The sequence below is a fragment of the Lactuca serriola genome, chromosome 9 (genome assembly GCF_051521515.1).
Source record: "Lactuca serriola cultivar US96UC23 chromosome 9, Lser_US96UC23_V15, whole genome shotgun sequence".
Lineage (NCBI taxonomy): Eukaryota > Viridiplantae > Streptophyta > Magnoliopsida > Asterales > Asteraceae > Lactuca > Lactuca serriola.
Window position 1 is genome coordinate 12373674 of NC_136416.1, and position 63193 is coordinate 12436866.

Sequence of the window (63193 nt, forward strand, 5' to 3'; positions counted from 1 at the left end):
GTATAAACAATCACATGAACCATTCCTTGGGCACCCGCCAGCTATCATTGGACCTCGTCCTGAATATCATACTAGCATACTGTGCCTAGGGCTAACCCCGGGTCTTCTACTCATAACTACATGGGCCGGCATTGTGGTCGTAGGCCTATTCACACAAAGGGAAACTCGCCTGCACTGGCTGAACGCACTGATGATCCCACTAGCTGCTGCCCAGCAACTTTCTGAACTCCTGCTCCACTAGCTCCCCGAGCTACCAAAATCAATGCAACACTTAGTCTAACTGACCCCCGCCAGTCAACCAGGTCAACTCTGGTCAAAGTCAAAGTCCTGGTCAAGGTCAACCTTCCAGGTCAACCCTACTCGCCGAGTCTACCTACTGACTAGCCGAGTTCATATGCTCAAAGTCCATCCATTCGCGACCTAACTCGCCGAGTCCAAGAACAGACTCGCCGAGTCTAAGACAACCTTCAACAGACTCGCCGAGTTGTTCTTCAAACGCGCCGAGTTCCTGCCCAACTTCATCCGACTCGACGAGCTGTTCATCCCACTCGTCGAGTTCCTCCTAATCTTCATGCTACTCGTCGAGTCCACTCAAAGGACTCGCCGAGTCCATTCAGATCTACATACATGCAGAGGACTTTTGAGTCATGCATGGACCCCAAACTGTAGATCTACCCTTCCCAAGCCTATTCCTCATGTAAAGTTGCAAACTTTACGTGTAGAGAAGGAGATCTAGGCTCAATACACCATAAACTAGGGTTTAAGGCAAAGAGGCTCCAAAATCAACTCAAGGGCTGATACTTTATGCTTCCCAAGACCAAAATATGCTTAGATCTGAAGTAGCAACTCCAGATCCGGCTTCTAACTCAAATGGATGACTAACCATGGCTTAAAAAGCCCCAAATCTCACAACCATAGAAGATCTAAAGGAAGGAAACGACTCAATACCTTCAATAACTCAGAAAGGTTCCACAAACTCCAGATCTAAAGCCAATCCTTGAAGCTTCAATGATTCCCCTCTTTCTTCTTCCTTCAAATCACCCAAAAATGGCTTGGAAGCTTGAATGCACAACAATGGAGGCTTAGGGTTCGTTTTCTGGGTGAGAGAGACTGTAAAGGAACCCTAGGGGAGAGAATGAGACGTTTAAATAGGCTCCAAGTCCCGAATTTAGGGTTTTCCTTGTACAGACCAGACTCGCCGAGTCTCCTTGGCCGACTCGCCGAGTCGGTCACTTACTCCTCGACCCGGATCCCGCTCGGACTCGCCGAGTTCCTCCTTGCACTCGCCGAGTCGTCCCTTAAACTTAGGGTTTCCTTTCCTTTCTTGGCCTTTCTGACTTTGGGTGTTACATATAATCACTCCTGCAATGGCCTATTTTAGCCAACTAGCCTATTTCATCCTAAGTGAATGCTACAAGAAAAATTCATAGTCTTACACACTCTTGCAATTTTTGTGGGCTCCCTCATGGTCTTTCATACAAGCATACAACAAAAGTCACAAAGACAACAAGCACTATACGACACAAAGTGCCCTACATAGTATAGTGAGAAAACTCACCTCACAATCGAAGTCCAATATACAATAGCTTGCAAAGTCGTGAAACCAGTGCTACAACCCACCTAATGAAATATCCAAGGTCAAACCTTAGTATGTACCTTGAAACTAGCAATTTGACCAAAAGTCAATCCGGTCAAAAAGTCAATGGTTAAAGGTCTCCACGTTGTGGCCAACTCATGGCCATGTTGTAACTATCCAACTTAGTCGCAATTAAAACCTTCACCACGTTGTGGCAGTGTCCGAACAAAACAGGCGTGAAACCTTCCCTCACCACGTCGTGACAACCATTTTGCCACGTCGTGGTTCCTGCACTTGGACAGCTTAATGGTTTGAGTCCTTAATGCATTAAGCCCTTTGTTCATAAGATCCAAAAAGCTTCTTGGGACCCTAAAGGTCCATACAAAATCTGAACTTTATGGACATGCATGCCACATGCATGTCCTTTACTCCAACTAGGTGAAATGTTAAGAAAAATTATATAAAACTCATGCATGGCTACCAAGGCTCATCCAATGTCTAGATCCAGAAGCTATAGTGACCAAGGGATCAAGGTGAGCCATAAAGTTGCAAACTTGATCTCATTTAACCTTTCAAAACTCAACTTTGAACCAAAACATGCAACTAATCCTAGATCTACAATATAGAGACTAAAAAGATGAAAACTTGAGGACTTGCAAAGAGTCCAGAAGATGCACAGAAGTGGAGATGAGTTGCTTGCTCGAACTATGCACTAGAGCTCTGCTTATTCCTTCCAAAATCACAAAATAACCAAAAATAAGCCAAGAACTTGAAGGGAGGCTAGGGTTTGAATCAAGAGCGCTTTAAAGGTTGAGAGTGGAGACAACTCTAATTATCACTTCCTTTAAATAGGGTCTAAAGCCCGAAAATTTAGGGTTTTGCATTTTGTCATCATCATTTTGTCGTCATTGCATGTCCACGTCGTGGCGACTAAAAAGATGCACAATCTTATACATGGTTGCCACGTCGTGCTAATCCTCACCACCACGTCGTGGCCAGCCCAAACTCTCAAAGCATTAAACTAGTACCTGACGTGGACATCTTTTTAAGAGGAGAGACAAAAATGTTACACTTTAGGTAAGGGAAAGCTTGTACGTAGGTTAAGCATGGATCACACACCCTCTCACAGCTAGTACTTCATTTTTGCGTGCCCATTCGTTAATTCTCCAGTGGTGGGTTTTGGTTTGTAGGGGAGGCAAACAAAGGGGGTGGGTGGGTTTTGGTGGGGCCAAGTATATAATTTTCTTTTAGAATTTGCTTAGATAACTAATATTAATAAAAAAAAAAAATTAAACAAGTGGAATTTTCAGTTATTTCACATCGGTCGGGGATCAACTCCGCAAAGAAGGCCACACTTAAGGATGGAACTGTAACACAAAAATATTTTGTAAAGAAACCGTTGTTTTGTAAACCATTTTTTTATTTTTACTCTTTTTATATGTAGTTTTGTCGATGTTAAATGGAATAAAATGTGGTACAAGGCTACAAACTGGTCTCTTACATCACTATCTGAATATGCTCATCTCCTGTAAGATGAGGGTTCAAAAGCATATTCCCAAATTCTTTTGTTGAATTTACATCCATGCATACGCCATCCAAGATTCTTTTTTCACTTTTCTTTAAATAATGATGGTTCACTCTATCTTGATCAATGTTATACGAATACCGAAATAAGATATCTATGAAATTAATTAAAAAAAATCAAAAAAAAAAAAAAAAAAAAAAAAAAAACTACAAATGGGGGTAGGGTCTAGGTCTATTGGGCCATCTTTACAAAATTTATTATATTATGTTTGATGTGTAAAATAAAATAATTTGTCCTACACAAAGAAAATGATATAAGATTAATTATTTTTCCTAACTTCAATCAGCTTCAATACAATCCCCAGTTTTGTTCCATGAAACAAACACAGCGTTAAATGGGACCTAATTCCCTGACCCCATTATTGAGTGTATAGCTTTATAATTGATTCTTCTAATATATTTAACTTCAATCATTTCTGTATGTTAAAGTTGGAAGTTAATTTTATGTCATAATCATAACTTTGTTTAATTAATTCAGGGCAACAATGTTCTAGGTTGTGAAGTTTTTGTCGATGAAAACACTTTATACCTTGTTAATCATGGTTAATAATGAAAATTGAGCTCATTTTTTTATTTTATTTTTATTTGTAATGAGAATTTTTCCAATAGCTTAAATATGTGGAACTAAATTTAAAAACTATTATGTAGACATACTATATAAAATAACAACCTACTTCCACTTTAATCAATCAATTATCAACTACTTATTGTTTTGAAATTTATAGGAAATAATAACATACTTCTGATTGATAGCCTAAAATAGAATAAACGAGAAATGAATTGTCATTCTACCCAAAAAAAACAGATAAATCGCCAACAATTCCAATATATATATATATATATATATATATATATATATATATATATATATATATATATATATATATATATATATATATATATATATATATATATATATATATATATATAAGTTCTTATTTTCTACAATTTTTTCCTTTTGTTAACGCAACTTCCAACAATTAAATAATAATATTTAATTAATAATCAAACGTTTTAAAGCCGTGCAACAATTATACATGCATTTTAAGTGATCTTCGTATAACTAGTTCCTAAATAAAATTATGAGATGAGAGAGTCATATCCTACAAAGTAAGGATTCAAATCATTTTCATGTGATGGTGAAATATATGATGTTTGATTGATAGGATTCCTTTATTGACAATTTACACCCTTGAAAAAGTCATAAGTACCCTTTCACCCCAAGTCCCATTTGAGTTCTATCCGGAACCCACCTTGATACTTCTTCACTCCTTCATCCTTGTGCAATAGATTGTGGATTTAAAAAGATAATCGCAATAGACCAAAATGAATATGGTCATTTTGTTCTATGCATAAAATAATCATCAAAATTATACTAGACCTTATTATGAATTCCGTAACTACCTATTCTTTGAATGATCCCTGCAACAAAAATAAATAACTAAAAAATAAAAGGTAAAAGTCATATATTGTGAAATATATAATTGTTTCTTTGGTGAAAACATGAAGGTTTTATGGTCAAAAACAAGTTTGCAATCCGCAATGAGATTGTCACGCCAACGTTGTGTGACATCCCCAAAATCACGGCCAGAAAAGACCGGTTTGTTTATACTTTGTTTAAAAATCAGAGTTACATTTTAAATGAAAGCGTTGCGGAATTTGTCCCAAAACAAAAATATGATAAAGATTTATCAAAAGCATTTCCATAGAAATGTATTTCATTAAAAGACTCGGGATGTCATGTTCGTACAGATCAAAAGTATAAACAGTACAATATAAGCCTTACTACATTATTTCATATCTACAGGCCTATATCCGTAATCCCTCGTCCAAAACATCACACCTATGCTCATGCGCCACTACCTGTAATACATAAAACTGAGTGGGTCAGGCTTGGGAGCCTGGTGAGCACATAGGGTTTTCAACCCATAATAAATAAGTTTATTAATTTCATCGATCAACAATAACCCGATTACCCGTTCCCGCTATCCTCACTTTACGTCCCTAAACACCTATCATAAGGGACCTAGCCTAAGGATCATCATCGGGACGGACACTACTGCTAAGGGGATTCCTCAGCAATAAATGTCCTAAAGGCAACCATGTGGGGGATGGAGTACACCAGTGAACATATCGTTCACAAACACCTACAGGTTGCGAGTCTGCTAGTGTTCCACTGGACTGTCTAGAAGAGTCTGTGGTCGTCATCCATACTCCGCTAGATGACAGAATCAACAACATCAACATCGAGGCCTCTCATCATTTTATCACACATCACCTATTGCATCTACCCATGTTTTACCCCAACATTTTCGTAGATATAAAATACATATACAGTTTAAATCATTGAAAACATGTATAACAACGTTCATCTAGCATAGATAGCAAGTATTCAGATAATATGCACACATAGCACGTAATTTATATAAAATACTTCATATCTATGTGTAAGTTGAAAGTAACTATGCACTCACTTGTTAAGGTGATGATTCCAAAATCGGGCAGCGCTTGCTTCTAACGATTTTATTTTCCTTCGACGAAACCTAGCATTATTATCGCTAAATTTTAGTCTAATATTTACCGTGACCAACTATTAGTCTTAGTATTATTATTATTATATAAGCGTTAAACAATATTTTCCAACCACTATGTACAAACAGGGGCCAGACATAAAACACCGGAGAGCAGGACCATTTTGGCATATAGCACTTCTGAAATCCAACAACCCTATGCGGCCCTTTAAACCAGATTCCCCGTACCGCGAGTAGTTAAAAAAAATATATTATAACGACACTTATATAAGTTATAATAATAGCTCAAATATTTATTATAAGTTCATAATAACAATACTAATTTTAAATATAAGCTATATTAAAATAAGGTAAGCATAACTTACTTACAAGGGGGTTTTAGCTAGGAGTCGGGCTCTGCAGGGGCAGAACTTCGTCGCTGAATCTTTCTAAGAAAGATTCGTGCAGCGCTTCAGCGCTCACCTTACTATACTAAGCTACAGAAAGAGAAGTCGAATCACGAGGGACCGAAATGCTCGGGGGATAAGGAGAGAAAGACTTTTGAATCAAGAGAATGGTGCAAGAAATATGAGAGCCCAAGGCTCTTATTTATACTAATTGAATTTTCAAAAACTACCCTCCATAATTACTTAATGACCTTTTAGTTATATAAACAACTAAACACCCCTCTATAATACTATTATAAATGGATTTAATGATATTTGTACTAAACTAATGTCGAAAGAACTCAACATTAGTCTTATAATGACCGCATCGTCGATACCTTTCTAATGATATATACATATGTATATATATGTGTACGTATACATGATTTATACTTTATTTTAATACGTAAATATGCTATTATAATTTGTAACTCGTTCATACGAACTCCGTTTTTGACGTTCTTTATATCCACGCGTAGGTGAAGACGTACTCTACAACTTTCGTTTAGACTCTGTCGGCTAATTTTGAATTTATTTTTAAAGTTATATTTTTAACAAGCCGGGACAGGATTGGTCTGTTTAAAATCTCATAACTTCTTCATACGAAGTCAGATTTGGGCGTTCTTTTTATCGATGTTCTTAGTTTAACATATTCTACGACTTTCGTTTAGATCACTAAGGCTAAATCTCGCTCTATCGTAAATTCACTATTCACGCTTCCCGGTATCGTGTCGGTTCTGTCGTGAAACTTCGACGGGTCATAACTTCTTCGTTATAACTCGAATTTCGGCGTTCCTTATATGCACGGAAACCTTGAGACATATTCTACAACTTTATGTAGAGATATCGGGATTATCTCACACTTTAATTTTGACGCTCATTTTTATTCTTTATTAATTATACATTTATAATTAAATAATAAACACATATAATTCACATAATACTCAAATATTTCATCTTTATTGCTTCAAAAAGAGTTACAAGAGTTGACCTAGACTATTACATTGACAAAAATGCTTAGCCCTGAAACCCGGGCGTTACACGTTGTCAAGACCAGCATCTTACTTATGATCGTTTTACGTTTTGCAAAATCGTAAGCATAAGATGGAATTAGCATCGGAAGATCTTACCAAAATGAACAAGACTCCTAATTTGCTCTAATTAATATCTTGTTTGTTTGGTAGATATAGTAGTTTGATGTTGATTAAGAAATCGAAATCAACTTTAAATTCGTAAACAATAAACATAGGTTCATGACCATCTACGTCTCATGATGCTCTATCTAATTCAAGATGAATGTATGAAGTCGCGATGCTCTAGGAGTCTTCATGTTATTTATAATGCTCGATTTCAAGTTGAATTGATGTATTCCTTTAGGCTCAATGAATATTTCTAGGCCATGCATATGGGATTTCTAAGCAAAATGATGAATTTCCTAGGGTTTAGAAGACTAAAAACTTGAATATAGAATAAAGACTAAAGAGGTGGGATAAGATTGGGGTATGATAAGATTTCAGTGTCAACCCTTCTTCATAATTGATCCTACTATGATCGGGATCAATGAATATTTTTAGGCTCAATGAATATTTCTAGGCCATGCATATGGAATTTCTAAGCAAAATGGCGAATTTCCTAGGGTTTAGAAGACTAAAAATTTGACTATAGAATAAAGAGTAAAGAGGTGGGAGGTAAGATAAGATTTCAATGTCAATCCTTCTTCATGATCAATCCTATTAAAATAGGGATCATTTTTCGCTTATAGAATCTTAATATCTTAAGATCAAGAATGAGACTCTGACAACCATGCATTACACATTCAGTCAATTTTTGTAATTATCCTTGGTAAAAACCTTATGAGTAGAGTTTAGATTACTTAGGAAGTTATTGGGCCAGCCCGTTGTTTTACAAACTGATATTGATAAGAGCAGTAAGTACTAAGTACAGCCCCTCAAGATCTAGTGGGTTGGGCCCATACATCTCATGGGAATATATTCTTGAGTGTATTATAATTTTCCATCATGGTTTCAAAGAAAAAAAAAAAGACCAATATTGATTGTATAATAACTTTCCATCATTATTGAAAAATATTCATGGCGTTAGAAAGCGCATTTACGTGTAACCTGTTCCGTTTTGAAACAGCATTATGATTCATTTGAAATTTATCACGACACGTATAAATATAATTGTTGGTATGGGAAAGAATACAGATGTATATATAGTGGTTGCCTGACTCGAATGGCTAAGCCACATAGGATGAAATCTCACATCCAATGTCGACACACAAACAGACGTAAACGTTTCCTTGCAAATGGGCCCCGTGTCATATGTTTGTTTCTATTTTCATTAGTAGGCAAGAGATAATAGCTTCTTTGTTTCCAATAATAGAATGAGTTATTATCTAAAATTGAACAAGAGTTTTGAAATGGGCACATGACACAGCAGAAGAATACACACAAACACAGATTACACAGTACCTCTTGTAATAATAGATATCAGACACTTGTGGTCATGTCCCTGACAAATATTCCTTCCATTTGTAGATATGGAGTTTAGAAAGTTGGACTGGAATAATACCCTACATATATATATATATATATATATATATATATATATATATATATATATATATATATATATATATATATATATATATATATATATATATATATATATATATATATGTGCATAATTCAGGGCCAGGCATTACATCAATAGCTGCTCAGAACTAGGAAAACAGTCAGTTATCATCATATCATATCATGACATTTGGTTTTGCTTTTGAATTCTTATACATTAAGCTTTTAATTTTCAAGTGCATGTACATATTATTATAATGACTTTGTTTTAAGACAGCTAATTCATTAGTGTAAGAACTAAGAACTAAGGGGTTGTTTGATATGTTTCTTACTGATCCTGCTAAGAGAGCAGATCAAACCGTTGTTTAATACCACAATTAGAAGTCTCTCCTTTGATCTTATACCAGTCTGGTGGTAAAGAGTTGGGTCTAACTCAATCAGAGCTTGATGCAATCACATCTGACTCGATGATCAACTAAGACGAGTAATTAGAGCTACCTAAATAGTAACGACTCAGGTGCCTTTTTTTTTACTTAATGAACTTAATCTAGAGACCACTTAATCCAAACAGCTATACAGTAGTAGTGTTTCTTTTTCACTTAATACATACAACACATCTTAATATACCATGTGAGGGAGTGGTCGACATACCCCATTTTCACCACTCTACCCCTTTTAATTAAACCCTTCTTTTTTTTTTAAAGTAAAAATTGTATGTGTCTTCTTCCAGATGTCCCAAATAAAAAAAAAAAAAACATCCTCTCATATGCTTCTTCCTGTATCCTCTTCACAGATATGTCATTACAGCACATGTAGCCAAATCTCATTTCAAAACTGAATCCAATTTGTATTATTAGTTTTATTTCTCATATTGGACGTAGGATATTGTTCAATAGTAGCAATATGGTTGTTTAACTATGAATAATCATTCGGTCATCTAAAAAATAAGAAATACCCATAAGTAATTTTTCCTCATTCATGCTTTTGTTTGCGTTCTTGATATTCTTATGATAGTTAAAATGTATTACATTATATTCTCAAACTCAGAGAGGTTTTCAACAAGTAATCTTTTATTCTTTGTTGTTCTTTTACAAAATACTTGATCCACAAAGGATAACCACTCTGCTCTAAGTGGATTCAACCCTGCTTACTCTAATCTACTTAGGTTTGTAGGACAACTGACCATGAAACAAAGACAAATGTTTACAATTTTTGTCCCACTCAGTCACAGTCGTAGTCTTGCAAGTCATGAACAGAAAAGCCTTGAAAACAGGTAGCTGTGGCACCCCTGCACCGTATCAAGCAATGGACTCGTTTGACACGCTTCATCCGCTTCCCGGTTCTTCCACTTCTTCAAAACCTCCTCGGCAACCACCGCGACCTGGTGTTGCAACACGGCGGCACCAAGCGGCCCCACCAGGTTCAGCCTGGTTGCCGCCGATATAACATCTCTCATCGTCACAAACAAATACGCCCTCTGAGCCGTTTCCCCATCCAACCCAATCAACCCACAAACCAACCCAAAAACCGGGGCATGGTGGAACCACACATTCCGACCGCTTAACCCCACGTTTCTCATCATCTTCAGACCCGGAATCTCAGAGAAAACCGAAGCCGATACCCTCATCAATGCTGAACCCTGTGAAACCGATGCCTTTCGGCTCACTTCGTTTGTTAGTGTTGCGTCTAAAATGGCGTCGAGATGTTGCCACGTGTCGACATCTGGCGATATTGTGGCGGAGTAGACAAAAGGAAGGAGGAGACTTGCGGTGTTCTCGAGGACGTGGATTACGTGTGTTTGGAGGTCTTCGGGGTGGGAGACTATGCGCGATTGCATTCCGGCCTCGAGACCAAAGGAATGGGCAAATCCGCCCGTTGGGAGAATGGAATCGAGTAACTGCCATTTGCTCCATTGGAGAAGAGGATCTGATGGGGGGCGAGTGGTCCCATTATTTGCTTCTACTTTATTTTCATTCATTACGATAGATAAATCGAGAGTCTGGATAAATGATGTTGAAAAATAGTGCGTTAAATACAAGATATAGCAATGTACTTTCATTAATTTGTTTATTACAGCATCATACTTTCATTTGTTCCTACTTTGGTGAAAAATCTATAGGAGTATTGCGAAGTGATCCAAATACAAAGCAAATTTTCACCAATGGGTAGATTTTTTTAAGTAAAATATGTTGGTTTGAAATATTATATATATATATATATATATATATATATATATATATATATATATATATATATATATATATATATATATATATATATATATATATATATATATATAAAGTACAATGCTAGAATTGGGACATTTTTAAACGACAATATCTTAATAAGAGAGTAAAATTAAAAGTACAATGTTGGAATAGACTTTAAATGAAAGTATGTGTTACCATAAACAAATATATGAACCCATAAATACATATTTGATTTAAAAAAAAAAAAAAAAAAAAAAAAAAAAAAAAACAATCAAGAAAATTCCATCTAAGCCAAGAGAAACTGATTGATGAACCGAGGTTCAGAGAGATTGGTTGATCTATGCTTAATTCATTGACTAGCTAAAGTTAAAGGGGAATTACCAACATGTTTGGTGTTTTTTCCGTGCCATTTGTTGGTTTTCTCCGCTTCTTGCCCAAATTAGTCAATCATAATTCCAAAATCGGGAAAAAAAAAACCTAATTCCCGGCTACATCAATGTGAATCAATCAGACAAACAAATTACGCCTTCAATCAAACAGGAGTTATTAGATCCATATATCCTTAAAATGTCTAACTTCTAGGTAATCATATTTAAATTCTCAAAACAGCAGTTAAAAAACAAAACAACATACAGAAAGGATGGAGAGAGATAAAGACTTGGAAATTATTTGAACGGAGAAGGATTGGCCTTACCGGAATCCTCTGGCGACTGGCGACTGCAGTGAACGATGGCGGGATGCCGGCGAGAAGGAAAGCCGATTAAAAAGTTCAGGGAGCAGAGGCGGCGTGACGGGTGGAAGAGGACAAGAGTGAATGGAAACTATTAGTGTTTTGTTTGGTTGTGAAATTTTTTTTAGTTTTTTATGAAAACTAGGACCTGTAATCAAAGGCGGATTACGCAATTTAAATAGGGAACGATTAAAGAGCTGTCGCTAATTTCGCTGACATGGAATGAATGCCAATTTTTTATTTAGGTCCTGGTTTCGGTTGTTTAATTGTATATTATAAGTAACAATAAGAATAAATAACCATTTTAGCCTTCCCATATGAATCTTCCTATATATATTCATATGAGAAGTTTTGCATGTTTAGAATTGACAAAAGAATTAGAAACTTTTACGTGATAAGGTTACAACATTTTTGTAAGAGAACGCTGAGGCTTTGAGGGCATTTTGGTCATCTTCATTCCCAGGACAAGAGTTGCATGGTCTAATATCATATTATTAACTATTTGTGATGTAATTACTACAGTTTACATAAATTGGAAAAAAAAAAAAAAAAAAAAAAAAAAAAACATTATAACTTCATTGCTTAAATAAGGGGTCGTTTGATAGTTGTTAACCGGGTTAGACCTGACTAGGTTAGAAGCTGACTGGATTAGAAGTTCTGACTCAGTCTACATCTGATTGAGTTTATGATGTTTGATTATTTCTCTGACTAACTATGTTGAATGACAAAAAATGACCATATTACCCTTATGACGTCTCTTGTGTTGGTTAAAATAATTATAAAAATACGAAATCTTACATTAAATATAAATTAAACATACATCATTTAAAATTAAACATCATAAATGTCATTTGATAAAAAGAGAATACAAGGAACCGATGGATCAAAGCAAAGTTATAGATATAAAAAATATATTTGTCAATGAACAAATTATTGAGATTGAAATTTTATCCAACCAGAAATGAATGTATAAACTATAAAATTATAATCAAATTTCAAGATATACAAAAATGGATTTTCTAAATACGTTGTGAATTATAATGAAAATCTCAAATCATAAGACCCTCGAAGTACTTTGTTCCCTAATAACCTGCCTTCACAAAACTGCTGTCATCACCATTTATATCATTGATTCCGAGATCAAAATCTTTGTAGTTCACATAAGTTTGTCTTGAAAACATCACTTCTTTTTAATGGTTCATATAAGTGCTTAAATACTGAATCTTGAAAATAACTTATCTATGAGAAAAGAGGATTGATGATTCTGAAATCCTGCCCATCATTAAGCAACAATTCAAAGAGCACACAGCAACCAAAAAAATCAGATGAAAAATTCTAATGGAAATCACAGCAACAAATTGCAATATCACAGCAAAAATTCGAAGTTAATTAATTCAAAGAGCACAACAACAGCAACCAACGAAATCAGAGGAGAATTTCAAATGGAAATCACAGCAAGAAATTTCAGTATCACAGCAAAAACTCGAAGTTAATCGATAATTTGTAAAAATCGAGAGCATAAAACTCTGAAGCGCACCTAGTCAGAAGAAGGTGGTCTCCGGTTCCAAGGTCAGAGGAAAACGATGGATTCCAAGCATAGGGTGGTCACCGGTAGTAAGGGAGCAGGGGTCGCTTTCTTTCTTTCTGTAAGGCGTCTTTACGATCAGTAGGGCAAAAGTGGAACTAAATGCATTTTGTCCCAATCATTCTAATCTGAAGTTTGGACCGAATCAATCAAAATAATTTTGATGGACCGACTCCACATTTTGGACTGAGTCCTTGACTCTAAAATTCAAATCAAACATTGCTAAATTATGTTTTTTGGACCCAATTAGAAGCTAAATCAAACGATCCTAAGTATTTTACCATTTTATTAACTACTTGTGATGTAATTAGTTGTCAATGATATATGTTATAAATGACACTTTACATTTATGTTTTAGAAATCATACAGAGAATGGTTTTGCAGAAAAGAGCATGTTCTCTTAAGGAGATGAGTCCAATTCCGCTGAAATCTATTGATGGATCTTAAATGCCCTCAATGATGCACACCACCAACAATAAAGAAATAATGAAATATCTATATATTTCTTATTTGACTTGGCATGTGATCCTAGCAATCATTATGTTAAGCGAATGTATCTTCCTCCATGGATTTTGTTCCTTTGATTTCTGTCTCATCTTTCTTCTTTGTCCTAGCTTCTGCAAATACACATCCAATCCAATGTGAAATTTGTCCACTGACCTTGAACTAATATGGTACACGGTCTTTGTTGATTGAGTCATTGACCTTTGCACCCACATCTCGAAATATTAAGTTCTTGATCAAGAAGGCATCGGAAACGTCAAGCCCAGAAATCAAAATCCTAAATTCTTGATCGAGAAGGCTTTGGAAATGTCAATCTTATAGAGTCAAAAAGGTAGAAAGAGGGCAAAATAAAAATAAAAAATGGAATAGAAATCAAAATCAATTACAAGAGCACAGATGTTTGTTGACGGCTGGAGGCGGCAATATTGTTGGCGACAAAAATGAAATACTAAGTTCTTGATCGAGAATGCATCGGAAACGTCAAACCCATAAATCGAAATTCTAAATTCTTGATCAAGAAGGCTTAGGAAACGTCAAGCCCATAGAGTCAGAAAGGAAGAAACAGAGGAGTGTAAATAATTTGAAAACATATGAAACCGATGACGGTGGGAATATTGGATTAACCAAGAAGCAGGATGGAAACATAGAAGGACGACAATGTGAATATATACAAAGTAGTGTGTTCGAAATCGTTAATTGGTAAAGAATGATGGAAAATATCAATATGTACGAAGTAGTGTGTTCAAAATCTGAAATTGGTAAATGATATTGTTCATAACAACGAAGGGTTTTAATATTATATAATAATTTATAAATGAAAATAAAAATTCTAAAAATGCTTTTAATTTTTTTAAAAAAATAATAATAATAATTAAAAAAAATTATATATTCCAAATTGTATGTAAATTAGAAAAGTCGGTACATTATGGGCGCGTTTGACAAAAAAAAAATTTAGAACTTTTAATTTTTAGTTCTTAACAAAATGTTCGATTAAACAAAAAACTTCATTACTAACTTTTAGTTTTTAGTTTACATAAAACGTTCCAAATGTAAAAGTTATTTCATGTAACGTTTAAGAAAAAAACTATTGAGCTTTTAGAATCAACTTTCATAAATACCTTTAAAAATATATTTATATATTTATCATGTTTATACAATTGTCATTTTATTTAATTTTACACATTTCAGAAGTTTTCAACTACTTTTGTGAAACACTCATACAACAAATAAAAATTTTCAACTACCAACTATCAACTAGTTTCAAATACGCCCTAAAGGGGCGACAAATGTGTGTGTGTGTGTCTATATATCTACTCTAATAAATAAAGATTTATTTTGTCACATGTTAATCTTTCATAAGTTTTGACACTTGTCAGTTTGTGGTATTTTTTAAATAAATAATATCCACATGTCAATTTCTAGGTTCTTTTAATTTTTAAAATTAAAAAACCACATAGTACATATAGTTATATAAGTAAAGTATTAAATGTAATAAATATGATTATAAATTGCAATAAATATGTTTTTTCCTTCCCTATTTTAAAATTTAATTTTAAAAAATACTTAAATTTTGATATTTTTTTAATTATATATGTAATACATGGGTTTCACACCTACTATATATATATATATATATATATATATATATATATATATATATATATATATATATATATATATATATAGAGAGAGAGAGAGAGAGAGAGTTAGGTTCATATATAAACACTATATATTGTGTGATTGTATAACCAATTTTTGACCAATCATTTAAAAAAGGTATGATACTAATTAACATATAAATCAATAAATGCATTTTCAGTTATAATCTTATAATTATTGTAACTCATTTCATTTAATTTCACTCCTATAATTTTGGTAACTAATTTAAATCGAATTCTTTAATATATGTATCAAGAAAGTTGGTGACTTAAACTCAGATATAGTGCCGAATCAAATACTCATTCTTTCAGAATTCATATAAATAATACATTAATTTATTGCATATTCTTCAAGATTATGTTGCATACTATAATATATTTTTATTTGTAAAAATAATATTTTTCTATTCTTCAAGAATTTTGAGTTGGTCTATAGTTTTGGTGAATATATATAAAAAGAATATTACATATACTTTAAAAAAATATGTTATAAAATATTAATGAATCGTTCTTAAAGAATGATTTTTTTTCACATATCGCACTAGTTTTATGACAGGAGTTCACAAATATTTATTAGTCAATGCATTCTTAAAGAATGAAATAAGTTTCAAGTAAATTCTTGATTTTTAAAGAATCAAACCGTCCAATTCTTTAATTTTATACTTTCTAAACATTGTATAAAAACATTTTGTTAATAGTTTTTAAAACTAATAGTGAAATCGTCTAATTATTATCGAAAGAAATATGTTATCAAACTAAGTAATTTTTAAAGAATGAAATCTATTTTGTTTTTTGTGATTATCGTGTAAAAAAATATTGCACATTTTTCAATACGTGATTTTCTGTGATTTGGTTTTAAAAATAATAATATGGATTTTGTTAATATATTTGACTTACTTTCCTAAAATATATTTACTTCTCTTTTATCTCATTTAATAAAATGTTATAATTACTCTTTAATAACCTTAGAATTAATTGATTGTAATCTCTATACTAATAAAAGAGTAGCTATTTTGTCATGTGTCACCATATTAGACATTTTAATTAATGTGTAGCCATTTGTCAATCTATTAGTTTTCCATTTTAAATTTATTAGACCTCCTCATTAATGTGACTAGTTTATAACCCGTGGAAACCACAGTTACAAAATTAATTAAATATTCATAGTAAAAAATTCAAAATTATGAATCAATTATTTTATATAAAATTTTAAATACATTATTAATTAAGAGATTTTTTTATTAGTTATGTAAAATTATAATTATTGATTCAAATAAATATGTGAAATTAATTTATCATACATATTAGACTCTTTTTATTTGTGAACTAATGAAAACAATAATATAAAATTTAAAATAAAAAATAAAAAATAAATAGATTGACAAATAACATCACATTAATTAGGAGGTTTAATGAATTTAAAATAGATAATTAATAGAATGACAAGTGGCATCATATTAATTAGGAGTTCTAATATTATAACACTTGGCAAAAAGACTACTCTTTTATTAGTATAGAGATTCTATTTTAAATTTTAATTTTTAAAATTTAAATTATTGTTTTCATTAATTCACAAATAAAAAATATCTAATATATATTAAAAATTAGTTTTATATATTTATTTGAATCAATGATTATAATTTCACATAACTAATAAAATATATCTCTTAAATTAATAATTTATTTAAAATAACTTATTAATAATTTTGAGTTTTTACTATAAATGTTTGATTAATTTTATAACCGTAACCACGGGTTATAAACTAGTTATATAATAATTGCTATCCTACATTAATACAATGCACCCTAAAATCATAGTCATTAATTTTTTTTAATCCAATGATCATAATTTGGTCACACATTCACACAATATTTAGAATTCACATTATACGAGGTTATTATGTCAGCAATAGTATCACTACCCATGATTAATTAAAATTATTGGTGCCTCTAAATTTGGATATAATCAACATGTTTTTTTTTTTTTTTTTTACGTATTTGTTTATGAATATTAATTTTGAAAGGTATATACGTGAGATAAAATCTACTAAATGAATCTTAATATATTTCTTTTTTTTAAATACCCTACTATAACCATACCGTGCTCTGATTTTATAATACCTATAATACCTCAGGGGCTAATGAAACTATTTTAGTAAAATTAAACTGTCTCAATTCTCGGGCAATCGCACCAAAAACTCGCGTTCCTTTTGGATTTCCTTCTTGATCAATCACAACTGCGGCATTGTCATCATATCATATTATCATACCGTTGTCACATTTAAGTTCTTTACAAGTATGGACAATTACAGCTCTGACCACTTCTGATCTTTCTAGAGGCATGTTTGGAACTGTGTCTTTGATCACAGCAACAATAACGTCAACAATATGAGCATATCGGCGATTGCTAGCTCCTATGATTCGAATACACATCAATTCTTGAGCCCCGCTGTTATCTGCTACATTCAAATGGGTCTGAGGTTGAATCATATCATTTTTTTATCTGTCTTTTACAATACAAAGGTCGAAGAAAAAAAAAATATTGTTTGTCCAAAAAAAGAAATATATATATATATATATATATATATATATATATATATATATATATATATATATATATATTATAAAGAAAATCTCACTATTTCTAAAAATAGCTTCAATAAAATAATATTATTTTTTTAAGATGTTCAAGTCTTTAAGCTTAAAGTACAACAAACCATTAATATAATATTATTAAATTTTTAAACATTTTATATTGGGAATACAATTTACGTGTGAATTCTAAACTATAGGGATATTTGACCTAGCTTCCCTTATATATCGCCGTTTAATTTCGTCATTGAGTGAACTAATTCCTAATATATCTACAAAATTTTATGGATTTTGACTGGTTTTTCCCTATATTGGGTCTTTCAGCGGCAGTAAAACTACAAACTACCTCTCCATCTAAACAAAAATCTGCCTGTAGCTTCCAGTCGCAACAACACACGGCCACCACCTCCACCATTTCCTCTGCCATACTACCATAGAGATCTTCTTTCCTGCTAAGTGGTTGTCTCCTCCTTCTCACAAACCACCGCCCTCCAGATGCAATAAATATATTGCGTTGTTACATCTCTAGCCACCTGCATACCATTCCCTTTCTCTCCTTTCACAAAAACCCTTAATCGTTCGAAACCCACATCTCTAGCCACCTGCATCACCATCGTCGCCTCTACTATTATCAGGAGACATCACCATCGGTAGCATCAACCATCATCAAAGACCGCCGCACCAACACCATTATACCACCAACAATCTTCATATCTAAACCACCACACCATCATCACTACCAATGCATCTCTTCCCCTCTCTGTATCTCTTAAAACCCATGAACAGAACCACCATTATTCACCCTCCATCTTCTTTTTTCGTCCCTATATGGTTCCCCCTAAATGTCATCGCCTCCATCAACCACCAATCACACCACCGGCCTCTTTCTCTTTGTGATTTTCGTTCACAAACACAAACACATTTAATTCTTTTCATGAATCTGGATCAGATAAAATTGTTATCTCCATTACACAAGTCAGTCTGCCAAACTAACCCTTCCTTCTACACATCCGAGACTCACACCAAGTCATATATCCTCCTTTCGAAGACTATATGTTTTAACTACTTATAATTATTGATTTCAGGTGTAATGCTGATTTCTTCTAGAAATGGATGTGTTTTATGTTTTATACATAATTTATTTGTCTTTTTTTCTACAGATCCACACTTCTTTATAGGGTAATTGATGGAATGTACTATTTTAATGACTATATAGATAACACTACCATTTTGATGCACTGCTCAATTAATCGTTTTTTGGTTGTCAATGATTGTATAGTTATATATATTAAGTCCCAAGATGGAGAAGTAGTAGTAATTAGGCCTATCTCTTTAATATCACTGTTGTTTCAGTGAGTCTCATCACATAATAGATCTGAATTGAAATCATTAATTATTTGTGTCACTCCAAGATATCAACTGTTTATAAAAGTAATTAATCATTCAATTGATTTTGTGGATGATGATGATTAGGTTGCTGCTATCCCAGTAGAAAAACAGAAAGATGATGAAGATAACAAGAGTCAGAAAATATCTCCCCTAAGTGAATCCCCAAAATAGCAAGTGTGTGCGTGTGTGTGTGTTTAATTACGTGTATGTGTGTATGTTTGGTAATTTGCTATAATACAATTTTGCTGATAGATGTTGGATATATTTTTTGATTCTGTACAAGTTCTATGCTTTAAACTTTGTGGTCCTTGTGGGTTTAATTTTGTCATTTTCATTAGCAAAAAAGGATTTTGAAAATTTGAAGCAAGAGGTTGAAGATGGTGAGTTGCAACCAAAGGTAGTGAGAAGGGCATGCCTCCAAGCAAGCACCTGCAAAAGCTAAAAGTCACCTGACAGACCCCTAATTGATGCTCTTGTCCTAGAGTCCAAATCAATCTGAAATCTCATTATATTTGAATGAAGATTTTCTAGACACCTTTAATTATATTTAAATTTGTAAATTGAAGTATAAAATGGATTTAATATTTTGTTTTTAAACTTGCAGCGGCTAACATAAGGAGGGCAGACATGAAATATGGGCACAAACATTTACTTGTAGACAAAAGTAATTGACATACTTACAATAAGTTTCATCCATCGCCAACCTATGTTCCACTCGCGACATTCCATTATACACAACTGATGATTGTTTGTTTGCATGTTTTTAATTCCAAAGACTAACTGGAACTATCCATATTATCATCAGATTGGAGTGGCTTCTATTGACTTGAGGCTAACTTCATTTCACCTTTCTTTAAAATTATACATTTAATGGAAGCAAGTAAACTAAGGGCATTTTAGTTATTGGTAGTTATGTTGTATTTTTCTTATTTTTACATTATGTGAGCTTTGAAATTTTTATCTTATAGTGTGAAGAAATTTTGGGATTAATCTTTAGAAGTGTTCCTGAAAAGATACATGGTTCAAGCAACAGATTCCTTGGGATATTCTTGTCGCTTGCTATTCAAGAAAGATTAAACACATAGGATATAATGAACCTATGGGGGGTTTATAAGAATCTTAGTTGTTTGCAATTTGCTTAGGATTCTCATTCTCATATGTTTTTTTTAGTGTCCTTTCTCTGTTGAAGTGTGACAAGAGTTAAAGACAAAGTTGATCTCAAGAGTGTTTCTTGTACTTGGAGAGATCTTAATGGGGAGCTTCAAATTCTTTAAAGGGGAAAGCTACTAAAAAATTAATAATGAAAATTGCTCTTGCTACTATGCTGTATCACATTCGGAGAGAAAGAAACTGCAGATTTTTAGGAGAGGAAATAATAATAAGATTAACGTAATTTTAAATATTTTTGAACATATAAGGCTTAAAAAGTTGGGTTTAAGTATGGTTATTTGAGATTTAATAATGACGTGAGAAGTAAATGGGGAATTGCCATTGAAAAAGAAAATATTTGATTTTTGATGGATTGTCCAAATTTATTCTTTTTGATTGTTATTTAGTTGCGTTAAATTACCGGTTAATAAAGTTGGAGAGGAATAGGAATTTGAAGGATTATTTGGATTTTAATCTTTCATTTCTTTGGTTTTTGTGGATCCATAGAACTAATAAAGACGAATGTATGCTGATCAAGTTCATAACATTAAGAACAGGACAGAATGGGCTTTTTTTTGGTTAATATTAAAAATGAAAAGTATACTCAATGGTTTCTCGCTCTGAAGTGGTTTCATTGGAATAAGAAAAGCAAAAAGAGAAGAAATTAGTGGTCTATAAAATATATTAAAGATGGATCGATGTTTTGGTGCAATAATATAAATAAAGGACAATATAGTCTTTTTGTTGTTTATGTTAAAAGAGACATGTTTAATCTTTTTCTTTTCAAGTTTATGGGTTGGCTTTGCTGAAAAACCAAAGACAAAAGGCATACAAGTGAGGGGGTAAGTAAAGGGTATTTTGGTCCTTATCAGGAATTAATCAGGAAACTGTCATTTTCATGATTACATTTGGATTAAAATTACTTGTTTTTTTCGTTTAACTCATAACCATCAAAAAGGCTTCTTGTTGTGTCTCATGCTATGTAATGTGATCAAAACGAATATTATTTTTGAAGCTTCTAAATGGAATTGTATTAGTTGCATCAACTATTTAATTGCTATCTTCTCGAGTATAAGAAAAATATATTGGATTTGGATGTTATAATATAAGGTCACATGCTACAGTGAGTGCCCATTTTGGAGTAGGTGTCTACTTTTTTGAAATTACGGTATGTATTTGATTTATTACCATATATTTCTCGAAATTGGTTATAAAAATAAAGAACTTTGACGTAACATTAGAATGAATTTTAATTTAAATCTAACTTATGAATGTATTTTTTTTAAATCCTGACAGCCTTTCAAAATGAAACTATTAACTGAAAAGAAACTATATACCGTCTGTCAACAGAAAACTAATCGTAACTCTATAACTATTTGCTAAAACAGAAGTACTTGTCGCCACCATATTGCCCCTAATGGAAATAATTGCCGAAAGAAAATATTTGTCGCCGCCGCTTTGCGCGGACAAACGACTAGTAACTTAATAAGCATTTAGCATGTTTTGCTGAATTTTAAGAGGTCATTTTATGCATTAAAAATACTAAAACTCGATGGGCTCTTGGCCCGATCCGTATCTCGTCCAACCAACAACCTCCCCTCGATGTCGCGCTTTCATTCCCTTGTAATCCGATACGTCTGTTAACCATTTACATAACCATCCATGATCCACCCACCTCTACTCTCACATATATTTCTCAATTTTAAGATTTGAAGAACGCTCACTCCCCTCCATAAACCCTACCCGCCACCACGATGGCCACTCAACGCTGCAACCACCATGTACAACCGCCAGCAAAAGCCATCACAACCTACCGCCAACAAAGCTAACAATCTCAGAAGTACGTGTGTGCGCATCTATTTGTATTGTTTTTGTTTGTATGTATAACACCACAATTTACCTTTTCTACTGTCGCCATCTATCTCTTCCTCCTCCTTAGGGTTGGTTACTTGGAGATGAAAAGCCCATCCTTCCTTCGTCGCATAATCAGGGAACCATCAAAGCTACACCGCGGTTTTCTCTTATATCCTCATGAAAACGCATCTCAATACGGATGAGAAAGTCATCACTTCCCTCATCTGCCGAATCTTTTTTTCTCCATCACAGAAAAACCCAAGGAAACCTTTATTGTTATCTCCGAGTTACAAATCCCTAACCTTCTGGGTTTTTTTCTGTGAATTTTACAGGTTGTAGTGTATACGTGGAGTTATTCTCGAGATTTAGAAACATTTTGTAGGTATCTCAGGTGTGCTCAAAACATATTTGATTTGATGTGTTTTTTTGTTTATCATTTGATCTGTTGAAAAGATTTTTGCTTTTTGTTTTTCGTTATTTGAGATTTGTTCATAATAGAAATGTATTTTGTTGTTAATTTTTCTTTTTGGTTAACAGGTTTATCTTGCTGGTGAATATGCTCTAAGGATCATCTTTTTGAGTATCGTTTGTAGAACCGTTCCCTCTGATTTAGTTTTTATTTCGATTTAGTTTTTTCCCTAATTCTTGATTTTGATTAACCCAGTTTTTGAATCTATTGAAGGCTTAATGTTTGTTTCAGATTTTGTTATGTGGTTACTAAAATTCAATGATCATATGTGTGCTGATTCCCTTCTTGAATTGAGATCATCTCTACTATATTCTTGTATTTTCTTTACTAATCTACTTATTGTTCAATCGATTTTGGTAGTTTATCTTGTGATTATGGTTGTTGAGGTATGGGTTGGTGTGTGTAGTTGTGTGCATCTTTATGTATTTGTGTGTATCTGCATGTATTTGTATATTTAGGTGTGTGTATTTTTGTGCATACATGTATGTGTGTAGGCGTGTTTATATGTGTGAAAGATTGTGTATTTTGAAATGATGTTATCAAAAGTCTGCTTTAAAGAGGCCAATGTTTGTTGAAGCATATTGTAATATAGGGGTCATCTATAAAAATCATGGAGATGGAGTCGGCTATTGATTGTTACAAGAGGTTATGAATGTTTTTTTATCATTTCCTAGTGTGGTAATTTACCATTATTATATTTTGCTATATGGTTTTCTTGTATTTTCTCAGGTGTCGCCAAATTTTGAGGTTTCAAAGATTAACATGGCAATTTCTTTAAAACGATTATAAGAATTTGTGCATACCTGATACATTTTGATGCCCATACCCTTGGCAAGGCGAGATCTGTTGTTAACTTTATTAAGTTTTCAATTGGATATTTCTTATTTTTTTCTATACTACTGCCGAATGCATAACATAACTTGATGTTACTGGGGAGAATGAGATCTTAAAGAATGTCCCCAACATGCAAAAATGTTCATGTATTCAGTTTTCAAAAAGATCGATTTTTGTTATCTCATTATTTTGTTAATAGAATCTGATTTTTTATTCTTGATTTGGTTTACAAAACATTTCCCTTCTTCGTTATGTTGATTTTATCTTGCTTCTCAAAATATTATGGTGGCTCAAATGATAGATATAGAACATTTTTGGATCTTTTTTTCTACCTGGAAAGGTCTGATTCCACAATGTCTGATCTGTAACTTTTTGTTGTCACTTGATATTTTCCAACTTATACTTTCAAATGCTTATCGTTTGCCTACAATTCTCCATGTATGATTCACCACACTCTTGTCTATTTCCTATTTTATGAGACAAAATACTTACTCAAGCTCATCCATTTTTCTCTTTTTTGGCATTAGATATCTTTTTGTGATAATGAAATTATTTTTTGTTTGATCTGGTGTTAGGTTTGTCATAGGAAGGATTGTCGCTTTTTATGGTTATGAGAATCAACACTTAGAGAAGAATACATCTACTCCTATACCACCATTACCACTAAAAATGAACCATCTTATCGTTTATTTTCTTCTATGTATTTGATGTTTTTTTGTTGATTGTCTATTAATGTGCGATATTGTTACATGTTTTGGCTTTATAGGTTTGACTCTAAATTCAAGGCTTCAACTATCGCTGTTTTGAAGGAATGCATTCTTAGGCTCAAAATTTGCATATAATTTATGGATAATGGTGCATGTGCTTATATTTATCTCTTATTAAATACTTTAAAGAGAGTAGTATATTTTCTTACAAGTCTTTTAACCTGAGAAAACATCAATTGATTTCCAGGATTTTAGGTGCTTTTGTTGCTCTAAACATCAATTTATCCCCTGCTTTAGCGTTGGTTGTCTTCTGGTTTCTTATGTTTTGGTTTCGCCTGATTTTTTATGATGCTATTTCCTAATTGGTCTGCTATTTCAAGTGCTCGCAATTCAGTTCTATGGTTCAAAGTTTACATGGTTGGAGATTCTTCTCTTTTTGGCAACGTTGTTGCATCAAAAATTGATTTGTTTTTTTTTTTTATTATTGCAATGGACATTTTGTCCCTATTGGTTCCTACTGTTTTGATACTATGGTGGTCTCTTCTCCTTTTTGCTGGTTTGGTCATTTTTACACATACTGCTCTTTGTTTCTATGGTGGTTCGCTCTCTTGTTATATAAATTTTACATAAATCTTTTATGATGGTTTTGCTTCTTTGCTATGTTTGGTTTGGCTGCTTTTCATTTGGTGCATCTAGAAAAGTTTGTTTTCTCGCTCATGATTGTTGCATAAGTAAATTGCTCTGTTAGGTTTGGTTTACTCTTTTTGTATGTTTCTTCTGCAGCATGTATTTTCTGTTATTTTGTACTCACTTTGTATTATGCTAGCTCCTTGTTAACTTATTTTTATTTCTTTCTATTTGATCTCTGTTAGAAAAAATCAAATATTTTCCCCATATTATATATATATATATATATATATAAAAGATTTTTTATGGAACTAAATAAGAAAGTCATTGTTAGTTTGGGTAATGGACATACAAGTAGGATTTGTTGATTGTGTATATAAGGTGTTACCAGTTATCGCTAATTCCTATGTATTTTGTTTATTGTTGTTCAATCACAGTTGTTCGACATTGAGTATATTGTATGTTAAATACTATTACTCAATTGCTTATCACCAATGTACATCATTTAACAACGTTAACGTTGTATAATGTATGAAAACTTTACTCTTTAATTTTTATGTAATAAAAACCAAATATTATAATGTGTTGATATTGATTTAATAATTAAAAATATACTTAATTTTGAAATATTAGATGCCTAAAAGGATCTCTGTTAAAAATTATTTCTTAAAAATTATAGTTTGACAAAGCAACAACATAAATAATGCGTAACTGATATATATATATATATATATATATATATATATATATATATATATATATATATATATATATATATATATATATATATATATATATATATATAGTGGAAAATGAAGATTTAATCGGGTTTTAATATAAAATGTACGTATATTTTTAATTGACACTAATCAATGTGGGGTTGTTCGTTTCTTCTAATATCACTGACGGAGAACGATACTACATTCACCTATTTTTATTACAAATTTGTGGCCCTAAATGTTTTGAAGATCTATGCACTGTCAACAACATAATACACCAAACTATTTACGGAAAAGAACTAAACTTATCTATAAATTAATATCTAAAAAAACTATTTTCACCCGTCGTGCGGGTAAACGGCTAGTGTATATATATATATATATATATATATATATATATATATATATATATATATATATATATATATATCAAGGTTGTAAAAATCGTTTGACGGTAGCTCGACAGTCGACTGGTGTTAAGGGATTAATCGGGGACCATAGATTATTAATAAAATATTAAAATTAATTAAATATTAATATATCTTAAGAAAACAAGTATTTCAAAATTAGAAAATAAGAAAAATTGTAATTTGGAAATACGAAAAATATGAACATTTTGGTATAATATTTGAAATTTTGAAAATTTGAAATTTTTGGAGTAAAAAAAGAAAGTTGGTTTTTTGACATTTTTTGACTTTTTTTTGACTTTTTTCGACTTTTTTGACTTTTGTTGACCGATTAATCCCGCCAAGGCCGATTAATCCCGTCAAACCCGATTAATCTTAAATTCTCGATTAATGTCCTAATCCTCGACGGTTGGAGAACGCCAAGCGATTAATCCCGATTTCTGCAACCATGATATATATATATATATATATATATATATATATATATATATATATATATATATAGAGAGAGAGAGAGAGAGAGAGAGAGAGGGAGAGAGAGAGAGAGGGGAGGGAGAAGAGAGAAACGATTTTTCCAGTATTTTAAATTTCTAAAATAAAGAATAAAAACTTCACCATTTCAAACAAAAGTATTTTTTAAAATTTTCATTAAAAACTAAAAATAAAAATTCAACTCTATTTTTAAAAAATATTTTAATAAAAATAATTTTCTACAAATAATGCCTTAGTTTTTTGTTTTCTTAATAGAAAAATAGGAAAAAGGTAAATTTTATCATTTCATGAGAACTATATAACTTTAAGCAAAATATGTGAAATATTTTGTTTTCATCATTTTTTTTTCTTTTGTTTTTCTATAACATTGAAAGACAAATTCATGTTTGCATACCATCATCTACAAATATCTTTAGTGGCATGTGAACTTTTTTTCTATCTTTTTTTTTTTTGCCAAAATTACATCTTTTTTGAACTGTTGGACTACAAAAAATGACGTCATTTGTGCAAATCAGTAAAAGAAACTGTAATTTTTGAAGAGAAAAAAACAATGTATTGTAGTGTCAAGTTAACTGCGAAAAATAAAGATCGTACTGTGAAATTCACAATCTGTACTACGAAAATCCTTATAATGTAGATCTAGTTAACTTATAAGAAAGTTTTTGATAAAACACAATCTATATCTATTTGTCGGATTTTTTGAGCTAACTTTTATACCTTTTTTGTCTAATTTCACTAGAAAATTTTCCAACTTACCAATTCTGTGTTGTTAACAAAACATGAGTGATAAGTGCATTTTATGTACCTATTTTGCATGTTTATTTCCGTCCTTTCATAGCATTCTACTTCATAATTCTTGCATTTAGTTAATTATTTGGGCAACTGCATGTTTCATTAAGAATGTCTGGTATTTCACTATTTTTGATTTATTTTGCAGATAATATTGAGCGTGGAGCTTGGAGCTAGGAAGCATGGAACTTGAAGTATGGAGCTTTGGAGCATGAAGAGAAGATGAATTGGCCATTCCATGGAGGAAAGCATGAAGACATAACCCGAGTCATTGTTGCATTGTCAACACCGCAAAGGACTATGTTTGAAACGCGGTTCCTGTCACACCAACAAGGGTTGTGTTTGTCCTTTATCATCTTATATTTAATCAACATGACTCGTGGTGAAGCTAGACTCAAGATGGAGCCAACATTGAAGACTTATTGCATCTTTAGCAAAAAGCATGGGTCATGCTAAAAACAAATGGTCAAGACAAATGGCCATGCCAAAAACACATGGGCAAAAGGCGTGGCCATGCTAAAAACGCGTGGCCTTATGACATACACGTGAACATTATTAATTAAAACAGGAGAAGACGTCACTTTTGTGGGGAGATGGTTTCTGGAGCAACTTTGAGCGACTTTGGGCGATTTTGGGAAAATTGTGGAGCTTTTGAGAAGACCTAGTCATTGCAAACACTTTTGATTTCATTTTAGTAAGCATTAAACATTTCAATTTCATCTTTATTCTTGTTTGATTTGTTCTTACCCATGTGTGGCTAAGAAACCCTAGTTTCTAATTCTTGTTCAAAACATGTTGATTGCTTGACTTGAAGCATATGATTTGATGTTTGATTTGTGATTTTATTCTAGTGATTATGTTTTTGTTTAAACTAGAACCCTTAAATTTGATTTGTGTTTGATTGGCCACTTTCATGAATTGAATTTTTGTGCAGTTAATTAAATTTTAGGGCACCTAATCGTTCTGTAAAGTTAATGATTGGTAACAAACAATAAGTTTTCTTATTGTAAAACATATATCACATGTTTTCACACTTCTAAGCATATGAGAAGAAATGAACATTATTGGGAAGCTTGTACAAAAACTTAATGCAGTTTTTCAATACAATCTAAGAGCGTGTTTAGGTTGAATTAGTTAAGCTAAGTCTAGTCAAAGAGCGTGTTTAGGTTAGATAATTTGGCAAGCGAGAGGTATTAGAGCGTGTTAATATCTTTCAATACCAACTTAGAATAGCAATCACAAATTACATCAAGTCATAATCAGGTTAAATGACAACATTGAGAACTAGAACTCGAAGCACTTTTACAACTTGTTTACAAATCTACTTCATTTTCTGCATGTTTTAAAGTTGATTGCTATTTTCATTATTTGACTTTTGCAAACAAATCCCCTTTTGTGACCAAAATACCTTGCGTAAAGAGGCATAGACTTTTATCTCGTGTCTCTGTAGTTCGACCATGCTTGCTTTGTACTACTTTTTAGTGCATTTTAAGCAGTGTATTTGGAGTCTGTTGTATTGTAACATCCCCCTCTGGCACGTATCACAATATTGTCCGCTTTGGGCCACTCGGCACGAGGACTTCCCAGGGGGTCACTCGAAGCACTTTTACAACTTGTTTACAAATCTACTTCATTTTCTACATGTTTCAAAGTTGATTGCTATTTTCATTATTTGACTTTTGCAAACAAATCCCCTTTTGTGACCAAAATACCTTGCGTAAAGAGGCATAGACTTTTATCTCGTGTCTCTGTAGTTCGACCCTGACCCTGCTTGCTTTGTACTACTTTTTAGTGCATTTTAAGCAGTGTATTTGGAGTTTGTTGTATTGTAACATCCCCCTCTGGCACGTATCACAATATTGTCCGCTTTGGGCCACTCAGCACGAGGACTTCCCAGGGGGTCACCCATCCTGGTACTACTCCCGCCCGAGCACGCTTAACTGCAGAGTTCTTATGGGATCTGCTGCCCTCACGGCTTTAAAACGCGTTGTGATAGGGAAGGTATCCACACCCCTTATAAGGAATGCTTAGTTCTCCTTCCCAGCCGATGTGGGATCAGATCTAACCCACTTTCACCCCCCATTATAGGGTTCGACGTCCTCGTCGAACACATCGACCCGTGCCCTGGCTCTGATACCATTTGTAACATCCCCCTCTGGCACGTATCACAATATTGTCCGCTTTGGGCCACTCGGCACGAGGACTTCCCAAGGGGTCACCCATCCTAGTACTACTCCCGCCCGAGCACGCTTAACTGCAGAGTTCTTATGGGATCTGCTGCCCTCACGGCTTTAAAACGCGTTGTGATAGGGAAGGTATCCACACCCCTTATAAGGAATGCTTAGTTCTCCTTCCCAGCCGATGTGGGATCAGATCTAACCCACTTTCACCCCCCATTATAGGGTTCGACGTCCTCGTCGAACACATCGACCCGTGCCCTGGCTCTGATACCATTTGTAACATCCCCCTCTGGCACGTATCACAATATTGTCCGCTTTGGGCCACTCGGCACGAGGACTTCCCAAGGGGTCACCCATCCTAGTACTACTCCCGCCCGAGCACGCTTAACTGCAGAGTTCTTATGGGATCTGTTGCCCTCACGGCTTTAAAACGCGTTGTGATAGGGAAGGTATCCACACCCCTTATAAGGAATGCTTAGTTCTCCTTCCCAGCCGATGTGGGATCAGATCTAACCCACAGGTAGTTTTAGATCCATGAGTATGGATCAGGTGAAGAGGATAGTTTTAGATCCATGAGTAGGGATCAGGTAAAGAGGAAAAATATTAGATGCGAGATTTTAGATCGTGTCATTGTGAGGATCAATGGGGTGGGTTAAGAGTTGCCTTTATATGGTGAAATAGTGCAAGTTTGAATGTTCTATATTTATAAATATATGATATAACATTGTGGGATGAAAACCCTATATGCTCACCAGGCTCCCAAGCCTGACCCACTCAGTTTTCTTTGTATCACAGGTATTAATACGAAGACATATTGCACAGAGAGATTTAAAGGAGATATAAATCAATTGTGTAATTAAATGTAAGTTCTGTTTATGCTTATATGTCTGTATCGGAACATGACATCCCGAGGTTTTATTATTAAATGAAAATACATTCTCTTTGAAAAATGTTTTGATAAGTTATTATCATATTTTGTTTTGGGAACAAATTCCGCAACTGTTTTCTTTAAAAGAATACTCTGATTTTAAAAACAAGCATAAACAAATCGGTCTTTTCTGGCCGTGAAAAATGGGGATGTCACAGTTGGTATCAGAGCATTAGTTTAAGCGAACTAGGAATTTGTAGGAAATTTCTAGACTTAAACTTAGAATGCTAAGTAATGATTGTGAGGACTATGTCTAATATATGTTAGGTAGTACACCTAAATCGACACAAGCACTAGTTTATTTTAGGAATGATGCCTAAAATGCTTTTATGTGCTAAATGTTTTGTGTGATAGCTATATTGATGCTATTACTTGTTCGGATCTATGGTCTGTTGCCGACCGGATTTGGAAACCTTATGTGTTTAGGATTCTAAGCGTTTGATTACGATATTAGAACTAGCATGTAAACGTTTCGGAGTAATAAGGATGATTTAATTATCTGTCGTGATTGAGGATCTGAATTCACCTTATTTGGTGTGTAGATCAAAATTGGTAAGAACCAGAAGTGGAGTTGGAAATGTGAACGAAGACAGGAATCAACCACCTGTGGTTGAGCAAGCACCTGTCTTAGCAGCAGCACCAGAGCCAATGACAATGGCTGGGGTGCAAGCGATGATACAGATGATGTTGGATCGCCAAATGGAGGAGATAAGGCGATTACTCCAACAGAATCGTGAGGAAGTGTCACTTCAATTGGAAGAGCCTGAAGTGAATGGAGGGCATTCAGAGGGAGGTAACTACAGTGGGACGGTTGGACGAGCAGAACCACCAGTGGTAGAAAGGAATGACCCGGAAAGGGAAAGAAACAGGGATGGGCGTATGTATAAAAATTTCTTGGGCGCCAAGCCGCCAAGTCTTTCTGGAAGCCCAAAGCCTGTTGAGATTATGGACTGGATCTCTGAAATGGAGATGGTGTTTGAGAGTTGCGACTGTAGCAACAAACAGAAGACTGTCTTTGCAGTTAGACAACTGAAGACCGGAGTCTTGAGCTGGTGGAAGTTACTGGCAGATATGATGCCTCGAGGGGAAGCCCTGAAGATGTCTTGGGAATCATTCCTGGAGCAGTTAAAGATGCAGTACTGCTCAGAGATAGATCTGATTGATCTGAACAATGAATTCCAGAACCTGAAGAAAGGTAAATTGAGCATTGATGATTATGCTACTGCATTTACCGAAAAGATGAAGTTATTTCCATACTTAGTGCCGACTGAACTCTCAAAAATTGAGAGGTTCACAAATGGACTGCCTGCCGACTTTGGCCCAACGGTCAAGATGGCAACTACTTTGAAGACAGCAGTCCGAACAGCTAAAAATGTGGAGACCCAGTTAAAGGAAAGGGGTCTAGAGAGAAACGAGGTGGGCGAGAAAAGAAAGATGGAAGGATCTTCAAGGTCCGATGAGAAGAGAAAATTTTCGAATTCTGATTCGAAGAAGCTCGAAGGAGGAGCACAATGGTGTGACAAGTGCAAAAGGAAGCACATTCGGGAATGCTCTAAAGAAATGACCTGTTTTAAATGCGGGAAGACTGGTCATTACGCCAGCAAATGCCCAACCAAAAGAGAAGTTTGCTTTAAGTGTGGCGAAGAAGGGCACTTCAAGCAAAACTGCCTAAGAAGAGAAGAGGCTATAAGGCCAAATGCACCACCAAAGCCAAAAGCATTCCACATGATCCTTGATGAAGCAGATGGCAATGCAAGGAATAAGGAAATGAGGATTTTATATCCAAAGATCAAGTTCTAAAGTAACGATATGAAAAGTAACATGTGGTGTAGCCTACTAGAGGCGTAGTATAGGGTGAACTTGAACCTTTGTGTAATCGTTTCAAGAAATAATATAAACCCTAGTTTTGTTATCTGATGTGTTGATTGATTATGTGATTTTCTTGTATGGTGACTTGGTCGACTGCGGGACAATACTTGGGACGAGTATGAGTAGGTGTGAAAGGTAGTAGATGCATATACTACCAGAAGCACAGGACTCGCACTTGGATCAGGGAAAGTCACAAGGTTACCAAGAAGCTAGTGATTGATTCCATTTTATTCTGGTATGTCATTACCATTGTTTCGGTAATGACTAGTAATATGGTTCGCGTTCCGACCCTAGTGGTCATGTTTAAATTTGAGTTCGACTACGAGGAGTATGTTACGTGGTCTAGACGACCAAGTTAGATGTAACATCTGACTTAAGTCAAAAGGTTGAAGTTAATGTGATTGATAGTGTCGCGCTCGTTGTTAAAAGAAGTTTGCAGGTAGAAATGCTACATGCTGAAATGTGATTATATCACATTAGAATATGAGGGAAGGTATATTCCATTCTGGAATTTAACTTTATTAAAGACCGAGTCTAAGCGTCGCATCGTGCGATGAGAGGTCGATAGAGCACGACCCATCGGTTTGTTACAATAGATAATGAAAGTAATTATCCTGAGAAGAAGAAGGAGTCCATAATAACGACTATTTAGTAACTCGAGGGTTACGATTGAAAGTACAACATAGTACGATAAGCAGATGCAAGATCGGGCATCGTCTACGGTCAAGAAAGCCATAGAGTTAAATACTCTTTCGAGGAAACATAGAATTTACGGTTATTACCTAGGATGAAGAGATAGCGTATGGAATCATTATACAAGTTCTATTTTCGTTGATGATTCCGGGACGTAATCATCCTAAGGGGGAGATAATTGTAACGCCCGTAGATCAGGGCTAGTCAATTCAAAGACGATAAGCGTCAAAAAGGACTTTTTGATAAAATATTATTTAGAATGAATAATCTTAACTAATTTGTAGTATATGTTACAAGGATTCCGTACATATAAAGAACGCCGAAATCCGAGTTATAACGAAGAAGTTATGACTTGTTGAAATTTCGCGACAGAACCGGCACAACGTTGAATGACGTAAAAAGTGAATTTACGTTAGAGTGATATTTAGCCTTAGTGATCTAAACGAGAATCGAATATCTCGTTGTTAGTAGCGAAACGACGAAAAGTTAGGTAAGAACGGACGTCGGACAAAGAAGTTATGAATTTATAACGAAATTTTATGTCCCGACCTATTAAAAATAAATAATAAAAATAAAAGTCAAAATTAGCCGACGGAGTCTAAACGAAAGTTGTAGAGCGTAGTCTCACCTATGCGTGGATATAAAGAACGTCGAAAACAGAGTTCGTATGAAGAAGATATGAATTTCCGAAGTTTATTAATTAATTAAGATTTAAATTTAATCTTTAATTCAGATGTATATCCGAAGGAGTCAGCAATCTGATCCGAAGTACGTCCCGCGTACCGCGAAGCATGATGCGCCTCGCACTCGAGTTCTTCGGATGACGCATGCAGTGACGATTCCGGAGGCCTACGCCCCGCGTAAGGCAGTACGCCCCGCGTACTGTGAGGGTTCCGGGCTTATTTGCTCATTTCTCCTCGTTTTTGTGTCGAAGCTCTGCATGTAAACCCCCGAAGCCATCCCGACACCCCGGATCTCATATCCAAGTTAAGCAGGAAGTTTTACGCTCCCGAGATCCCGAGAAGTGCGATTCCCGAGCCGAAGCTCTGCCCGCGAGAAGTTCGATTTTTGTAGAGATCTTCCAGATCTACCGGAGAATACTACTTCTACGAGTCGTAGTGCTGTCCGATCATCTTCTAATCAAGTGAGTGTGTGGTTACTTTCTTCTAACGCATAATTATGAAGTATTTTATACGAAATACGTGTTATGTGTATAGTTTTGTTGTTATGTGTGTGAATGTATATTCACTTTCTTCTATCTCATAGATCTGATTTATTCTCTATGAAATACGTGTTATGTGGGTGTGCCTCATCCATTATGTGGAATAGGTATTGAATGAGAATGTTATACAGGTTTTAAACTATGTATAAAAATATATATTTTATCTACTAATATGTTGGGTAGAACATGGGTAGATAGTTGATGTGTGATAAACAGATGAGAGGCCTCGATGTTGTTGTTGTTGATCTAGTTATTCAGCGAGTATGGATTAGACTAAGAGGTTAATTTTAGATCCGGGAGTATGGATCAGGTAAAGAGATAAAACTTGTTATTAGTCCGGGAGTATGGATTAAGACTAAGTTAATTGTCCCTAGTCCGGGAGTATGGATTGGGTACAGTTATTGATCCGGGAGTATGGATCAGATCAGGATTAGGGTATAGTTGATTGTCCTTATTCCGGGAGTATGGATTGGGTACAATTATTGATCCGGGAGTATGGATCAGATCAGGAGGTAGTTTTAGATCCGTGAGTATGGATCAGGTAGTTTTAGATCCGTGAGTATGGATCAGGTAGTTTTAGATCCATGAGTATGGATCAGGTGAAGAGGATAGTTTTAGATCCATGAGTAGGGATCAGGTAAAGAGGAAAAATATTAGATGCGAGAGTTTAGATCGTGTCATTGTGAGGATCAATGGGGTGGGTTAAGAGTTGCCTTTATATGGTGAAATAGTGCAAGTTTGAATGTTCTATATTTATAAATATATGATATAACGTTGTGGGATGAAAACCCTATATGTTCACCAGGCTCCCAAGCCTGACCCACTCAGTTTTCTTTGTATCACAGGTATTAATACGAAGACATATTGCACAGAGAGATTTAAAGGAGATATAAATCAATTGTGTAATTAAATGTAAGTTCTGTTTATGCTTATATGTCTGTATCGGAACATGACATCCCAAGGTTTTATTATTAAATGAAAATACATTCTCTTTGAGAAATGTTTTGATAAGTTATTATCATATTTTGTTTTGGGAACAAATTCCGCAACTGTTTTCTTTAAAAGAATACTCTGATTTTAAAAACAAGCATAAATAAATCGGTCTTTTATTGTTGTTTGTATCGGTAGTTCGTAACCGTTTGCAAAAAATATTTATATGATCTCTTCTAAATGACTCCAGATCATGAATTATACATTTTTTAAAAATGTTGTTTGTATTGGTATTTTATTGTTGTTTGTATCGGTAGTTCATAACCGTTTGTAAAAACCATTTATAGGATCTCTTTTAAATGACTCCGGATCATGAATTATAAATTTTCCAAAAATGTTATTTTATCATATTTAATGTAAAAACTCAATATTACATGTCTTTCATTTCTAACTTCACTTATGCATTCATTACATCAACAAAACTTATATAACATCATAATAACTTATAAGATTTCTTAATAACTATTTTTCCATTTTTTTAATATAAAGACCAAAATACCATTTTCTTCACAAACATAATGCACACAACTTTTACACCAACTTTTAAAGATACTATTTGCACACTTTAAAAGCTACCATTTACACACTTCAACCACTATGACACAAGAAAGAGAAGCTTTGATTTGCATTTTCTTTTAAATTTCAACCCAATAGCTATGGATTTACTTCAACCACTATGACACAAGAAAGAGAAGCTTTGATTTTCATTTTCTTCTAAATTTCAACCTAATAGATATGGATTTATGTCTAAAGTTAAAAGGGTAAAATAGATCTCAAAAATTCTAGGTCACTTGGTTAACCCTGGTTTTTAACGATTCCATGTTACTTGTTCAACCAATTTTTTGAGAAAATCGACCGATTTAATATCGATCAGAAATAGCACAAAGCCGATCATGATTGACCCGTTCTCTTCACCGAGTCACAATCCAACCAGTTCGACCGGACCGGCATGGTTAACCTGATTTTTAAACATCTCTTCAAATATGGTCATTTTATCCAAATGTCAAAAACATTTGCATACTAAAATTAAAAAAATGATTACATATTAAAAATTGCAAATGACACGAAAGTCACTATGTTATCAGTTTTTCGATTTTGACACTCTATATTTTTCCAAATCGAACATCACTTTATCATTTTTTTCCAAATCGAACATCATTTCATCGAGTTATTTCAAATTTTTAATGTTAACCAAAGAATTGTGTATGTCTAGGTTAATTATTATTAAAAAAATAAATAATAAATAAATAAATAAAAACTCTTTCCTATACTTGTTAAGAGGATATGGAAGCAACCATTGACCAAATATATGAGGCTATAGGGAGTAGTAGCATGTGCTAAAGCATTGTCACATCATATTTTTTATCAACACCTAAGTTAGTTTGATGACATAGAATGATGATGTGTTTAAAAGATGAAATTTTTTTTAAAATCAAATAAATGTTTACTTAAATATTTAATTAATATAAACTTTAATATTGTACAAGTTGTTAAGCTAAATTTACAACTAATTAAAACTGAAACAATAAAATTGTCAGAGGGGACCACCTGCTTCCTTTCCATATTCTTTTTCATCTTGCCAAGCACTTGGCGAGGATTGCCTGACACATAAGTTTAACAGCTGTAGAGGAGTGATGGCGAGTATTCCATGTAAGCAAAGCGAGGGACATGGCAGGCCACTCCCTGCAGCCTGATAAAAGTAAGCTTTACTACTTTTCTGACCATTAAGCCTGTCCGGTCTCATATGAACCTACCTGGCTCAGTGTTGTAAGTGAAAAAATATGGAAAATGCTATTTTCTTTACCTATATGGACATTGTATTTTGCTCCCACAATATCAACAAAACACAAAAAATGAGTGTCTTTTCTTTTAATGTACCGGAAGTGCTTAACACTAGAAATCAAGCAAACTAAGAGCATCTCCAACCCACTCCCATTTTCCATTTTTTCCTCCATTTCTTCCCTTATTCCTCTCCAACTCTACTCCATTTATTCCCCCATTTTGGGGAAAATAAATAGTATAACACCATATTTGGTGTTATACTATTTATATCCCCCAAAATAGGGATGAACTTTGAGTTGTTAGTTTTACTCCCTCGTTTTATATATTTATACAATTTTGATTTTTTATTTACTAATTATTATTTAAATGTAATATTTAATACTTATAATATTGTGTTATATATTAAATTCTATTAATTAATTATAAATATAAAGTTTGTTTTTTGTTTAACAAATTCATATTAAAATTTAAAGACATAATTGAAATTTTAAAACACAATAACATATTTTACAAAAGCTTATAATTATATATTATAAATATAATCTAATTTATTTAATATTATTGTAACGAAATAATATAAATTATATATTTGTTAAAACCAAATTAATAAGAGTGTGTTGGACAATTTCTATAAGTTAGAAGAATAAAATATATTTTTTGGAGATAAAAATGGAGTAAAAAATATAATAGGGTTGGAAATGAAACATTATTTACAGGGAAAAAATAAAAATGGATTGAAGAATAGGAAGTTACAATTTTGATGTGTTTTGTGCTCTTGCTTTTTATTTTAACTTCTAAATTAAGAAACCAAAACCATGATCTCTTTCTCATTATCTATCATAACATTAAATGTAAGGTTACATGATAAAAAAAAAAGATAAATGATAAAGAGTAAATTTCTGAAATCGTCCCTGTGGTTTGGTCAAAATTGCACGTTTGGTCTCTAATTTTTTTTTTACACTCGGATCGTCCCTGTGGTTTGATTTTGTTGCGTTTTTCGTCTCTATGGTTTGGTAAAAGTTGCATGTTTGGTCCCTAACTTTATGTATGGTCCCTAACTTTATGTATGTAAGGGACGAAAAATGCAACAAAATCAAACCACATGGACGAAAAACGCAACAAAATCAATCCACAGGGACTATCCGAGTGCAAAAAAAAATTAGGACCAAACGTTCAATTTTGACCAAGCCACAGGAACAATTTCAGTAATTTACTCAAAGATAAAATCAATCCATACGCTAAATGATTATGAAAACCATATCAAAACAATAAAATAGTTTGAATAACACCATTTGCATGCATTTAAAGATCAAAAATAACCCAAATAGATCCATCAAAAAGTAAATTGGTAGAAATATTGATTATGTTACTTGTGGATCATATCAAGAACAATGCAACCATGGCCAAAATTCCCATTTTACAAGTGCAAATTGGTGTTGTCAAAACCATAAACAAACTATTCAGTATTTGCGAGGTGGTTTTTGAGTTGGCAGCAATCCAAAACGTTTCTTCAAAAGAACTCTTTGCCTTGAGAACTTATCATCAGGTGAAAACCGAGCTGCAGATAAAAGGAAAAAATAAATGAGGGCAAACTTGTAATAAGTTAAGACTTATCAGGGAAAGCCATTTTCTTTTATTTTTTCTATTAAGTCGTTCTTTATGGATTAAGTAAAAAATAAACACCTATATATGGCTTTCCACGATTAAGTTATTATGTCCTCATTAAGAACTTGTACATATGATAAATGAAAAACATACCAGGATGAGCAGACTGCGTGGCAAGTCCAAGTGGTGACTCTTTCTGCACACACCAAAAAAAAAAAAAGATCAAGCAATTTCTAAAATAATAAGACCAAAAGCTTCTTCACTCATTTATGGAATTAAGGTGCAAATACGTATTTCAGATCAATGAACAATCAGGTTTATTGACAGAATGAAGTCAATATCAATAAAGAATGCCAAGAAGACAAATTATTAGAAATTGTTGCAAACTTTTCAAGTACACGAATGCCTAAAATGGACGAACCTTGGTGGTGTAAACTTTGTCACCATTTTCGTTTATGTAAAACTGGAGATACATCTTGATTGAGTATACTGCAAGAAGCGCAAAAGCATGATTAGACTCACATATACACAATTACACATGAAGTAAGAAAATCAGTTATGGATCCGGGGTGGAAAGCAATCAATTTTACCCTCACAAACAAAATAGCAGGCATCCTTAGAATCTTAAATTAGCAACAATTTAGGTTTGAAGACCTAATGGGTATAGGTGCCAGTGGATCTAATTAGGGGGTGAAGAAAGTTTCGGAGAAGGGTGAAGAAAGTATCTACAACAACGTTGAAAAATCACAAACTTCTATGATTGTTTATGTATCTACAACAACGTTGAAAAATCAAAGCGCTTTTATCGGGAAAGGGCGAACCAGAAATCAAAAGGATGAATGAATTATATGCGTCATTAAGAAAGTTTCGGAGAAGGGTGAAGAGAGTACCTTGATTAGCAGGAGAAGAACGGCGACTGTCAGATAAAGTCTTCCGATGATCGACGACGGCGAAAAATACTAGGGTTTATCTCTGGGTTTTAGGGCTTTATATTATCCACTCGCGGCAATGATATTATGAAATTTGACAAAATGAACCCTTAACTTAGTATTAACTGTATTATTTCATTCTTGTACTTTGGAAAAATGGACGAGTTAAATCAACTAAATTTTAGGAAGTCAAAATTCACTATCAGTTTCTTTCTGCACCGAAAAAGTTTTTAGTCTACCTGTAAAAAATATTCTCTTAGTTAATAAGTCATGGGTTCTAATCTTGTTGGAGACAGGTGGTAATTTAAAACTAGATTAGTTTGCCGTTCCAAAAAAAATCTTGGTATACAACAGTTTTTCTCCATTCACAGCAATATATGTTTTATAAAGTAACTTTTTATTTATTTTTACGGATAGATCTTGTGTTTCATTTTCTTACATGGTTGAATCTTATGTTTCAGTCACTAACTTTATATTTTGACACCGATGGAGCTTACAATTTTAAACAAATTAAATCCGTTTTGGATTTGGAACTATATTTTCCGTATTTTTTTTAACTTAAAAAAATCTTGCAAATTTAAAATCAAATGATTTTTTATGTTTTCCTAAAAACTACTCATGCAATGGGTGTTTCAGCCTTCCAGCTCTAAGTATGAAGATATCATTCATGATATATATATATATATATATATATATATATATATATATATATATATATATATATATATATATATATATATATATATATATATAAAACGATCATTGATGTAAGGGAAAAAAGTCGAAATACTTCCAACTATCGATACCTTTGTCCATATTAGCGAGGAGCTTATCTTCCAAACAAGTTCTCTTCTCAGACAAACAGGACTTTTAACAGAACGCCAGATGATCGTGAATTCTTTGTGTTAAAACATTGTGATCTTTCCAAACAAGGCCCAACTGAGGGGAGTCCCAAGTTGAATGAAGATGATTCGACTGATTCTAAAAAGACAATACTGCAATCTGTAGGAAAGCTTTTTGGTTTTCTTCCGTTGATATGTTTATTATTATTAGGGAGGAGGGAGTCATTCCCTCCCAAGTCCCAACCCACTGAACCCACTGTCACATCATTTTTTCTCTTTTATTTTTCATTATCGTTCTCAACCCACAACACACAAAAATCTTATCTTTTTGAACCCACTCAACCCATTCAATTAAAAAAAATACAAAACTTCCCGAGTTCAATGGGTTGGGAGGGAATGACTCTCTCCTCCCTTATGATTGGATCGAAGCCCTAGTTATGTCTACTCAACCAACAAAGCTTCCCGAGTTCAAGTTTTGATATCCAGGAACAATAAATAATAAATAGTTCAATAATTAAAAAAAAAAAAACAAAACAAACAAATAAAGAAAGTGTTACTGCAAGAAACAGCATCCTACATTCATTTCTTCCTAAATACATATAATGTCATCTAAATACATATAATGTCATAATAAAAAATACATGAAAGTACAATGCTATAATCGGGTAGAGTTTTCAAAGTACATTGCATTAATAAGAAAAAAAACACAGTTACAATACCATATGAGAGCAGACATAGACATAATTGCCAGCTCCTTTTGAAAGTTTAAATGTAAGAAATAATAACAATATCATTTCATCTGTACAACTGACTGGGTAGATTTTGAAACAAATGAAAGTACAATGCTATAATTGGGGTACATTTTTTAAAGTAAAAAAAAATGGAAGTACAATGCATTAATAGAACACACTTTGCTGCATTTTAACAAGTCAGAGTGCAGGAAACAGCAAAGTACTTTCGTTGATTTGTTTATTATAGCATCCTACTTTCATTTCTCCACTGATTTTTTATTATATCAACCCAACAATCTTGGTAATATATCATTATGAAGTATTTTGGTAAATATGTTTTTAAAACTATAAGCTATACCAAGGAAAGATTTAGGATTCAACAAGATTACAACAGGTCAACAGGAAAGGGCCAAGAAAACCTCAAGATTGTTAAAACTATGAGTGGTATATTGATAAATGTTACTGCTTCTTTTTTATTCCATATATCAAATTAAGCAGCAGCATATAACCAGATACTATCTATCTCTATGATGTCAAACTGATTGGCCTAACACTTTCAGCTAAAAATTAAATTACAAAAATGGTGAAAAGATTTACAATCTAATTAACGAGCATTCACTTAGTTAGCTTCTGATAATCTTGTGCATATCGACTCTGGGCTTGATATCTTGTTAACACTGCATTTGAAAGAAAATTTGTTAACTTTAAAAATGATTTAAAGGGAAACAATTGAAACTAATACTATTATATTTTGTTGGGTTTTACCAGAAGAGAAGATCACCACTGGATGCCATTTTCTGATGAATCCATTCAGGTGCTAGTTCTTTCAACAACATGAGTTGTTCCTCAACTTCTCCTGTGGGTAAAATTAGGATTAGATTTGGGCTTTTATATAGTGACGAAATTGATAGGATATGTATATGTATATGTATACCATGATCATGAATGAAGACTTACTTCTATCAACAATTTCCAAACGGCATGAGATTATTGTGTGTATGAGCTCCTCTTTTGTGATGACTGAGCGTTTTTGAAAAATAAACAAAAGAGAGTCAAAAAGCTTGGGTAACCCTGCAATCATTTGTTTCCTCCATTTAGCATGTGAGATTGCTGGATCATTCTCCTCCTTTGCTTTTCGTTCCTTCTCTTTAATCTGAAAAGAGATATATCAACAAGTTATGATTCAACTCATCAAATACCAAAAAACATCCATAAAATTGAAGAAACGAAATGAACAGAGTAACATAAACCTACAGATGCAAACAGATCTCCCGAAAGAATATCACAAAGACTATCATCATCGGAAGAAGAAGAAGATGCAATTTTGACAGAAGGCGTTTTATTCTTCACAGGAGTGTCAAACAATCTTCTAACACCTGAACGTCTAGTTAACTTGTTGGGCACTGATTTGGTAGGAGACATGATTGAATCTTCTTCATCAGGAGTAATTAAACTCCTTACTGGCATTCTTACTGCTTGTGCAGGTGTAGCACTCATTGGAGTAGAAAAAAGCTTGGCAGGAGTTCCATCAATGGAAGAAATATTTCCATTCTTTGAAAAGCTCTTAATTGGAGTTTCAGGTAAGTTTGAACACTTTTGAACCGGAGATGGAGCAATGGATACGCAAGCTACTTTGGCGGAGCTATTGTCAGAAACCTGTTTTGAGAAGCGTCTCTTGAAAGACTGAGGCATATGAGATGCTACCAATGGCTGAAGTTGAGAGACTGTATCCTGAACTGAGCCCAAATTGGGATTTTTCATTGCATTCGAAGATAGCACACAGCTCGACTGATTGAATGGTTCAGGTAACATCCCCTCTGGAACTTCATCTCCCTAAATGAAAAGAAGCATTATTAATCACACGATTATGCATAAAAAAACCTAATTCAGAGTGAAATAGTAGGATGCAACAAATATCAATACCTCGGGATTGGACTTGTAGTAGCTCACAAGCCTGGATCGAAACAATTTCGTCATCAGTATGTTCTTGCTCTCTGATTTAAGCTTTTCATCATCCTGAATAATGCTGAAATTCAAAGTCACGTCAAGTTCTGGTTTCATGCAACTGGTTCGTTCATCGCGGACAAGAATCTTCTTTATCTCAATCCCCTCAGGCAAAATAAACTTGAGCTGAGCTAGATGACTATAGGTGAACCTCCTGTACAATCAAATATGACCGAAAAACAAATTAGAAAACTCACCCCCAATACCATCTAACAAATTAAGCGTTTTGAATGAATGAATTCGTATACCTGTCTGTTAAACTCTCCACCGCACGGCTAATGCTTGTAAACGTCGACATAGATCCTTTCAATCCAAGAATTCGAATAGAAGATTGCAGGCTATTAAAGAACTCATCCAATATTTCGTACCTAAACACAAGTAATATTCGAATATCATCAGCATTGTATTCAAATAGAGTAGACACATTTCGATAGAGAACAGTATAAGAAACGGGAAAACGATTTGTACCTTTTTGGAAGGGCTTTGGTGGTCTTTGGCTTCGTGGTTAGGGTTTTGCTTGGGGTAACGGAGGATGTTAACGGGTCAGAGGAAACAGAAGGTTTCAGATCTGACTTTCGGAGGTGCTTGGCCGCTTCCCTGACTTGACTCACTGATCGCAATGCTTGGCGGCGGGTGAGAGATCTTCGAGGCGGTTGTGTGGGCGTTGCAGGAGTTTTGGTGCTCAACGGCATCTGATCTGGTGCTCCATCTGCTTCGTCGGCGGAATGTTGTTTGCCGACGGAGGATCGGAGGACTTTCTTCGATTTGAACGAATCGAACGGTGTAGAAGAAGCTCCGATGGAATCCATTTGAACAGAGAGTGTATTTGTGTGTGTTGTTATGAGAAATGCGGTGAAGATGGAGATAGTGGAGATCGTTAGCAAAGTAATAGGTTTTCTTTTGGCGCGAATGATTATATGGAAGCTGATCAACAAGACAGCGTTCGCGCCAAGATCATACGTGGACGCGGGAGGGGAGGCGTCTGTAATTCCTTATGTTTATTTTTACACCCTCAACTTTACAGTTTTGAAATCTTAAATCCAAAAATTAAAATTTCGTTTACTTATGTCCAAAAATTCTCTTATTAGTTTTCATTGCTAAAACAAAATCAGCTTTTCCCCCACCAAACTCTTAACTATTTTATTATTTAGAGCACTAATTAAATTGATGTTTCTTTATTTGCTTCCAAAAAAATCAATTTTCATTTTATATGCTAAAATTGAATTATATTTTGATTTCTAATTTTGAATGACTTTAAATTTTCAAATACAGATTTTGTTAAATTAGGTTTAAAATTATCTTGTTTTATATGCTAATCTTAATCTTATCAACAACCGATATATCAAGTAAGCATTAAATTTTATCGTGCTTTAAGATAAATTTATCAACAAAATAAATAAAATTGCATTAATAGATAAATAAAATGAAAATACCGGACTATATTCTTTTTGATGATTCTTGTATCAATAACGAATTCTCAAAATGTTTGAGCCTTTTCTCTTCAAAGCTTTGACAGTTCTATCACGATCACTTTAAATAGTTTTGGTTGTGTGAATGAAGACGTCTACAAAAACATTAGGCAAACAATCAAGAAACATAATTTTATTAGGGTTTCAAATGTATAGAAAACATATATTCATACATTGTTATATACTCTTTAATTATGACCGTTGTTGGTGTTCAAATTCTGATTAGGTATAATATTTAATAATTAGCCGTTAGTCCATTTAGGATAACCTTTAACTTATAGCCCATTGGGCCATCAAATTTTTTTTTGGAACCGGCCAATGATATATATAGAGGAAAAAAAAAAACCACAGCTAGTGGCATACAAGAGTTCAAAATACGATGAAATGAAAAGAAACAGGAATTGTAAAAACAAAACAAAGAAAAGTTCAGGAAAGCAAAGGGCATTGAGACCATGATGCCCAATTTAGCTTGTCGTTGTTCCCCCTATTTTTCACCCACAGGTAAACCACTGATTTGATGATATCAGTGACTTTATCTGGTGGCAGCCGGTTTTTCTTGAAGACCATTTCATTCCTTGCCTTCCAAAGACTCCATAAAGTTCCATAATAGATTGCTAAGATTATCCTTCTTTTTATGCATACCTCCCTTTGAGAAATAGAACCCAATACATCCTTGACTTTTTTTGCATACCCCCCATTGAGAAATAGAACCCAATACATCCTTGATTGTGTGGAGAGGTCCCAATTGAATATTACACCATCTTGATACCCCTTCACATACACTCCTGGCATAACTGCAGTCCACCAGGACATGATTAGAGTCTTCTTCGTATTCATTACACATGGGGCAAGTCAAATTTTCCAGAACTACCCCTCTCTTTGCTAACTCCACAGCAACAGGTATCCTTCCCATTTTCGCCCTCCAGATGAAGCAATTGACTTTAAGAGGGACTTCCTTAAGCCAACTGATTTGACCATCCATGACAGATGTCGTGTAATCCCATCTATGTCTAAGGTCACGAACCTCGTACGTTCCCGTCGAAATCAATTATCATATTCTTTCGTCGTCATCTTGGTTGTTAAATCAAAGTCTATAGCGAGAATGTCTTAGGATGAAAAAAAAAAGTTAAAATCAATGTTTTAAAAACTAGTTTTTTAGTTGAACCGGTATGATGATCGGTTTCCGGTTTAATCGGTTCGACCGTTGAGTAAACCGGTTTCTATAATTTTCATCTTTTTTCGTATTTTTCTACATATACATACACAAATCAAAAAATTGATGTCCATAAGTTCAAACATTAAAATACACATGAAAACAAGTTGTAGATCAATCTAAATACATTAAAATAACTCATAATTATAAGTTTTACATCAATCCACATGCATTAAAAAAAAGTCCTAGATGAATATAAACGCATCAAAAAACTTCATAACATTTATCATGTGCTTTTATTAAGAAAAAATTTAAAAAATATGAAAAAACTACCAAAGTTTATTATGCAAAAGGTTTAAATTTCATGTGTTTTTATTCAATTTAACCTATTTAACCGGTTTAATTGAACCGGTTCAACCGGATTTTTCTAAAAACCGGCCGGTTCAAACTGGTTCAAAAATATACATAAAATCGGTGATAGTTGAACCGTTCCCTTCCCTGGTTTCCGGTTCAACCGGTCGGTTCAAACCGGTTTTTAAAACATTAGTTAAAATGTTTCTTGGATTGAAATAAAAATACATCAAAAAGAGGGTTATTGCCATACATGTTTTATGAAATATTACTAAATCATAAATCATAAAAGTTTTACATAAACATAGCGGGTAAACGAACAGCAAGTTGTAGCGTAACTTCATTTTGGATGACAAAGTAATTCTTTTAAAAACAACATTCATATATATTGGGGTCATAACATTATTATGCATGATCCGTTGGACTTTATTGACGAGCTCTACAACATTTGGTGCAAAGAAACCGAAAGTATCATATGTAAAAGGAATAAACGTGTGTTGATTTTTCATGCATATTTTCTCGTGTTTTGCCATTTTGCATGAGACGGCTTTTAAAGCAACTTGCCCCGCAGTAAAACCTTACTTTCCAAACCCACAAGAAAGGAAACCTTTGTTACATCCATACATGTGTGCTTCCCTCCAACCCAACCAAAAACTAAAACATCAATTGGTGTAACGCCCATAGATCCGGGCTAGTCAATTTAAAGACGATAAGCATCAAAAAATGACTTTTTTATGGAAGATTATTTAGAAGGATTAATCTTAACTAAGTTATAGTATATGTTACAAGGATTCCGTACATATAAAGAACGCCGAAATCCGAGCTATAACGAAAAAGTTATGACCTGTCGAAGTTTCGCGAAAGAACCGGCACGACACAACGCGACGTAAATAGTGAATTTACGTTAGAGAGATATTTGAACTTAGCGATCTAAATGAAAGTTGTAGAATACGTTAAACCGAGATCGTGCGTAAAAGAACGCCCAAATCTGACTTCGTATGAAGAAGTTATGATTTTCCGAAGTTTCGACTTAGCAGTATGCAGCCCGAAACTCGAGATTGAAGTCGAGTGATACTTAGCCGAAACAATCTAAACGAGAGTCGAAGATCTCATCGATAGTAGTCCAACGATAATGTAACGACCCGTTCCCGGTATGTTAATTCATTGGTAATTGTTGTAAGTTTTGCAAGAGGAACTCGGCGAGTTCATAGCCTGACTCGCCGAGTAGGGTCGCGGCTGCGAGCACGCGTGAGCCGGGGACTCGGCGAGTCCATATCCTGGACTCGGCGAGTCCATCCGTCTGGGTGAAACCCTAAATCCCCGGGTTGCCCACTATTTAAACCACCTTATAACCCCATTCTCGCCTCCCTCACCCTGTGAACGCAGTGAGAAAACCCTAATCCTCCCTTGAGAGCTTATAAGTGTTTTTGGTGCCATTTTGTGAAGGTGTGAAGAAGGAGAAGAAGAAAGAAGCAAGGAGAAGAGTTGGAGTGCAAAGATCCTAGGGCAAATCTGAGTTATTTGAGGTATTTTCGGAGTTCCCTCTTGTTATATGCTTTAAACTTCCATTAGGGCTCTCCTAAGAGCTAGTTGATGCTTGTTCCAAGCCTTATGTGTGCATGAATGCCTTAATAAGTCGAGATATCTTTAGATCTGAATGATGGGGTGTTGTAGAGCCCAGATCTACTGTCTTTTTGGAGTTACTTTGCATATTAATCATAAATCTACCCATTTTGTGCATCTTTTAGCCTTATTTCCCTTACTCATGAGGTTGTACACGTAAAGTTGGAAACTTTACGTGGTAAATCAGCTTATTGGACTCAGATCTATCAATTGTATGTGTTGGATTCAAACAAAATCGAGTAAAAATCAGTTGCATGGCGGCAACTCGGCGAGTCGGGAAGAACGACTCGGCGAGTTGGGTCGCGAGTCCCCGATTCCTTCATTTTATCAGTGTCGAGTGGATCCAGTGAGTTAGAGAGTGGACTCAGCGAGTTGAGAGTAGACTCAGTGATGGAGGGACTCGGCGAGTTGTTCATACAACTCGGCGAGTCCAAGGCAATCTTCTTAAGCTCAAGAACAACTCGTCGAGTTGTTCATAGGACTCGGCGAGTCGGATGAAGATTGTCTGAGTTCTTGGATCGGGAGAGTACTCGTCGAGTCGATGCCATACTCGACGAGTAGCAGCGAGTTAAGTCGAGGAGTGAGAATAGGGACTCGGCGAGTTGGCGGCCCAACTCGGCGAGTCAGGTCAACTATGGGTTGACTTTGACCGAGAGTTGACTTTGTCTGAGAGTTGACTTTGACCTGGGGTAAAAGAGTCATTTTACCCAGTGCAGTGTCTAGTATTTGATTGAGTATGTTTATGGTCTTGTAGCCGGGGAGATACCGGAGCAGCAGCAGTTAGCCCTCAGAGCTATTCACTCAGCAGCCAGTTCACGAGGTGAGTCTCCCTTCAGTAGGATCGGGTCTACGGCCACAATGTCGGCCCGTGTAATTATCAGTAGTCCGGTCTTTAGTTTGATGTAGTAGCTAGCTGGCTTGACGTCTTTGTGATTCAAGCATATTTGTGTTATGTGTTCCGGACTTCGGTCCGATGCAGTCAGTTCCGGACTTCGGTCCGATGCAGTTAGTTCCGGACTTCGGTCCGATGCAGTCAGTTCCGGACTTCGGTCCGATGCAGTTAGTTCCGGACTCCGGTCCGATGCAGTCAGTTCCGGACCCTGGTCCGATGCAGGGGACAAGGTCCCGGTCAGTTCCGGACTTCGGTCCGACGCAGCTAGTTCCAGACCTCGGTCTGATGCAGTGGGCAAGGCCCAGTATGTGATTTATATGTATTGTTTGGTATGTGGTAGTTTGGGGGGAGCTCACTAAGCTTCGTGCTTACAGTTTCAGTTTTGTTTCAGGTACTTCCGCTTGTAGAGAGAGGAGCTCGGGATGATGGCATCGCACACACCACAGCTTCAGCTTTTATCCTGGGAGTTGATTGGTTCTTGATTTTTATATAACATGGATATGATATAGTTTTTCGCATAGTGTTTATTATTATTTGAGATACATCATGTATGGTTTATGATATGACACTCAGATTATGGTTTTTGGTTATATTGAAAAACGAAATTTTTGGGTCGTATTTTTGGGTCGTTTCAAGTTGGTATCAGAGCCCTGGTTTGAGGGATTCGGATACACTTTCGGGTGTATCTGAACTCAAACTAAGGGGGAAATAAAAAGATTTTTTTTAAAGGAAAATGTTTTCTAAAAGAATTTTGAAAGCACTTAGGAAGAAAGAGATTTTTAAACAAGATAAGGGTGTGGTGCATGCGATCAGCCGAGCTCAAGTAAGTACTCCCAGATTACCCATACAAGTTATTTGTTCAGTTTCAGCTTCAGTAGAACAGCATGCTAGTATAAGACTAAGGATCTAGGAGGATGCCTTATGTGCCTGCTTTATGTGTTACATCTTTATGAGTATTGCATGTTAGTATTGAGTAGACAGCAGTAGGATAGCCTGTTTAGGTTATGCCTGATAGTATGAGCTTAGCACTGCATGCTAGATCAGTTTCTCGTTTTGAGAATAGTTTTGCCTGAGTATGTTCCCTTATTCCGAATGCTGCTTGCTTCGTGCTTTGTGGGAGTTCTGAGTGATGGAAGTTAGCCATTAGGTGAGCACGTTACACCACATGTGATCAGGGTTAAATAATCCCAGAGTGCTGGAACTGGCCCTATTGCGCAGCTCTTGTTTGAGTCCAACCGTTATAGGGACAGGTCTTTTACTTGAAGGATTATCTGATCTTCGTCACATGTGATGGTGTTCAGGTGATGGTTAATTAGCATTATAAGGAGACCTGCAGCAGCTGAGGACTAGTTGAGTTGAGTCTGAGGTTTCCCTGGGGCAAGCCTAGGATGAGAGTAGCAGAGATCAGTAGTAGTAGAAGTGACTTGGTGGAGTCAGGGCAGTTCTTGAAGAAAGTACGGATAGATGTGGAAGGTAGTATGGGCCCGTACTACTGGAAGCAGAGGATCCGTACTCGAATCAAGAAAGGCTGAGACAAGACCAGGAAGCTAGTTGTAGTATCAATGATCCCTCAAGATATTTCTGTTTTCTGATGTAGTTGTGATGTGTTTCAAAATGGTGGTTCTACGTTCGAGACCAGCAGCCGGCAGCGGAGGTGCCGGGGAGGGATCAGGTTCAGGTTCGGGGGATGAGCGCATGGATGAGCAGACCCGAGAGTTCCTTTCTTCGGAGATTACGCACATCATTATAGAGCAGACTCCTGTGATCTTCGGTTCGATCAAGGAGGGGATTCTAGAGCTGATGGATGAGAGATTGGGCACCTTCCGTGCCGAGGTGGCGGCCATGATGGGGACGCGCACCCTTACTTTCAGGGAGTTCAGGGCATGTGGAGCTCCAGACTATCATGGGGCGCGAGACCCCATAGCGAGCACCAGATGGTTGGCGGATGTGGCCAACGCTTTCCGTACTAGCAGATGTCCCGAGGGGGACAAGGTCAGATTGGCGTCCTGTCTTCTGAAGGACAGGGCACGAGATTGGTGGGAGGAGGTCGGGCATGCCATTGGGGATGATGCAGCATTGGACGCCATGACCTGGGCTGATTTCTCTACCAGGTTCAGGGCGGAGTTTGCACCGGTCATTGAGGTGCAACAGCTAGCTAGGGAGTTTCAGGACCTCACCCAGACTACAGAGACAGTGGCGGAGATCACCGCCATGTTCAAGGAGAGGGCTCTTCTCGTTCCTCAGTATGTAGCTGATGAGGAAATGAAGAAGGCCCGTTATCATGAGATGTTGCGGAGCGATATCCGCCAGTTTGTGAGCCGGTCCAGCTGTAAAACGCTGGAAGATATGATTGCTAGAGCTCGGGAGAGGGAGATTGACCTTGAGATGGAGAAGAAGAGGAAACCGGAGGCGGTTTCGGGTTCAGGCGGTTCGGGCAAAAAGCCCAAGGTTTCGGATCACAGATCTAGGAGTCAGCAGAGCCACGGTCGATGTGGCAAGTGTGGGAGATTGCACGAGGGAGCGTGCAAGGCAGGGAGTTCCGGCTGCTACAAGTGCGGTCGGATTGGGCATTTGAGTAGGGATTGTACGGCCCCTACTACTGCCGTCGCAGCATCAGATCTGATTTGCTTTCAGTGCAATCAGAGGGGACATAAAAAGTCCCAGTGTCCGAGTTTAGCTTCAGCGGGGAAGGTGGCTGCACCTGCCCCTGCTACCTTGAGGATTACAGATGACAGCAGAGGAGGCGCGAGCGACTCCTGATGTGGTGACGGGGTCGTTCTCTGTGAACGGCATTTCTGCTTTGGTATTATTCGATTCGGGGGCTACCCGATCATTCGTATCTCTTGCGCTTAGCAAGAGGTTCAGTAGAGCTCCAGGGGAGCTGGATTGTCCATTAGAGGTTGAGATAGCGGATGATAGGACCGTGAGGGTCGGCAGAGTGCACAGAGGGTGTTCTCTTCAGTTATTTGATGAGCAGTTTTCAGTGGATTTGGTACCTATTCCCCTGCGAGGGAATAAGGTTATTATGGGTATGGATTGGCTAAGCCCCAATGGGGCGGTGATTGATTGTGAGCTTCAGCTAGTGAGGGTTCGCACTCCCAGTGGGGGAGAGTTGGTGATTCAGGGCGAGAGGCCACAGCGAGGACCGACCTTTTGTTCTGCCGCAAGGGCGAGGCGCTATGTTCAGCAGGGTTGCGCCGGTTTTGTAGCTTACGTTTTGGATGCCCGGGAGAAGGGCAAGTCGACAGTGGATGATGTTCCTATTGTTCGAGACTACCCGGACGTGTTTCCCGAGGATTTGCCGGGGATACCTCCTGAGAGACAGGTTGAGTTCAGGATCGACCTCATTCCTGGTGCGGCTCCGATAGCCAAGGCACCGTATCGACTAGCTCCCCCTGAGATGTAGGAGTTGTCTACACAGCTGCAGGAGCTGTTAGACAAGGGTTTCATTCGGCCGAGCAGTTCGCCTTGGGGAGCGCCGATCCTGCTTGTGAGAAAGAAGGATGGGTCGCATCGTATGTGTATTGATTATCGGGAGTTGAATAAGGTAACGGTGAAGAACCGTTACCCACTCCCGAGGATAGATGATTTGTTTGATCAGCTTCAGGGAGCGTCTTGGTTCTCCAAGATCGATCTACGCTCCGGATATCATCAAATGCGGGTTAGAGATGAGGATGTACAGAAGACTGCTTTCAGGACCAGGTATGGTCATTACGAGTTTGTGGTGATGCCATTTGGGCTCACCAATGCTCCAGCCGCGTTCATGGATCTCATGAACCGCGTGTGTAGACCGATGCTGGATCGGTCAGTGATAGTGTTCATAGATGACATCTTGGTATATTCCAAGACGCAGGAGCAGCACGAGGAGCACCTGCGGGAGGTGCTGGAGGTTTTGAGGAGGGAGAGACTTTTCGCAAAGTTCTCCAAATGTGAGTTCTGGTTGCGCGAGGTGCAGTTCCTTGGTCACCTCGTCAACCAGAAGGGTATTCTGGTAGATCCGGCCAAGATAGAGGCCGTGATGCAGTGGGAGGTCCCGAAGTCTCCATCTGAGATTCGGAGCTTCCTAGGGTTGGCAGGGTATTATCGGAGATTTATTCAGGATTTCTCCAAGATAGCAGTGCCGCTCACCCGACTGACCAAGAAATTAGTGGTATTTCGTTGGGGTCCGGAGCAGCAGACAACATTCGAGACCCTCAGGCAGAGATTGTGCGAGGCTCCGATCCTTACCTTGCCAGAGGGAGTAGAGGACTTTGTAGTCTATTGTGATGCCTCGATCACAGGTTTGGGAGCAGTTCTGATGCAGCGAGGCCATGTGATAGCTTATGCCTCGAGACAGTTGAAGCCTCACGAGGCTAATTATCCTACCCATGATTTGGAGCTGGGGGCAGTTGTGTTTGCCCTCAAGATTTGGAGGCATTACCTTTATGGGGTCCGTTGTACTATATACACGGATCACAAGAGTTTGAGATATCTTATGGATCATCCGAGTTTGAACATGAGGCAGAGGAGGTGGTTGGACGTGCTGAAAGACTATGACTGTGAGATCCTTTATCATCCAGGGAAGGCCAACGTGGTGGCCGACGCCCTAAGCCGCAAGGTGTCGGCGGCCCCTATCAGGGATCTGTGTATGAGGATGACAGTGATCACTCTACTGTTGGAGCGGATCAAGGAGGCTCAGATGGAGGGCCTCAAGGAGGAGAGGCAGAAGTGTGAGAGGATAGTAGGCCGAGTAGCTTCATTTGATTACGACAGTCGGGGTTTGTTGACGCTTCATGGTAGGGTATGGGTACCGTACTGGGGTGGGGTACGGCAGGTATTGATGGACGAGGCTCATAAGTCTCGATTTTCTATCCACCCAGGAGCGACAAAGATGTATCGATATCTTCGACCTGATTATTGGTGGCCCTGCATGAAGCGGGACGTCGCCTGGTACGTCGAGAGATGCCTGACCTGCCGAAAGGTCAAGGCGGAGCACCAGAGACCTCACGGCAGGATGCAGCCGTTAGACATTCCCGTGTGGAAATGGGAGGACATTACCATGGATTTTGTCACCAAGCTTCCCCGGACCGCACGTGGAGTGGACTCGATATGGGTAGTAGTGGATCGGTTGACGAAGAGTGTCCATTTTATCCCGATCCAGGAGAGTATATCGGCGGAGAAGTTAGCCGATATCTATGTGCATGAGATTGTGGCACGTCATGGAGTGCCGGTATCAGTGGTGTCTGACCGAGATGTCCGTTTCACATCCAGATTTTGGAAGCGGTTCCACGACGAGATGGGTACTCGTCTCCATTTCAGCACCGCTTTCCACCCTCAGACAGACGGGCAAAGCGAGAGGACGATTCAGACTCTCGAGGACATGCTTAGGGCATGTGTCCTAGATTTCGGTGGCAGTTGGGATACGTATCTTCCGTTAGCGGAATTCTCGTATAACAACAGTTATCATGCGAGCATTGATCGACCTCCCTTTGAGATGTTGTATGGGAGGAAGTGTAGGACCCCGATTTGTTGGGGCGAGGTCGGTCAGCGAGTCATTGGGAGCACAGAGGTGGTGCTCAAGACGACTGAGTTGATCCAGCAGGTCCGTAGTAGACTGCAGACTGCTCAGAGTCGGCAGAAGAGCTACGCCGATAGGAGGCGTTCGGACTTGGAGTTCCAGGTGGGGGATATGGTCCTTCTGAAAGTCTCACCTTGGAAGGGTGTCATCAGGTTCCGGAAGAGGGGCAAGTTGGGCCCCAGATTTATTGGTCCTTTCAGGGTTTTAGCCCGGGTGGGTCGGGTTGCTTATCGGTTAGATCTTCCTGAGGAGCTTAGTCAGATCCACAACACTTTCCATGTGTCTCAGTTGAGAAAGTGTTTGGTGGATGAGTCAGCAGTCGTTCCCCTAGAGGATATTCAGGTTGATAGCAGCCTGAATTATATTGAGAGACCGGTCGCAATTCTGGACCGGAAGACCAAGACCTTGAGGAACAAGGAAATTCAGTTAGTAAAGGTGCAGTGGCAGCACCGGAAGGGGTCTGAGTGGACGTGGGAGGCTGAGGAGGAGATGAGAGAGCACTACCCAGAGTTATTTGCAGATCCAGCCGTAGCAGACTTCGAGGACGAAGTCTGAGACAAGTGGGGGAGAATTGTAACGACCCGTTCCCGGTATGTTAATTCATTGGTAATTGTTGTAAGTTTTGCAAGAGGAACTCGGCGAGTTCATAGCCTGACTCGCCAAGTAGGGTCGCGGCTGCGAGCACGCGTGAGCCGGGGACTCGGCGAGTCCATATCCTGGACTCGGCGAGTCCATCCGTCTGGGTGAAACCCTAAATCCCCGGGTTGCCCACTATTTAAACCACCTTATAACCCCATTCTCGCCTCCCTCACCCTGTGAACGCAGTGAGAAAACCCTAATCCTCCCTTGAGAGCTTATAAGTGTTTTTGGTGCCATTTTGTGAAGGTGTGAAGAAGGAGAAGAAGAAGAAGCAAGGAGAAGAGTTGGAGTGCAAAGATCCAAGGGCAAATCTGAGTTATTTGAGGTATTTTCGGAGTTCCCTCTTGTTATATGCTTTAAACTTCCATTAGGGCTCTCCTAAGAGCTAGTTGATGCTTGTTCCAAACCTTATGTGTGCATGAATGCCTTAATAAGTCGAGATATCTTTAGATCTGAATGATGGGGTGTTGTAGAGCCCAGATCTACTGTCTTTTTGGAGTTACTTTGCATATTAATCATAAATCTACCCATTTTGTGCATCTTTTAGCCTTATTTCCCTTACTCATGAGGTTGTACACGTAAAGTTGGAAACTTTACGTGGTAAGTCAGCTTATTGGACTCAGATCTATCAATTGTATGTGTTGGATTCAAACAAAATCGAGTAAAAATCAGTTGCATGGCGGCAACTCGGCGAGTCGGGAAGAACGACTCGGCGAGTTGGGTCGCGAGTCCCCGATTCCTTCATTTTATCAGTGTCGAGTGGATCCAGTGAGTTAGAGAGTGGACTCAGCGAGTTGAGAGTAGACTCAGTGATGGAGGGACTCGGCGAGTTGTTCATACAACTCGGCGAGTCCAAGGCAATCTTCTTAAGCTCAAGAACAACTCGTCGAGTTGTTCATAGGACTCGGCGAGTCGGATGAAGATTGTCTGAGTTCTTGGATCGGGAGAGTACTCGTCGAGTCGATGCCATACTCGACGAGTAGCAGCGAGTTAAGTCGAGGAGTGAGAATAGGGACTCGGCGAGTTGGCGGCCCAACTCGGCGAGTCAGGTCAACTATGGGTTGACTTTGACCGAGAGTTGACTTTGTCTGAGAGTTGACTTTGACCTGGGGTAAAAGAGTCATTTTACCCAGTGCAGTGTCTAGTATTTGATTGAGTATGTTTATGGTCTTGTAGCCGGGGAGATACCGGAGCAGCAGCAGTTAGCCCTCAGAGCTATTCACTCAGCAGCCAGCTCACGAGGTGAGTCTCCCTTCAGTAGGATCGGGTCTACGGCCACAATGCCGGCCCGTGTAATTATCAGTAGTCCGGTCTTTAGTTTGATGTAGTAGCTAGCTGGCTTGACGTCTTTGTGATTCAAGCATATTTGTGTTATGTGTTCCGGACTTCGGTCCGATGCAGTCAGTTCCGGACTTCGGTCCGATGCAGTTAGTTCCGGACTTCGGTCCGATGCAGTCAGTTCCGGACTCCGGTCCGATGCAGTCAGTTCCGGACTCTGGTCCGATGCAGGGGACAAGGTCCCGGTCAGTTCCGGACTTCGGTCCGACGCAGCTAGTTCCAGACCTCGGTCTGATGCAGTGGGCAAGGCCCAGTATGTGATTTATATGTATTGTTTGGTATGTGGTAGTTTGGGGGGAGCTCACTAAGCTTCGTGCTTACAGTTTCAGTTTTGTTTCAGGTACTTCCGCTTGTAGAGAGAGGAGCTCGGGATGATGGCATCGCACACACCACAGCTTCAGCTTTTATCCTGGGAGTTGATTGGTTCTTGATTTTTATATAACATGGATATGATACAGTTTTTCGCATAGTGTTTATTATTATTTGAGATACATCATGTATGGTTTATGATATGACACTCAGATTATGGTTTTTGGTTATGTTGAAAAACGAAATTTTTGGGTCGTATTTTTGGGTCGTTTCAGATAAAAAGACAGACGAAAACGGAGTTCAGATGAAGGAGTTATGAATTTCGAACGGAGTTTTCCTGTCCCGGCCTACTAAAAATATATATAAGTAATATATTTATAATATATTAAAAATGAAGTCAAAATTAGCCAATGGAGTCTAAACGAGAGTTGTAGAGCATAATCTCACCTTCGCGTTTGTATAAAGAACGTCGAAAACTGAGTTCGTATGAGAAAGTTATGAATTTCTGAAGTTCGGGGCGCGAACCCCAAAGCTGTGTCAGAGACCACGACGTGGCAAGTCTTCTGACACCTCCGGGAGTCCCCCAGACGCAACTTGCAATGACGTATGCAATGACGACCAAGCCCACGACGTGGAAAAAGGTGTCACGACGTGGCAAGGGCCAATTTTGCCCTATAAATAGATTTGAAGGGCCAGCCGTTTAGGGTTGCTATTTTCTCTCCTCTCTCCCGTTTTACCTCGATTTGCATGCAAGAAATATCCCGAAGCCCGAAGATCCCGAGAAGAAAAGAGTTTCCGAGCCGAAGCTCTGCCCGCCAAGAGTCCGGTTTTTGTGAAGATCTTCCAGATCTACCGAAGAATACTACTTCTACAAGTCGTAGTGCTGTCTGATCATCTTCTGATCAAGTGAGTGTATAGTCCCTTTCATAAACACGATTATAATACAAGTATTGTTTGAATGTATTAAGTATATGTTTTGGGTGAGTGTGTGGTCACTTTCATCTTACACATAGATATGAAGTATTTTATAAAATATGTGCTATGTGTATATATATTGTTGTTTATATGTGTGAGTGTGTAGTTACTTTCTTCTAATGCATAATTATGAAGTATTTTATACGAAATACGTGTTATGTGTATATTTTGTTGTTATGTGTGAATATATATCCACTTTCTTCTATCTCATGGATATGATTTATTCTCTATGAAATACATGTTATGTGTATGTGTCTTATCTTTTATCTGGAATGTGTTTTGAATGAACATACTATACAGGGTTTAAACTATGTCTAAAAATGTATATTTTATCTAATAAAATGTTGGGTAGAACATGAGTAGATAGTTGTATTGTGATAAAAGGATGAGAGGCCTCGATGTCATTGTAATCCAGTCATCTAGCGGAATTTAGATGACGACCACGGACTTTTCTAGACAGTCCAGTGGAACGCTAGCAGGCTCATAACCTGTAGGTGTTAATGAACTTGGGTGTTCATTCGTTGTATTCCATCCCCCTCATGGTTGCCTTATTTGACTTATATTGATGAGGAACCCCCGAAGCATGTGTTGTCGTCCCGATGAAATATTCTTAGACTAGGTCCCTTGTGTTAGTTGTCTTAGGGATGTAAAGTGAGAATAACGGGAATGTGTAATTGGGTTATTATTGGTTGATGAAATTAAATTAATTATTTATTGTGGGTTGAAAACCCTATATGCTCACCAGACTCTCAAGTCTGACCCACTCAGTTTTCTTTGCATTACAGGTAATTGCACAAGAGTATAAGTTGGTGGACTTGACGAGAGGTTTTGGATTATAGATCAGTAGTTATAAATAATTGTTGTAAGGTCTATTTTGTTATGTTTATGCTTTTGGTCTGTATTGAACATGACATCCCGAGATTTTGTTATATAATGAAAATACATTTCTTTAAAGAAATGGTTTGATAAACTCTTATCATATTTTGTTTTGGGAACAAATTCCGCAACCGTTTTCTTTAAACGATCACTCTGATTTTAAAATAAAGCATAAACAAACCGGTCTTTTCTGGCCGTGAAATTGGGGATGTCACAATTGGTCAGTGTTGATCTTCCGTCCAACGGATCAGTCAGAAAGTTCATAGGTGTCTCTATCTTGGTGAATTTTTGACGTGCCTAAATATGTCGAAAAGAACATCCCTAACTAGATCATGTTAGTACTTGAAACTAGAGAGCTCTCTATAATGAATTGCATGTTATCCAAATGAGTCCAAGCATGTCTTGCGACAAACATGACATGTTTCATCCACCGAAAATAAAGGGATCTGAAGACGATACTTAAGGATAACATGATACTCCACCGGCGACATATGTTGGCCAAGACCATCAATAGGAATAATCATAAGAAAATCCTAAGCATTTGGTGCCCTTATAGACTCAAAAACTGCTTTCTTCCTATTAATCATGTTGAAGTGAACTTCCATGTCTTAGACAATTTTACTAAAAGGGGCATTTGCCGATGAATATTGGGATTTTAGAGGGGAGGTGTTCTTATTAGTGAATATTTGAAGTCAAAACCCAAAATTGTATCAAGAAGACAGGCAAAACCGCCAAAGCACAAACATAATCAAAATCCATACCACATATGTCGCTATCTTGTAAGATATGGTCTTGTAATATCCATGATTGAGCTTGTGAAGTCACAAAAGCATAGGAGGAAACACATGCCGGTGAGAACAGCCCCACACCATCAAACCTAATTGGTAAATAAGCAAATCGCCATTGAATGCCCCAAAGAAAGGTGTAACGTCCCAAATTCCATAATATTTTTTTCATTTTTAAAATAAAATAAACACTCATTCTTATAAAGTTACATTCAAGTCAAACCAATTGTTCATAAACCATAATTCAAAATCAACGTTATAAGGAAGACAATGCGGAATCACGAATCATAAAATTGTTAATGTGTGTACAGTCTCGCCTTTACAATCCGATAAGTAACTGAAAAAACATTTAGTCAACAACCATAAACACAAAGCTTAGTGTGTAACACCCAAATTTTCAAATAATTTTCACATTTTAAAAACATACTTTCATTCATAATTGTTATAAAAATATCATTGTATCACATAATCAATTCATAACATCACGTCCCAAGATCATAATATGTAAAAGCTCCTCATGTGTGTACTGATCAAGCCGGCGCCTTCCCGCGATCCTCACTGGTACCTGAAACACATAACATAACATTGTAAGCATAAATGCTTAGTGAGTTCCCCAAAATACCACACACAACATATATTAGCCACTCGAGGCTATAACTCTGTTTGACCCTCTGGTCAATGTGTCTCAGTGGGACCCTCGAGTCCCATAACTCTATGAGCCCTCTGGCCCTAACTCTGTGGACCTTCCGGTCCTAACTCTGTAAACTATGTAACATACATAGCATAAATCACATAGAAAACACATCATGCAAAAGCATACAAAATACTCTGCCACATAACTCTAATTACCACTCTATGTATAGTATAGTGAGAAAACTCACATCGGGTAACTCGGTAATCTCGAACTCTATAAAATCTAGCCTAGCCTCCACCTAACCATATGAAATAAATACTCTTAATCAATACATGGCCTAGCCTCCACCTAACTCTGTAACATACATAGCATAAATCACATAGAAAACACATCATGCAAAAGCATACAAAATACTCTGTCACATAACTCTAATTACCACTCTAGGTAAAGTATAGTGAGAAGACTCACCTCGGGTAACTCGGTAATCTCGAACTCTATAAAATATGGCCTAGCCTCCACCTAATCATATGAAATAAATACTCTTAATCAATACATCTCTCAAGGCTAGACTATTCCCTCTATTGGTACTCTCAGAAGGGTAAAAGACCATTTTACCCCTCTCATGGCTCAAAGACCCTAAAGTTGACCAAACCCTAAAAGTCAACCCTCCGGGTTACGTTGCGCGTACCAACCATGTACGCTGAGCGTACCCGGCGTCCTCACAGAAACGGGGTACGCAACCCCTTACGCCGCGCGTACTGGGATTACGCCCTGCATAACTCCTAGTTTCACACTCTTAAGCTCTTGAGGTCTTAAACAGTTAGGACCCACGTCCAACTTCTAGATCTGACCATTTCTAAGCCTCTTAATCCATAAAGTTGGTGACTTTAAGCCTTTGCATGGCTGGACAAGTCACCAACACCCATAACATTCCATTTCCAATCCCTAGAAAGCTCCTAACTCAAGCATGACCTCATAACAACGACCGAGTTGGGATTTTTATGGATCTATAGCACAAATATCACTGAAATGGGACAGATCTAGGTCCATGGAGTCCATTACACTCATAAAGTCTCCACCTTTGGGACTTTTAACCCTAAAAATGGTCCATGCAACATCAAACCAAATAAAGAGGAAAATTTTGAACTTTATACCTCTAGATGAAGCTCCTTTCTCTGAAGATCTCAGATCCAAACTCACACTTCAAGCCCTAGCCTCTACAAGCTCCTCTCCTTCTTCTTCACTAACACACCAAGACACTTTTAGCTCCAAAAGACACACACTCAAGCTAAGGACGATGGAAGGCTCTCTTAGGGTTTCACTCTCTGATATAGAGGCTGAGAAATGAGCCTTAGCATCATTTAAATAGTGAACAAGCCAAAAATTTAGGGTTTGCATCTGGACCCGTTACGCCCAGCGTACCCAGGTGAGTCCGCGTCCAAATTAAGCGCATGAGTACGCGCATCGTACTCCCCAGTACGCCCAACATAATCATTTGCTACAAGAACTCACTCAAGGGACTAATCTTGACAACTTGACAAAATGGAAGGGTTAAATAGCTTTACCTGAATTTCGGGATGTTACAAGTGAGTTCCCTAAAATATCACATACAACACAACATAATAATTAACTATGGGTTATCAGCAACCTTATAACTATCAACAGTCACGAGGATTATCAACAGTCCTAAATATCACATACAGCATAACAATATAAACAATTATGGTTATCAGCAACCATGGGGCTATCATCAGTCCTATGGGGTCATAACAACATGGTGGGTTATCAACAACCCTGCAGACTATTAGCAGTTTCGGAGTCATCAGTAATCTCAATGACACATATAACAACAATCAACAAATAAGACTCAGTGAATTTAGTATGCACACCACTATGACATAGGTAATACAGTGAGGATACCTGAATGAAGAGCTAAAATCCACTACTTAAACTCCCATAGAATCATCAACACAAACCTCTTAAATCAAGCTCCTCTCCTTCTTCTTCACTAACACACTAAGACACTTTTAGCTCAAAAACACACACACACTCAAGCTAAGGACGATGGAAGGCTCTCTTAGGGTTTCACTCTCTGATATGGAGGCTGAGAAATGAGCCTTAGTATCCTTTAAATAGTGCACAAGCCAAAAATTTAGGGTTTGCATCTGGACCCGTTACGCCCAGCGTACCCAGGCGAGTCCGCGTCCAAATTAAGTGCATAAGTACACGCATCGTACTCCCCAGTACGCCCAACATACTCATTTGCTACAAGAACTCACTCAAGGGACTAATCTTGACAACTTGACAAAATGGAAGGGTTAAATAGCTTTACCTGAATTTCAGGATGTTACAAGTGAGTTCCCTAAAATATCACATACAACACAACATAATAATCAACTATGGGTTATCAGCAACCTTATAACTATCAACAGTCACGAGGACTATCAACAGTCCTAAATATCACATACAGCACAACAATATAAACAATTATGGTTATCAGCAACCATGGGGCTATTAACAGTCCTATGGGGTCATAACAACATGGTGGGTTATCAACAACCCTGCAGACTATTAGCAGTCTCAGAGTCATCAGTAATCTCAATGACACATATAACAACAATCAACAAATAAGACTCAGTGAATTTAGTATGCACACCACTATGACATAGGTAATACAGTGAGGATACCTGAATGAAGAGCTAAAATCCACTACTCAAACTCCCATAGAATCATCAACACAAACCTCTTAAATCGATCACAAGCTAAACCTAAAACTATAGCTCAACACCTCTCTACGTTTGACCAAAAGTCAAACCGGTCAAAAAGTCAACGATTAACAACCACGCTATGGCCAACCACTGACCGCGCCATGGCAGCCACACTATGAAACAGTCATGGTGAAACTCGACACCACGTCGTGGCGAGCAACATGTCACACCATGGGAACTGGTCCCAACAGCTTAACGGGTTAGGCACTTAACCCTTAAGCCCAAGCTTCCAAATTTTCAGATATGTTACCTAATAACTTCATAATGAATAAAGTTTCCAGCTTTATCCATTAGGATGGTCCAAACAACCAAAAATCTAAACTTTAAGTCTCAAAGGGATCAAGAATGCATCTTTCTCAACTTAATCCATTAAGTGTAAGTCTCTAACCCTCATATCTGAATCAACATGAATTTTAGATGGATAAAGTTTCAAAGTCTATACATAATGATGTCACAAACTTTCAAGATCAAAAATTAATACACCAAACTGACCTAAAGGACCAAGAAATTTGTGTGGCTTAAAAGGAATGCAAAAGATTATAACTTTCCTAGTCCATGAGATCCAATAATCATTTCGAACTGAGAAAAAGATGTTGGAGTCCACTCAACTCCAAGATCACCCATAAAATGGACTAAAAATGT

General features: G+C 36.6%; 3 protein-coding genes and 2 long non-coding RNA genes across 11 annotated transcripts; 1 reads left to right on the plus strand and 4 right to left on the minus strand.

The window, feature by feature from the left end:
* Window positions 1-4847: 4847 nt before the first annotated feature.
* LOC145074754 (uncharacterized) lies at window positions 4848-6235 on the minus strand. Of its 2 annotated transcripts, none has more exons than XR_013692094.1 (3): window positions 6061-6235; window positions 5635-5703; window positions 4848-5023 (listed from the first exon to the last, which is right to left on the minus strand). It is a non-coding gene; the product is annotated as an uncharacterized LOC145074754 (long non-coding RNA). The 2 variants fall into 2 exon arrangements; XR_013692093.1 differs by having other exon boundaries at window positions 6057-6235.
* A 3509-nt stretch (window positions 6236-9744) lies between these two features.
* Window positions 9745-11777, minus strand: UREF (urease accessory protein F). 4 transcript variants are annotated; one of them, XM_079021087.1, is made up of 3 exons: window positions 11597-11777; window positions 11288-11390; window positions 9745-10691 (listed from the first exon to the last, which is right to left on the minus strand). In XM_079021087.1, exon 3 carries the CDS (start codon window positions 10668-10670, stop codon window positions 9939-9941), a length of 732 nt encoding a protein of 243 aa, XP_078877213.1. In that variant the 5' UTR covers window positions 10671-10691; window positions 11288-11390; window positions 11597-11777; the 3' UTR covers window positions 9745-9938. The 4 variants fall into 4 exon arrangements, with proteins under 4 accessions (XP_078877213.1, XP_078877211.1, XP_078877212.1 ...); XM_079021085.1 differs by having other exon boundaries at window positions 11284-11390; XM_079021086.1 differs by having other exon boundaries at window positions 11284-11428.
* Window positions 11778-22119: 10342 nt separating this feature from the next.
* LOC145075020 (uncharacterized) lies at window positions 22120-25026 on the plus strand. 3 transcript variants are annotated; one of them, XR_013692256.1, is made up of 5 exons: window positions 22120-22349; window positions 22449-22754; window positions 22901-23477; window positions 23562-23668; window positions 24242-25026. It is a non-coding gene; the product is annotated as an uncharacterized LOC145075020 (long non-coding RNA). The 3 variants fall into 3 exon arrangements; XR_013692257.1 differs by having other exon boundaries at window positions 24433-25026; XR_013692255.1 differs by having other exon boundaries at window positions 22122-22349; window positions 23562-25026.
* Window positions 25027-38345: 13319 nt separating this feature from the next.
* On the minus strand, window positions 38346-39722 carry LOC145077124 (H/ACA ribonucleoprotein complex subunit 3-like protein). Its single transcript, XM_079022898.1, has 4 exons — window positions 39567-39722; window positions 39098-39165; window positions 38830-38872; window positions 38346-38629 (listed from the first exon to the last, which is right to left on the minus strand). The coding sequence occupies exons 2-4, from the start codon at window positions 39149-39151 to the stop codon at window positions 38532-38534; spliced, it is 195 nt and encodes a 64-aa protein (XP_078879024.1). The 5' UTR covers window positions 39152-39165; window positions 39567-39722; the 3' UTR covers window positions 38346-38531.
* Window positions 39723-41625: 1903 nt separating this feature from the next.
* On the minus strand, window positions 41626-44082 carry LOC145077143 (CDT1-like protein a, chloroplastic). Its single transcript, XM_079022916.1, has 7 exons — window positions 43651-44082; window positions 43431-43550; window positions 43102-43336; window positions 42433-43011; window positions 42136-42331; window positions 41944-42034; window positions 41626-41855 (listed from the first exon to the last, which is right to left on the minus strand). Exons 1-7 carry the CDS (start codon window positions 43989-43991, stop codon window positions 41798-41800), a joined length of 1620 nt encoding a protein of 539 aa, XP_078879042.1. The 5' UTR covers window positions 43992-44082; the 3' UTR covers window positions 41626-41797.
* Window positions 44083-63193: the final 19111 nt, after the last annotated feature.

Excerpts from the sequence above, each read along its gene's own strand:
- LOC145077124 (XM_079022898.1), bottom strand. The coding sequence starts at position 39,151 with ATGTATCTCCAGTTTTACATAAACGAAAATGGTGACAAAGTTTACACC. Across the intron at positions 38,873-39,097 it reads ACAAAGTTTACACCACCAAG|AAAGAGTCACCACTTGGACT; the intron begins GTTCGTCCATTT and ends TGGTGTGTGCAG. Across the intron at positions 38,630-38,829 it reads CACGCAGTCTGCTCATCCTG|CTCGGTTTTCACCTGATGAT; the intron begins GTATGTTTTTCA and ends TTTTATCTGCAG.
- LOC145077143 (XM_079022916.1), bottom strand. The coding sequence starts at position 43,991 with ATGGATTCCATCGGAGCTTCTTCTACACCGTTCGATTCGTTCAAATCG. Across the intron at positions 43,012-43,101 it reads ACTACAAGTCCAATCCCGAG|GGAGATGAAGTTCCAGAGGG; the intron begins GTATTGATATTT and ends CTTTTCATTTAG. Across the intron at positions 42,332-42,432 it reads CGGGAGATCTGTTTGCATCT|ATTAAAGAGAAGGAACGAAA; the intron begins GTAGGTTTATGT and ends ATCTCTTTTCAG.